This window comes from Sardina pilchardus, chromosome 6, assembly GCF_963854185.1.
Source record: "Sardina pilchardus chromosome 6, fSarPil1.1, whole genome shotgun sequence".
Lineage (NCBI taxonomy): Eukaryota > Metazoa > Chordata > Actinopteri > Clupeiformes > Clupeidae > Sardina > Sardina pilchardus.
In genome coordinates, this window is record NC_084999.1 from 23082561 (window position 1) to 23154649 (window position 72089).

At 41.1% G+C, this 72089-nt stretch overlaps 4 protein-coding genes across 8 annotated transcripts in view; 2 read left to right on the top strand and 2 right to left on the bottom strand.

Annotated features, from left to right (window-relative positions):
* The first annotated feature begins 2278 nt into the window (after positions 1-2278).
* Positions 2279-30695, top strand: LOC134083414 (NXPE family member 3-like). The gene is made up of 7 exons (XM_062539740.1): positions 2279-2302; positions 2748-3107; positions 11305-11723; positions 23622-23692; positions 23964-24170; positions 28753-29090; positions 30501-30695. The coding sequence occupies exons 1-7, from the start codon at positions 2279-2281 to the stop codon at positions 30693-30695; spliced, it is 1614 nt and encodes a 537-aa protein (XP_062395724.1).
* A 6825-nt stretch (positions 30696-37520) lies between these two features.
* On the top strand, positions 37521-48024 carry LOC134083415 (NXPE family member 3-like). Its single transcript, XM_062539741.1, has 7 exons — positions 37521-37536; positions 38122-38372; positions 39581-39999; positions 41426-41496; positions 41858-42064; positions 44757-45094; positions 45523-48024. The coding sequence occupies exons 1-7, from the start codon at positions 37521-37523 to the stop codon at positions 45715-45717; spliced, it is 1497 nt and encodes a 498-aa protein (XP_062395725.1). The 3' UTR covers positions 45718-48024.
* Positions 48025-49997: 1973 nt separating this feature from the next.
* LOC134082125 (toll-like receptor 13) lies at positions 49998-60501 on the bottom strand. The gene is made up of 5 exons (XM_062537770.1): positions 58194-60501; positions 57614-58045; positions 56581-56789; positions 56163-56271; positions 49998-51020 (listed from the first exon to the last, which is right to left on the bottom strand). Exons 1-5 carry the CDS (start codon positions 60330-60332, stop codon positions 50997-50999), a joined length of 2913 nt encoding a protein of 970 aa, XP_062393754.1. The 5' UTR covers positions 60333-60501; the 3' UTR covers positions 49998-50996.
* Positions 60502-62777: 2276 nt separating this feature from the next.
* Positions 62778-72089, bottom strand: part of pbxip1b (pre-B-cell leukemia homeobox interacting protein 1b) — a 12794-nt gene continuing 3482 nt past the window's right edge. For 2 of the 5 annotated variants that reach the window (XM_062539118.1, XM_062539119.1), the window contains exons 3-10: positions 71574-71810; positions 70671-70983; positions 68815-69075; positions 68239-68262; positions 67120-67163; positions 66873-66980; positions 66132-66381; positions 62778-65830 (exon numbers count right to left, since the gene is read on the bottom strand). In XM_062539118.1, the coding sequence (XP_062395102.1) occupies positions 64305-65830; positions 66132-66381; positions 66873-66980; positions 67120-67163; positions 68239-68262; positions 68815-69075; positions 70671-70983; positions 71574-71810 (2763 nt within the window). In that variant the 3' untranslated portion in view covers positions 62778-64304. The remainder of the gene's footprint in view (positions 65831-66131; positions 66382-66872; positions 66981-67119; positions 67164-68238; positions 68263-68814; positions 69076-70670; positions 70984-71573; positions 71811-72089) is intronic. The other 3 variants (XM_062539121.1, XM_062539123.1, XM_062539122.1) reach the window with 3 other exon arrangements.

The following is a 72089-nucleotide window of genomic DNA, read 5'->3' on the forward strand; positions in this document are numbered from 1 at the left end:
AGATCAATTACTGTAAGTCTGTCAATTACTGAGTCTTTAGTCCTTACGGCTCATATTGAGATTGGCCACTGAGTCTTTAGTCCTTAGACCTCAGGGCTCACTTTGGGATTTAGCCATAAACACACATACGCACATACACCCACACACACAAACAAACCTATAGTACATGCGCACACACACACACACACACACACAGAAGTACACATACACAAAAACAAACACACTCTCTGCACACACTCATTTACTACACAAAAGGGGATGGTAGCAATAGACAGAATCTAATTTGCTGCCGGGGTAGTCTAGTACCTCTCAGTTGACTTGGGAGCTGGAAAAAATAAACTTCTATCGGGCAATCACATCGTGTATAGAGCCAGTACGCAGGCTTAACATAATGACGACTGACCTGCGACCAGAAGTTGCGACTGTTAAGCATCCTGCTACTTGAAAACAAGAAGATGATTAGTCGTAGCGCAGTACATGGAGAGGGAATTTGAAAGACAACCGTCTATCCCACCCCTCCGATTGAGCCCTGCCTATGGTGCGTTCCCAGACCCTACATCTTGATGTGGGTCTGGCTCGTCAGGCTAAGGGGACGGAGTAGGAGATGGAGACAAATTGACGAGTGATTTATTTTTGTGGAGAGAATGTGCTAGACTGGGCGGCGGTCATATTTTGCACCACTCTGCTCTGCGGTAGGTAGGCTACATCTAGTTTTAAATGTATCAAAGCAAACTACAAAATACATTAGCCACACCATGTATCAAAATAAAATGCTTGCATGTTTGTAAAGTAGTCTACTAAAATTACTCTTTAAAAGGGAACATGATATCTCTGCAAACCTTCCATATCTGTCTATTTAATCTATTCCTTCGTCAGTACACTGACTCTGTTGATTGTTTAGGAGACAGAGCATGCATGCATGGTTTAGGCATAGTGCAGGCCCCAATCTCTGACTGAAAGTTCACCAGGAACTGAAGAGACAGTCTTTAGTCTCCTCAAGAAGAAACGCTGATGAGCCTTCTTGGTAGGGGCAGAGGTGTTAAGGGTCCAAAAGCGATCCTCAGAGATGTGGACACCTAGAAACTTGAAGCCTGTGACAGGCTTTCGATCTTTTTGATGTTGAGAGCCAGGTTGTTGTCGGTGCACCACAACGTTAGGTGCTGTACCTCCACCCTGTATGCCGTCTCATCGTTGTTGCTGATGAGACCAGGTGGGTCATGGGTGTGCAGTCGTAGGTGAAGAGGGAATAAAGGAGATGGCTCAGCACACCGCCCTGTGGCATGTTGTATGTGTTTAGGGTGAGGGTTGAGGAGGTAATATCATGTTTGATATTGTCGTAACGGCAAAACTAGAAAAAGACTGCCTCCGACGGACTTAAAACCGCTAAGATTGGCACCTTACACTAAACGATTTAGATGACAGGAGCGCGCTGCGATTTCAGTACAACTCCCAAGATTTCCGCCCGATTTTGGAAATTTAGTCGCCGACTGTTAAAACAGACCAAAATCGTGCAATGTAAGCCAGCCTTAAAGTGAAACAACCTCCAACTGCATGCCTTGTTGAATAATTATGTGCCACTGAACTGAAGGACAGATTTCTATAAATAATAAAAGGTGCTTTTTCTCTGGTGTTAGTCCTTCTCCGGAGGGCACCGGCCGTTTGTTATGCACCTCACTGTACATTTCGATGATACTTTGTGCTTGGAGCGCCGCGATGGCCAGTTACAGAAGGAGGTATTGATACCCAGTTCATTGAGTTTGGTGATCAGTTTGGAGGGGATGATGGGGTTGAAATACTGAACTGAACTCAGTGAACCACATTAATTGTGTGCTATTAAAGGGAATGGCAGATCAAGTTAGATCGAGAAATTATTATTGCAGTTACTTGGTTTTCTATGAAACAATAATACGCTTCCGTTGTGTTGCTCAGTAAGTGTAAACAGTTTGTGTAATACCGTAGGTAAGTCAAGGCACTTAGTTATTTTGGTCCTTTTTAGTAAGAGACCAGTTTAACTACTGACTGCTGAGCTGAAAATAGCAATTACAGGGTGTAACACATATTCAGTATGTAACATTACAAACCTTTATACAGGGTGTACAAATAATATCTAACATTACAAACCTTAACACAAGGTCTAAAAATGATATGATAATGATAACATCACAGATATTTTGCATATACAGGGTGTAAAAATTATATGTAACATCACAGACTTTTAGTATATAGCCTACAGGGTATTGTGAAACTGATATGTAACATCATATATCTTTATAACCACATGAAAGCCTATGTGGTGAATTTGGTGTGATACATAATTTCCCTTTATGGGTGCAGCCTCCTATGGGTTCTTAAGCCCAACGCTCTGTGCGGCTGCTGCGCGGCAGACGTTTCCAGTGGGCTTTGCTCCATTGAAAACAATGGAGTTCTAATTTTTTTCATGGCGCGGCGCGCCGCGTACGTCTCTGGTGGGCGTTGGGCTTTATGGGCACCGATACCCTTTTCATGTCAGCATACCCAGGGATAATATGGATTTCTAGACGCTCTCAATCCAACTTGACCTGGGGTCAATTGAACAGTGGTTGGCATGACCCGAGTTGCTAACAATATAATGTTACTTACAACATCACTTCTCTGAACCACTGGTCCAAATGTTGGTGACCATCTTACATAATGCTTTGTTACAGGATAACAGACATGGGTGGTATATGACCGGTTATGTTTTTGTTGGTTTGTTTATCTGTTCTCAGGTGCTGTCATACAATATTGGAGACACTAAAGGCCATGAGTCTGTTCTGCCAGAGCACAAGGACATACTTGGTAACAAAACACAAAAGCTCAAAATCCCAGAGGGCGTGGAGGACATAAGTATAGAGGAGTGGGACCGGATACAGAGAGCACTTCAATGGGGGGGACCGGACCAGCAGGTTACCACTGTAAACATGAGCACCAGTCCAGACCACACCACCTTCGTTATTAATAACTTTAAGGACAGTTACTCTGTGGGAGAGGAGCTGCATGTCACCATTGTTGCCAAGGACTTAACCGGAAGACCGAAAACCTATGGAGGAGATTTCTTCAAAGTAAAGGTTTTTTCACCCACATTACAGGTAATTTCATATTTTCCCCACCCATTCTGATTTAACATATATTTTTTTAAATATAATTTCCACTGTTAATGAGGTGATGACATAAGAATCTTGACTCATTTTGCCCTTACATATACCTCTAATAAATATGCCCTTCTATTGCGCCATATATCTTTTTCAAAATAGCAGAGCAATGTAATTGACAGGAAGAAAATAGAGATGTGGTGGCCAACAGTGATGCGCAGTCACCCCCAGTTATGGGTCAAGACATAATTTGCCGCATCCCCACTGAAACGCGATTTTATCCCCCCACATTTTGTCACGAACATGTAGAAATGCACGGAGTCAATGAGGTTGAAAGCAGGGTGCGCGCACAAAGCCACTTGTTGTTTCTGCGTAGACAGACCCTTGGCTACACTTGACATGCAGTTGTGTTCTGTTCTCAGAGCAAATGCTTACTCTGTCTATGAGCTGCAGTTTTTCTCGAACTGCTGGCCTCCTCGACAAGAAAATTAGGCTACTGAGCAGCGAAGTTGCCGATGCAATGTGTGCTTCTCAAGTCTGATAATTTGCAGCAAGATCGAATGGTATTATGGAACCATGGACTGAAAGAAAAATAAACTAAAAGTTTCCCCAATCAGGAAATACTTCTTCATTTAATGTCATGTAGACATACAGTGAGGAGCATATGTATTTGATACCATGCTAAAACAGGAATATAAAATCATCATATGACAATTGATCATAATGCCTTAATTCACAAAATGAGTAAAAATAAAACCGCCAAGGACACAAATTTTCTTTGTGATTGAAGAATGTATTGTAAATAAATAAATGTTTTCCTTAAATGCTAAGGGAAGGAAGTATTTGACCCCCTATGTAACCCTATGGAAATTTAACACATAGGGTTAACATAGGGGCAGGCAGATATTTAAGGCCAGCTATTTCATGGATCCAGGATATTATGTTCCCTTGGCCTTTGGAATTAAAATAGCCCCACATCATCGCATACGCTTAACCATAGCTAGAGATTGGCATAATGCTTTTTCCAGTTTGATTTGCATTCAGCTCAATGAGCATCAAACAGGCTAATAAGGTCTCATCTCGCTGCAATTTATAATCACGGAGCAATGTAACAGAGAAAAATGAGTGTGATTTTAACACACTCAATCGGTCACTATGGGTTTTGCTTTTGGTCGATTGGTAAAGACGTTAATAAAGACTTTCTTAACAATATTCTATGCCTGCATGCTTTGGAGAGCTTCAATGAAGCATTCATGTGAGGAACAGCTGAAACAGAATTTGTATAGGAAAATCTTAATTATTTTCCATGTTGAGTCAAAAAGCCTAATTTTTGGATGAATGCTGACACGGAACAAAAAAAGGTAGACTAAATGCATGTTTCCCAAATGCTGAGAAATCACTAGGCTATAGGCTATTAGGAATGAGCAGTCACGCGCCGATTTGGGAGGGGTCTGAGCCGGTCGGCCATGTTGGAAGGATGCATCTTTGATTGCCAGGGGCAACACCGAAGAGGCGCATCAAGAGGCGCACCAAGAGGCGCATCAAAGCATTCTTTGATTTTTGTGCATTCATCATTCATAATTAGGCTTATATTGTTTTAAATGCATATGACTCTAAGATACCAGTTTTGCATAGCTCAATAACGCTACGACTAAGTTGGACTACTTTTTACAATAAGAGGGTCGGGTACAGTATTTTAATAATTATTTCTGCGGTCTGAGTGAGTTGCGGTCGGGTTATTTGAAAACGGCGGGGCGGGCCGTTCACACATGTACCCTCGCAACACTGGGTGTTACATTGTGCATCCTTACTGCTTTGCATTGCATACAGTTAGGACATTCCAATTGAAAATTATTGTAATTAAACAGCGCATATCTAGGGCAGAGTGTACACTGTAGATACAGAAGAACGTAGAGCGCACGGCAACAGTCCTGCCTGTCCTCCAAGAGAGCTTAGATTCTGGAGGTAAGTTTCCCATTCATTTCTGTACGGTGGCCCTGAAGTGCAAAACACAACACAAATAAGACAACACAACACAAATAAGACAACACAACACAAAGAGAGAAATCACGGCCCCGAAGTGCACAACACAACACAAAAAGAGACAACACAACACAAAAAAGAGAAAATACGGCCTCGAAGTGCACAACACAACGGCAAATCACACAACACAACACAAAAAGAGACAACACAACACAAAAAGAAACAACACAACGCAAAAAAGAGAAAACACGGCCCCGAAGTGCACAACACAACGGCAAATCACACAACACAAGACAAAAAGAGACAACACAACACAAAAAGAGAAAACACAGCCCCGAAGTGCACAACACAACGGCAAATCACACAACACAACACAAAAAGAGACAACACAACACAATTAGAGAAACCTCGGCCCCGAAGTGCACAACACAACACAAAAAGAGACAACACAACACAAAAAGAGAAAACACAACACAAAAAGAGACAACACGGCCCCGAAGTGCACAACACAACGGCAAATCACACAACACAACACAAAAAGAGACAACACAACACAAAAAGAGAAAACACAGCCCCGAAGTGCACAACACAACGGCATTAACTTTTATAGTCTATATGCATGTACAATCACTTAGTCATGTCGTAGCTGGTTTTGAGTCTACCACCAATTTTATGGCTTATACACCAGTTGTCTTTGGAAAAAATGTATTGTATTCTTACTTCCGAAATCGGCTATGGGCGGGACATCCCCGCCCCTCCTCTGAGAGACCTTTGTTTCTGGAAGTAAGTTTTCCATTAATTTCTCCAATTGACAATCTGTACTTAGTTTTAGACCATGCCTTAGGCTGCGTTCAGAGTTCAGACTGCCAGCCAAAATCCGATTTTTAGCCCATTCAGATTTGAATCGGATGTCACTTTTGAAGTCTGAACAGTGACAGATCACATGAAATCCGATTTTTGCAAAACGGATCCAAACCACATCCAGGAGGTAGTTTCATATCGCATTCGTATCGGATATGGACGGATGTGTCTCAGTCTGAACAGCTCCCAACACTCAGATCGGTTTTGACTGTCCGTGACGTGACTTTACGTGAGTGACCGCCCACCTATTTTCGTTACAGCTATGTCTTTTGACCATGTTATATTAAAATTTTACTCAACAATACTCATTGCTAAATATACAGTCTCTGCTCTGTTTCTATGGAAGTTGCAAGAATCCACGTTGTTCTGTTAAATGCCGTTAAATAATGAAATAGCCTTCCAACAGTTTGAAGCGGAGCTTGCCACTGATCAGTTTCCGTTTCTGTTGCGGAAATGCGCACACGCATGCATGCATTCAATGAACACTCACCTAGTTGTATTGTTTATGTTTAATCACATCAAATTAGCAAGTATTTCCTCCTGATGGCAGAAACATTTGTTTTCGTTGCTACAGCAACCTGTCAGATCTGTTACTAATGTGACCCAGTCTGAACATATCCGATTTGGACACTTGCTAAAGGCAGTGTGAACAGTCAGCCCAAAAAATCGGATATGAGAAGGAATCAAATTTGAATCAGATTCGTCTGCAGTCTGAACGCAGCCTTAAGCTGGGCATACACTGTGCGATTTTTTCAATCGCGGTATTCAGCTGCTGCTCATACTGTAGGAGTGAATTCGCAGGGGCAGCTCACGATTCCTGTTCTCACACAACACGATCTGATGTTCGGATGCGATCTGACTGCTCACACTGTACGTCATATCCAACTCATCGGGAACTTTATCAGCTGTGCTGCCATGCGGCCCTGTGTTGTCTATTTGCTTTCAGTGTTGCCAGGTCACATGAGGAGAAATAAGCAGCAGGTCTCTGAAAATAAGCCATAATAAGCTACGTTTACATGCAACCATCGGAATGACCAATCGGATCAGTCAATCGGATCGGATCCAATCGCAAAGTTTACGTGGCGAGGAGTATTTTAGATGCGCGAGTTCACATGACAGTAGCTACACGCGCATAGGCCTAGCCTGCTTGCAGTTTTGCTCGCAGAGATGGACGTGAAAGCAGCCTGACATTTGAGGAGATATTCCCTACTTCCAAGTTTCCAACCCTCTGCCTCTGCTGTCTTCTGTTCAAAAGCAAAATCAGAATAGTTTTGTTTCTTTTCCTTATAATTAGAATGACTAAAACAACGAAAATATAAACTAAAATTGCGTCCTCCTAACACACTCACTGGCCGCTTTCACACTGCACAGCAAGTCGGCAACCAAGCGCTTACTTCATGCATGGTCATACAGAAGTAGCCTAGGCTAATTCCAAAGCCGAAAATATAGCTGATTATCCTGTAATCTGACGGGGTAGCAAACCACCAAAACGTCTGACTGTTGCAACTATCGCTAGTTGTTTTGCGCCTCAGATGTTGTTTAACAAGTCCCAGCAACACAAATTCAAACGTGTACGGAAATGCATTCAATCAATACACTGGTCCATACCAGCTCCACACGGCCCTTTCAGACATCGCAAAATATCTCTTGTCTCCACTGTAGTCGTAGCTTCAATAGCCGTTTAGCCTCCGAAACATACAGTAGCCTACCTGTTAACATTTGGCTTTCAGAAAACGAGACTTCATCACTGCATTTCAGTCATTGCTTTTACCTTAGGCTTACCTAAAGCTATACGCAGCTGCCAGTTAGCGTATCCAAGTGCTGCCTGCAGCCTAAACTTCAAAGATGCTGTCAGATTTTGTTGTTTTGAAAGTGTCACAAAACTAATATTCTTCCGATGCCATGTTATCCGTCACTGTTTAAACCATAGACCTAAAAGAAACATATGGTTCAACCTCACGCCCAGTGCTTATGTTTACACCTTCAACAAAGATCTTTCACTACTATCCGCTTTTAACCCTCTCTGCCTATGCCATGGTGGCTTATTGGATAGGAGAAATATTGCGCCTCCTTTTCTGAACATGCGCAGGAGGGAAGAGTAGCCGAGAATGATCCCATCCAGCGTATACATGACAACTATTTTACTACCTGACGGGTCCGTTCCACCTCTTTCAATCCGATCCAAATTTCAATCAGATCGGCGATTTTCCTTCCGATTGTCTTGTTTACATGAAGGAATTTAAACCTGATTGGGCCTGAATCGGATTAGAAAGGGTGCATGTAAACGTAGCTATTGAGACACAACCCCAAAAAGTTAGCAACCCCTCCCCGAACCCCTGTTACATTTCTGGAGTGATCATAGAGGAGCCTACAGTTACAGTGTAGATTCGACGCAGCTGCATAGGTTAATGCATGTGTAGTGTGACAGGTTGAGGTAAATCGGCTCGTATAACTGCTTCAACAGTGTGATAGACTCACAAGGGGCGACCAGGATTTCAAACAGGTTTGATATTCTCCCGATCGATCGGGAGGTGGTCGTGAGGTGGTAATCGCTTCTTGTTACCCCATGTATACTACACGATGCGAGACGCACGACTGAGCCAAAATTCGGTCCGATCCCCAAAATAGTCGCACGACTCAAAAAACGTGGCAAAATGGGCCAAAAATGACATAGTGTAGGCCCTATACCCAGCTTTAGGCTAACCAGCTACGACGTGACTCATACTTATACAACATATCATTTTGAGCAAAAAAAACTACCAGAGAAATGAAAAAAGGTAAAGTTACAAGACTGTGCACACATTTTAAATTCTGACTGGAAGAACTACTATCCCATGTGCCTTGTCAAATGTACACACATTTCGAACATTTACAGTGTAACATTTGCAGCCTGCAAAAATTATTCTAAAGAAAATTATTCCTACTATTTCCATTGAGTAAAGTCATGTCGTAGCTGGTTTTAAGTCTACGGCTACGATTTTATAGCTTATACTCAAGTTGTCAGTGGAGAAATTCTATTGGATTCTTACTTCTGGAATCGGCTGTGAGACTATTGAGCTCTACAGCGCCCCCTCAGCAAGCTGTCTCTGAAACCTCCTCCCAAACTAATGAGCAGTGTAATGGTGCATTCCAGACAGCATTTAAACTAGTGGGATGTGGGATTTATTCTACTTCCAACTACGAAAGATGCACTGGAACGCCTGTCGAAGTGGGAGTTCCTACTCGCGAACTCGTATGAGCTCAACCTGCCCCGACCTCAACAAAATGAAGTGGGAGGATTATGGCGGCGCCCATGGAGACATGCTCCGTGAGGGGTAACTTTAAGGAATACGCTATAAACTTTAGGGTAGGGTTGTTTTAGACACGGTAATTAACTTGTTCTTCATATTATGACTTAAAATTGTGTCAACAAAGAATACAATTTGTGAAAGTAACGTTATAACGTTATACAGTTAGCCTAGCCTAATATGCTAACGTTACGACGGTATGCTAACGTTACGGCGGTCACCCATGTTTTCTAAACCTCCCACTCCAAAATGCTTGGAACGCTTTGAAGTGGGAGGTAGAACCTTTCAGGTAGGGTAGGTCCCACCTCCCACTCGTTTGGATGAGGTCTGGAATGCAGCATTAGGGTACAGCCCCTTCACACCTGATGACAATCACAGTCTAACAAATTGGCCGCTCTTGCCCATGATGCCAATGGACTCTGACGAAGATATAGTAAACATCAAAATGTTAAGCCTACCTTACACTGACAAGATTTGGGAAAGATTCTTGAAAGATTGCAGTCTTTTAACTAGAAAATGTAATTCCATGGAAGGAATTACCATTGCATGTAAATGCAAAAAGGTTACTCACATCATTGTATTAGGCCTATAGTTAAAAAGACAACTTGGCTACATACTTGGAAAGTCACATTTAAAAAGTGATATGAAAATGCATCATAATTGTGGATATAGGCTATTTTGGAAAATAACTCTTCATTTATTAGAATTTAAAAGACTGAAACGAAGTTGACAACGTCAAACGACTTGCAAGAGCTGACACTTTAGTAGCCTACAGTGAAACGACTGGTAGGATAGCTTATAGCCTTCATATCTAGGCTACACTAATGAAGGTTAAAAGTAGGCATGGAATACGGAATACAATCTCATTCTCAAACAACGCCAATCAACGATGATGCAGCAACAGGTAGGATATCTAGCAAATGTAACGTTAGCTTACAGTAGGATATTTTATGTAGGCTCCACATTTTACAGGATGAGCTAGTATGTTCTTCGAAGTGTGATCAGGTGCGTGATGGTCCTAATAGAAATAAGCCTAGGTTTTTAATTTGTGAATGATACCGAAAGCTTTAAATGATTGCCTGGCTTAAGTCCCTATAGCTGAAACGACTGGTTTGCTAAACCCTGTTCGCCTTGCAGCCTACCCCGACGTTAAACGTTAGCCTGGAACAATTTTGGTTGTCGTTAGCTAAATACAGTGTTTACATTGACGTTAGGTTAGATTGTCTTTAGCTGTTGATAACGTGAGAGCAAACCGGTTAGGCTACTGTAACGATATAAACAAATCAAGTAAGGAATAGCCTAACAGGAGACAAGACGACAACGTCCTGGATTACAGTGGCATGGTAGAATGTTTTCACAGCTGTAGACGTAACGTAACATTCACGTTTAGCCTGGTTTAGCGCAGCGGTGATGGCATGGCTTTGGATCAGACTCGAGATCCTTGATTACTGACAGCTGAGCACTGACGTAACAATTAGTCTTTGCCGCCAAAGGGTCTCAATGTAAACTCTATGGGAATTTTAAACTCTTTTATCGTAAATATCTCAAAAAGTATAAAGTTCACAAATGTGAAAAAATAATAGAACAAATCTCAGTTTCAAGACCTTTGTATGAGTGCTTGAATGACGTCAAACGGTTCAGTGGTTTTAGAGCCTTTGATCGTTGATTTTGGTCGGAAGAATAATAATAAGAAGAACAGTGATAACAGTACATTGCATTTACATGCAATGTAATTAATGCCCCTCATTCAAGCTTTACTCTATTTTTGACTACAATCTTTCAAGAATCTTTACCAAATCTTGTCAGTGTATAAGGTAGGCTTTACTCATTTATTGCTGTGCACCTATGCATTAAAACCTGGATATAAGTGAATATCTGTGTTGCTCCGGCATTCCTCCTTTACTAGTACGACACCGTCCCTTCCCGTAGACGCACCAGGTGTCCACAGAAGCACAAAGGAATTACCCTTTCACAACATATTCAAATTTGGTTTGAAGTGACACAAGTTTTGGGGCTGTTCAATGAATATTTGCTAAATCTTTCCTCTTTTTCCTGCACGCTAGGCTAGTGTGTTTGGAGGGGTACTGGATCATCAGAATGGCACCTACTTGGCCCGGTTTACCCTACCATGGGCGGGTGAGGCACGGGTGGCGGTCCTCCTGGTTCACACCAGTGAGTCTGTAGAGATCCTCAAGCGACACCGGGAAACAGACCCCAACCGTGGCGCCTACTTTGGCTACTTTGTGGGCAAGAACTCTCAGGGTGCTCAAGTGGAGGAGAGGTCAGACTGCAACGTCAAATGGGAGGGGGTGGGCCTGCCTGGTAAGGGGGTCTGTTGCTGTGAATACCCAGATTTAAAAGCAAAGCTGACGTGGCACTGCCGTAAACCCCCAACTCTGCCATGCAATACTCTGGTGTACCATGGTATGGGTGACAATATCGTGCATGAGTGGACAGAATTGGAGAAGGCAATCATGGACAGGTGAGGAAAAGAAGTTTGATTTTATTTATTATTCATTACTTATGCACATTTATGTTTATGTTTATGGTGCTTAGTGACACTTCGGTCCAAATCAGGTTTTTCCAAAATCATTTCAGCGGTTCCTCAGCTCGTAACAGGGTGAACGGCACTTCTGCATTCACTTCGCGGCCCTCTAGTGGCTATAACCGCACTATATATACTTTCTTAAAATCATGCAACATGCTCTACCTTGTCTGTGGACATTGTTATTTGGTGGATAAACAAATAGTGTGCGTGCAACAGAGGAAAAGTGCTTTAGTGTTGCTTTAACAATTTATTCAGTTATCATCAATAAGTTTAAAGTGGTCGTATAGGCTACATAAAATATTTATAATAGTAATAAACTGAACTGAATATTAACAGAAAATAGCAAATCATCAACAATAACCATATACATATACGAAAGAGAATTTATTATATTTATTCTATTAATTTTATTCTATTTATTATTTATTCTTGCAGTCATATATTTTGTCCCAGAGTATGTTTCTCAAAAACATTGTTGTCTAACTATCGTCATAACATTGTGTCCATCATTGCAATTATGGTTTAACAATTGGGTATTTCTCAAAAGCATAGTTCTTCACACTTACAAACAGCTTATTCACAGCTTTTATTGACCACGGGTTGACAGTTACACCAAGCACCAGAAGGGGGACACACATAGAGAACAATACCCAACCAAGCCAGGCCTACTCCCAGTTGAACCTACCCCAATATAGATAGATATTAAATACTAGTGGTGGGGGAAAAAATCGATTCTGTTCAGTATCGCGATATTTTGTGCACACAATTAAATCGATACTTGTAGCTCAAAGTATCGCAATACTTAATTATATAATTTAATTATCCATTTTACTTTTATTTGAGTCGAGTTTACTCAGGGTTTACTCTGATCACATTATTACGCTTATAAGGGGGGCACGTGTTGTGGTGTTTCATTGTGCATTCAACAGCAATAATAAATGCTTCACAATCACAACCTGTTATACTGTACACGACACTCTACACTACTTTCACATCGAAAAAGGTGGGTGTATTTTGGTTTTCAACAAAAAGTGAATATAAGGACCTTGACATGCACCATGCCATTGCAAAGTGAGTTGAACAGTGTTATTTTCCTAATTTTTTGTAATGACTTAGAATAATATGAGAGACATGAATAGCAATATATCGCAAAATCGAATTGCAATACTTGGTGTATCGCAATATGTTAAGAATCGCAATATTATCGAATTGTGGCCCAAATATCGCAATAGTATCGAATCTTAATTTGGTACTTTGGGGTTAACTGTAACCATTTTCTGAGGCTGTTGAAAACACCAAATCACACAATGTGGTCGTTTTGGGTGTCGTGGGTTGTAATAAAGGTTGTCAACGATCAAACTGACTACTTTTTTCATTCGTTTTAAGAGTTTAAAAGAAGAATTTCTAGTTGTCTTGCCAATCGCGCTCATAGTAGCCTATCCGCTGACGTCGGGTCCCATAGCAACACAGTAGGCTACAGTTGTATGAGGCTGCTGAGCCTGTCTTGTTGGCGGTGGCCTGTTGGAGGGATTGTAAGAAAAGTTGTCATTGTCAAATCGACTCGTTCTTTTTTATTTCTTCATCTGAAGAGGAGGAGAAGAAGGATTGGCAGCGATTGCGGCCGGGGCAAAAGTATAGTGTGGAGAAACCAGGTCCGCAGAGGTACGGCTCGCCAGCACCTGGGCTACCTTGTTGAGTTTATTATGTGGTGTCAAAACCGCAAGGATGTTTTTCCCCCACAGTATTTTGGCTGCAGCTGCCGCCAAATTCGCCAAATTCTACCCTCCTGCTTGAATCAGACCGTCATCCGCACACAAGGATGTTTTTGACAGTAGGCTAGCCTATGTTGGCAGCAATTGCTAAATTCTATCCTCCTGCTTACCCAAGCTAGAAGAAAACCAAAAACTCTCCTCTTAAACTCTTCAAATTAATTTGAAAAGTAGTCAATTTGATTGTTGACGACCTTTATTACACGCTACGACACCCAAAACGACCAAATTGTGTGATTTGATGCACGTTTTAAACGGCCTTAAAAATGGTTACAGTTAACCCCAAAGTACCCTTAATTTTTTTGCCAATTCCCACCCCTATTAAATACCACCCATACACCCCAGTTTACAGACGAGCCCTAAGGGTGAGAGTATACAGAATAGCAGAGCAATCGCAATGACAATAATGCAGGTAGCAAAAAGAAAACACAGCAACACAAAAGAACCTTAAAGTCACTTCAGCACCCCATTAATGGCAAATTCAATACAAGTGAAGGAAGGCGCACAACACTCAATACATGCACATGAAAAATGAACACAGCCAGCTATCACTTCATTACACAGCCTAGAGGCCAGCTGGTTGACCCTATCCATTACACACTGTTGTACCGTACACATAATGCCACACGCATATTGTTGCTTACTCTCTCAGCTCTGACACACGTGAAACGTCATAAGAGGCCTTACCCAGTCTGTGTTTGCCTCGCTGTCGCCGATGCCCCGCCCTACCCGCGGTGCCAAGTCTCCTGTTGCTCGCTGCAGTTCTGTATAAAAAGGATGCCTCCCCCAATTATCCAATTCCCCAATTACCCGTGTGCCCAATGTCCCATCAGTCCTCATGATTAGCACAATGTTCCCTTCCCACAGTTCTCATCCCACCAGTCCATCATTGACAAACATGCTAATTACAGACGCTTCACCATATCACAATCAGTCTGATACATGACACAAAGAACGCTCTCTTAATATTATCATGCCTCCGCGTTCTGAGCAATCGATGTCACCTAATTCAGCACCTTCATGGTGGACAGTGCCTTGTACGTCGGACGTAAGGAGCTTTTCGTAAAAAGACTTCTAAGTGATAGTCCGGGAACCATGACCATAAAGGTAAACAACTTTGGTAAGTTATACCTTTGGAGTCTTCGTAGCTCGCTAAGAGTGAACGTTATCGGGAAACCAGCCCCAGATAGACACACAGACAGACAAACATACAAACTAGAAAAGCACTCAGAAAGCGCTCTGCCTGTATTGTTCTTCCGACTCAGTCTTGCTCCACTTACTTCTTCCTTGGTTGTCATACATTTGAACCTAAACTATTCAGATCGCCACCACGTGGCCAAAGCATGCCATCACACCGCTAAGAAAAAAACATAAATGCCTCCAGAATCCCGGCGGTTATAAGCACCACTCCCAAAATGTAATCGTTTCTTCCTTGGGTCATTTTTAACCTTCCTTGAAAATTTCATCCAGGTTTTCTGGGCTCAGATCCGGTTCCGGTGACATGGCGGCAGTTTGAATTGCTGGCCCTCTGAACCTCCTCTAAACTCAAATATTATCTAATGATTTAAAAAGTAATCCACGAAATATACATCATGATCTTCGAGTGCTAATGAACCTTCGTTCAGGTACGATTTTGGAATTAAAAATACGGGATAAGGAAGACAAGCGAATGAATGAAGACGCTGGCAGCATGGCAAAGATAGCTGAGATCAAACAAATGTTTGCGGAACTGAAAGACTCTTTGAGTAAAGAATTCCAAGAACTAAAAGATGATCTTAAACAATTTCGAAATGACACTGAGCGGGATATAAAAGCAATTATGGAACAAACAACTGATCTGCGCCAGAAGGTGGAAGAAACGACACTTCGCGTGGACCACCTGGAGTCTAGGGTGAGTGACAGACGACGCGGACATTTCCACGCATAGAACAACACAAGAGGTGAAGTCGCGAGTGGATGCACTTGTCGAGATGGTGGATTACTTGGAAAACAAATCCAGACAAAACAATCTGTGTATATACAATATTCCCGAAAAAACTGAAGGTGAAAACATGACTGCTTTCCTTGGACAGTGGATAGGAGATATTCTTGGAGTGTCGGGGGAGCTCGGCATTGTGCGAGCACACCGCATTTCTAAGGAGCGACAAGATTTTGAAAGACCAATAATTGTCTCCTTTTTCAACTCAGACACAAAAGCACGGGTGCACGCGGCGTGGAACAAGAAAGAAGTGGTTTATGAAGACAAGCGGATTTATTTCGACCATGATTTCTCATCTGCAGTGAGAAAACAGAGATCTTTATACAAACCCATAAGACAACAACTAAAAGAGCAAAATATCAAGACGCACATACTGGCCCCGGCAAAACTGAAAGTCTTCAAGGAAGATGGGACTACTATAACTTTTTCGAATCCAACAGTGGCTGCAAAAGAACTGGATCAGGAAGGCCTGTACAAAACGGAGAGCAGGAAAGCCACTAACCGATCCTGAAGTAGGCCTAGGCCTGCGAGCCAACAAGACTTCAAGTAGCCCTGCGAGCTAACGAGACTTTAAGGGAAGTAACTTATATTTTTCGGTTGACACGAGAACGCTCTTGGAACTCTTGTGGAGAAGACGTTTTGATGAGGGAAGGAATGGGACCGTGAAGGGGGAAAAGAAAAAGAAAAGAAAATCATGTACCCTAAAAAAAACAAAAAAAAAACGATGTCGAAATATGTTGAGTTGAACTGTAGTTCTCTCTTTCTCTCTCTTTCTCTTTCTATATCTATCTCTCTCTCTCTCTCTCTCTCTCTCCTTGTGTGTGTGTGTGTGTGTGTATATATTTGTGTTTGAGAGACTGAACTGTGATGTCTGTGTGAGAATGGAAGGTGACTGGGGTAGTGGGTAGAGTGTATGGAAGTATGAATGAAGTATGAATGGAGGAAAGGTAGGAATCGTGTGTGTGAGAATGGAAGGTGATTTGACTGAGTGTATGGAAGTATGAAGGTAGGAACAGGAGTGGATGGCTAGGTGAGTGAGGTGTGTGTGATTGTGTATGTGTGTCTGTCTGTTTTTATTTTATTTTATATTTATTTCTCTCCCCTTTTTTTTGTGTGAATGAGTGTATATGTGAGTTATGGGTAGGTGGTTCTGTGAATGTGTGCATAATTTGTGTGGGGTTTTGTCTGGTTTATGTATGACATGTATAGGTGGGAAGAGACTAGGGGGAGGGGGAGGGGAGATTAGGCGGGATGGAGTGGGAGTGAAGGGATGAGGATGGGGGTAATTGATTGGACTACATATATATATATATACATTTTTTTTTCTTCTCCCTGTGTCTGTAATGTTTAAAGTTTTACTTACACATGAAAAAAAAAATCTGATTTGAGATATACAAATTTCTAAGTTCAAGGGGGGATTTGGTTGAGAAATTAAAATTGAAATACTTTCGCCTGTCTCAGATGTATAGCCTTTTTTGTTTCCCTCTACCTCTAGTTAATCGAAAAATAAAAAATAAAGCTAAGAAATATAAAGCCGTTTTTGTTTGGAAGTTGGGTATGGAAATAGCATAAAGTAAGCGGGGAGGAGGGCACAGAACATAAGCTGCCACAAATAGGGGATGTATAGGCCATGCTCAAAAAAGTTGGCTGACTCCCTGATCACAAAGATGTGTCTAACAACAGTCACCATGAGATACCACTTTGGCCTGGGGTGGTACAGATGGAACCAAATTTATATGTGTGTGTATTGTCTTTTTTCCCTTTTCCTTTTTATTTTACCCTGTTTTTTTGTGTTTTGTTCAATGGTTTCACATACACTACATATTCATCTAGGCTCATACACATACACTCATGCACACATACATATACATATTCAAGTGAATGAACATGTAACTGCCCTAATCACGTGGCTTGAGTACATCAGCTGGATGCTATCAGATGAAATAGTAAGGATGCTCGAACCTGGGAATTGTCAGCAGCCTCATGGGTGAGTTAAAAGTAATATCTTTGAATGTCAACGGAATAAATAATGTTATAAAGAGAAAAAAGATTCTGTTAGAGATGGAGAAGGAAAAAGCAGACATAATCTATTTGCAGGAAACTCATTTGGATAAATTAGAGCATGAAAAATTAAAGAAAATAACAAAGAGACAGGTATACTATAGTACGCTAAATTCCAAACAAAGAGGAGTAGTTATACTTATTAAACCACATTTAAACTTTGAATTAGAAGTATGCCATACAGATAAAGAAGGAAGGTACGTATTAGCAGTTGGAAAAATAGAAGGAGCAGAATTTTCATTTCTGAATGTTTATAATCCACCTGATACAGACCTGGAATTCATGGTACACTTGATTGATTTATTAACTACAAAGACAAAGGGAGTGGTAATAATGGCGGGGGACTTGAGGAAAGCATGCTCTGAGTTGGGATTAGTAGATATATGGAGACAACTTAATCCAGATAAAAAGGAATATACATGCTTCTCTGGAAGACATTCTATTTACAACAGATTAGATTACTTTTTTATTTATAAACAAAATGTAACTTTAGTTAAATCATGCAATATTAGCTCAATAAACATCTCAGACCATGCAGCGATTTCCCTTACAATATTATTACAAACTAGCAAAGGAAGGAGTTTATGGAGATTAAATAACTCGCTTTTGCAGGAATCACATTTTATAGAAATGATTAAAAAAGTACTGGAAGATTATGTTGAATTAAATGATACTGAAGATATAGATTCAATTACATTATGGGAAGGCACAAAAGCGGTTTTGAGGGGCCACATTATTTCATACTCTGCAGCTAAGATGAAAGCAAGAAGAGTAGAACAGAAACAGTTAATTGAGGATATAAAAATAATGGAGAGTAGACATAGTAAAACAAATAGCAATGAAGACAAGGAGCAATTAAAAGAAAAAAGGATACAATTAGATAGAATACGTACGGTCATCATCAATTGTAACATTAATACATAAAGAAGGGAAAGATCCTACAAAATGTGAATCATACAGACCTACAGTGAGGAGAAAATGTATTTGATACCATGCTAAAGTTGCCTAAAAAGAGGAATATAAAATCGTCATTTGACAATTGATCTTAATGTCTTAATTCAAAAATTGAGTAAAAATAAAACCGCTAAGTACGCCAATTTTCTTTGTGATGGAAGAATGTTTCGTAAATAAATAAATGTTCTTCCTAAATGCTAGGGGGAAGTAAGTATTTGACCCCCAATGTAACCCTATGGGAATTCAACACATAGGGTTAACATAGGGGCGGGCAGATTTTTATTTTTTAAGGCCAGCTATTTTATGGATTCAGGATATTATGCATCCTGATAAAGTTCCCTTGGCCGTTGGAATTAAGATAGCCCCACATCATTACATACCCTTTACCATAGCTAGAGATTGGCATGGTGCTTTTTCCAGTAGGCCTATTAGCCTGTTTGATGCTCATTGAGCTCAATGCAAATCAAACAGGCTAATAGGCCTACTGGAAAAAGCACCATGCCAATCTCTAGCTATGGTGAAGGGTATGTGATGATGTGGGGCTATTTTAATTTCAAAGGCCAAGGGAAATTTATCGGGATGCATAATATCCTAGATCCATGAAATAGCTGGCCTTTAAAAATAAAAATCTGCCTGCCCCTATGTTAACCCTATGTGTTAAATTCCCATAGGGTTACATAGGGGGTCAAATACTTCCTTCCCCTAGCATTTAAGGAAAACATTTATCTATTTACGATACATTCTTCAATCACAAAGAAAATTGGTGTCCTTGGCGGTTTGATTTGTACTAATTTTTTGAGTTAAGGCATTAAGATCAATTGTCAAATGATGATTTTATATTCCTGTTTTAGCAGGGTATCAAATACATGTGCTCCTCACTGTATATCACTTCTCAACACAGATCACAAGATAATTTCATCAATCTTGGCAAATAGGCTAAAAGAAAATATTACAGAAATAATTACACCAGATCAGTGCGGCTTCATTCCAGGAAGGATCTTGGCGGATAATATTAGACGAACTCTGAATATGATTGACTATGCACAAAGAGAGAATAAACAGCTATTATTATTGACATTGGATGCTGAAAAAGCTTTTGATTTGGTCAGCTGGCCTTTTATGTTTGAAACAATTAAAAGGTTTGGTATAGATGATATATTTTGTAAATGGATTGAAACTCTTTATAGTAACCCGGTGTCTGTAGTAAAAACAAATGGCACCATATCAAGGAAATTTAAGATTCAAAAAGGCACTCGACAAGGAGACCCACTCTCCCCACTTCTATTTGCTGTGTATATTGAAGTGCTGGCAATAGCTATAAGAAAAAACATGAATATTAAAGGGATGAAGATGGGAAAGGAAATACACAAAATAGCTCTTTATGCAGATGACATAATTCTATACTTAACTTCGCCTGAAACCTCAATGCAACATCTATTAGAGGAGATTAAAAAATATAGCTCAATATCTGGTTATAAAATAAATGAAAATAAATGTGAAGCATTAAGTATTAGAACACAGATTAATTATCCTGTTAAACAACAGTACACTTTTAAATGGGATACAGAGAGTATTAGATACCTAGGTATCTCCATTAGTAAAGATCTAATTAACTTAGAGCAGAGTGGAAACAATTAAAATGAGGCTACTCCCTCAACTTCTTTTCTTATTCCAAGCGTTACCTCTCCAATTACCAGAGACATTCTTTAAATCGTGGAACAAAATCCTCGCTAATTTTATCTGGAACAATAGAAAACACAGAGTCAAATTTAAATTACTTACTCAACCTAAGAATGAAGGAGGCCTAGGCCTTCCCAACATTCAAAATTATTATTATGCAACACAAATTCAAATAATTATGAGGTGGATGAAAGGAGACATGGAGAAAAAGTGGATCAATATAGAAAATGATATAACAAGAGGATCAATAGGAACACTACCATTTTTAAAGAAAGAGAGACAAAAACAATATCTACACCCCTTTTGCATAGGTAATACAGTTATGAATTGGAGACAACTGTGCAAAAAACTTAAAATGCCAAGCGATAGTATACTTCTCAGAGAAATGATGCACGACCCAGACTTTATACCAGGAAGAAGTGACAAGATTCTACAATGCTGGGCTGGTAAGGGATTAGTTACTTTTTCACAATTTCTCGATACAAATACAATAAGAGTATTCAGTGATATGGCAGATATGTATAACTTGGAGCAAAAACACTTTTTCAAATATTTACAGATAAGAAGTTATATAAAGGAAAATCTAAAAGAAGAAAACACTAGAAATGAACTAGTACAATATTTGATAGAAAATCGAGATAAAGGTAAGATAAAACTTTCAAACATATACAAAATAGTGCAAAACCTAACAATGATAAAAAGCGATGCAAAAGAGAAATGGGAAAATGAGTTATCCATAAATATCACTGAGACAGCCTGGAGAGACTCTATGAAGGACAGCTTTAAAAGCACACATTCAAAACACTGGAGAGAATTCGCTTGGAAAATAAATCAGAGACTTTTCTTAACTCCAAACATAAGTGGGAAAATGTCCCCTACAACAGGCTCTGGTTGCTGGAGAGGATGTGGAGAGGTAAAGGCTAACCACGCACATATATTTTTAACCTGTCCAATAATAAAAATGTTCTGGCTAGAGGTAGAGAAAGCTACTAAACATATACTGGATATTAAAGAACATCTCACTTTGGAAAACTGGTTGGGTATTAATATTCAGGATAAGATAAAAGCAAAAGAGCAAAAGGTTTTTAATATATTGCGCCTAACTGCACTGAAGCAGATAACAAGGTTATGGAAGCAACCTAAAACACCTGAACTAATTTTGTGGTATAAAACGATAAAATAACTATTTGAAATGGAGAGGCTTATATCTGTTACAAATGGCAAAATGGAAAAGTGGAATACAGACTATCTGAGATATGTAGATAAGGTAACAAGGTGCTCTGACAGCATGGTATAGGGAATATAAATTACACCACATAACATTTCGCAGCACATACACAAACACTCATACATAAACACCCCCCCCCCCCCCCCCCCTGCCACCTTTCCCGTGTGTAATGTCCTTCAGTGTATGTGAGTGATGTCCTATGTTATGTTACTGTATGTCTACGTGTGTTATAGTTCGTATGATGTTTAACTCTTGGTTTTCAATGGTTCCTATACATGTGGCATGTTTCTGTATGTTTAGCCCCTGGGCAATGCATGTTTGAAAAAATTTAAATAAAAAAAAAAAAAAGAAAATTTCATCCATTACTTTATGAGTTATCTTGCTAACAAACAGACAGACAAACAAACAAACAAACCCCGATGAAAACATAACTTGGCGGAGGAAGTAATAATAACGATAAAAGCGTCCACACAAACAATGATAAACAAAGGCTCCCCTTGTGTTAATGAATGTGCTGGCTAAAATTTGATGGGTTCTGATGGGCTGTTAGCTTTTTGTCGTTCTCAAAATCGCTCTGAAAGTGATCCCCAACAATATTGTTCTTCATGTTGTCATCGTTTATGTGTGAATGTCGTCAATCATATAACGAGAGCGATATTCGTTTATAGGTATTGTTCTTAAGGCCTATTCGGACGGATTGGACATTTACATTAGAGGTCATGTGATAAACCTGCATTACTCTACATCCCCCTGTAAAATAAGTCCCGTCCGAATAGGGCTATAGGGAACCTAAGTCTCCGCCCCTTCCGGTCGGTCCACTGGACCTAAGATCGGGAAAAAAATGAATATGAGAGTCTATGGAGAAAGAAATTATTTTCTGGTCCCGATCGTGCCATGAATTACACATATGATGTTTGTCAATTTTAAAGACAAATTTTCATGTAAAGACATTTGCAGTTCATTTCGTAACTAGTGAATTACAACATTGTGAAATATCGTAATTCCATCGACTACAAACACATCAGTCGCGTTAGTGACGTTAGCTCACTTCACAGGCACAGCCACCGGCACCAGCAACAGCAGGTCTAATTTACACATTAACATTAAAGGTGACATAGAATGGAAATATTTTTTTTCTTGGTTTTCATGAATTATGAGAGGTTGTGCATAAACAAAGAGCTATCATGAACATGAGGCATGGTTGTGCCCTCCTTCATATGAAAATCCTGAACTTGGAAATAGACACTAAAAAATGGGCGATTCAGCAAAACTGCTGGCTTGTGATGTCAGACATCACGTTCAATTGGGGTTGCCAAAGAGGGCACCATTTAGTCAAACGGACCATTTCAATTCCCAGCCTAAATATATGGTTTTAATTAGTCTTGTAAAATATTTTTTTTAAACCAAAGTTGAATATATACTATTTTAACATCAGACAACACAGTGCAATACTCAATTCATCCATTCTATGTCCTCTTTAAACATTAGCATTAAACACTCCAAATAAGTTGTATTCGTCCATAGACTATACACAAACTACAGTAAAGTGGCATAGTTGGCAGCAGCGCTAACTAGCATAACAGCTAACTAACTAGCGAGCCGCTCGTTTAATGTTGGTGACGTGATCGTTTGAGACGAGAGATGTAGTCCACTTGGCGGATTCGCACAAAACTAACATAACTTTTAAAGTCTATTGAATAACAGTACTTCATTGACGTGAAAAATTATCTTTTAAATTCACACACATCATATGTGAAATGCACAGTACAATTCGAACGGGACCAAAAAATAATTATTATCTCTCCATTGACTCCCGTTCATAAATTTTCACGATTTAGGTCCAATGGACCGGAAGTAGATGCGCGTCACTTAGGTTCCCTATAGTGTGAACGGCTCTTCATATTCTGAAGTTTGTGAATTCGATCCGTGCTTGGGGCACTCTTAGCAGGTCCTATCGCTGGTAAAATAGCCATAGGGAGTTGTTGATTGCAAAGAACAAAATCCAGGTAAAAGTCATTAAAGAACACTTTGAGGGGTTGCTTTTCAGAATGGCTACAAATGTTCACTTGGACTCAAACTTGTAGCCCATCACATTGATTTTGTGTGATTTAAGCTACAGAAACAAAATGTGTGACATGTCATGCCACTTTATGTTTCCTCAGGCAATATGTGCAGCGTTGGATCAAGGGTGATTCACGTGAAATTAGAGTCCTTGCCTCTAATTCAACTATTGGTATGTTTTTCTTTGGGTCTGTGTCTCAATTTCAAGCTACGCACACACACACTACCGTACGAAAACCAACACAGTCACTGTCTATTTTTCTTTCACACCCTTAGATTAGTATTTTACTCAGTGTAATGTGGTGATTTGACAGACACTGAAGGTCATTTAACGGTATCTACAGTTATGAGGGCATTTAAGTGAGTGGCAGCATTATCTGCAGGAGGACCCAGATACATTCTACCTCCACTCATCATACTTCCTCATACTGTCTCCCCTTTAGGACAGAGAGTGAAATGTAAACCTGGAATGCCCACACCCATACCAGCAGGATTCTACATGAAAGACGTTTGGACGTCATTTGTGTGTGCCACCCGTCATTTTAACGCTGCCAGTGAAAAAACTCAGTGTTTGAGGGACAAACACATCTACATGATGGGAGACTCCACTCTCAAACAGTGGTACGACTTCATCGTCTACTCCATGCCAAGTGAGATGCATTGAAATTGCCCTCATGCACACACACACATACACTCACACTCACACACACACACACACACACACACACACACACACACACACACACACACACACACACACTCACACACACACCTGCACACACCTGCACACACACAAAATCTCAAAATCTTAAAGGAGCATTTCACCAATTTGTATTAAAGGTACACTTCACTTCAAAATAGTCCCAAGTCAAAATCTGCCTAGGAAATCTGCATTATCATTTATGCTGATTGTAAATACGCTGACCACAAGAAGTAAATACCCAGCTAGCACGCACACGTTGAATCAACGTCATAGCTGCCGTTGATGCAACGTTGTTTACTGACGTTGATTCAAGAACATTTTGGCCAGTGAAACCATGTTGTTTTGACGTTGACATTTTCCTTTTCATTTCTAATAAAAGCGAGTATCACACACACACAAAAAGAAAAGCGAGTGACACAGTATTCCACTAAGCCTAGCCTGCATTTGCCGGGAACCTATAGCACACATGTTCGTCATTAGGCTACTGTATATTATTTTCAAACACATGTAATCATATTTTCATACTTACGAGTCACGTAATTCACTGATGCATGGTCACACAGGTCAACTAACGGGAAACGTCAATATCCATTTGAACGGAGGGGTAGCCCACTTCACTTACCACCTTAACAATTCCACGAATAACTGCAATATATAGCCCTTTTTTCCGTGTACATATCGATCATGGGCTATATAAATAAAATGTATTATTATTACTATTATTAATAAACATTGCGTTAGTTTTTGTGACTTATGAAACATATCCGTGGTAAGTTGAGCAGACTGCTGTTTCATTGAAAGAGGGTAATAAACATTTATCTCCTTATCGATTGACCAACACTTTCATACATTGTACAGTGGCGAGTGGCGCAATGCTAGCTTTCTCACCTAGCACTCAGTAGACCCGGGTTCAATCCCTGCCTTGAACTAATTGTTGGACGGCTTATTTGTCTTTATTTTAAAACGTTTGGTTATTCATCTGTTTATTTCAGATAGTTTGTTATTAAAAACCATTAACGAAAAGAGCGAGAGAGCGCCACTCGCCGCTGTATGAATGTAGATACAATATCACAATAGTAAATAGTTTGTACAATAGTAAAATATTTACAGCAAATATGTAAGAAAATGCTTATAGCCTACATTAGTCTGAGCTTTAAAAGATGCAACTATAGAAGATATACAACTTAGAAGATATACAACTATGAATGTACGTAGGCATACTAAGTAAGCCCAAATAAATACAACAAATTTCAGCTGAAAATAATTTTTACACACGTAGGCCTATGCCTAATAGAACAACGTCGCAACATTTTCAAAACAAACTTGCATTTTACCACTGTAAATCGCCTCCATAGACTATGCCATGTAAATGAAAAATAGTTATTAAAATAAATCACATATATAATACATATTGCACATATATAAACTATATGTTTTATGGTAAAATATTATTCTCATGCCCGACTAACAGGAAACTAGGAGGGAGCCCTTGCGACATCTGCTGTGAGAAAAGAGAATAGCAGCCTGAAAAAAACATGGCCGAACATGAGACTGGCAGTGTCGTCACAGAAGTAAGAGCAAAATAGCTCTAAACTAGCTTGTACCGGTGTGCATTTGATCATATAAAACTACTGGGTGATAAAACACGCGTATTTAGGAGAAGTTGTGAACGTAGGGTCCTGGAATTTCATTGAGTGAAAAGATTTTTTTTTTTTTTTAATCACTGCGGTCAAAAGGCCGCAGCCCGGCAGTTCTAGGTATATCTAGGTCAAACCAACATGGTGCTTCAAGTAAAGGCTGGTCTGTTTTAACAGTCTGCGACTACATTTCCAAAATCGGGCGTACTATTCTAGTATTGTACTAGAATCTCGGCGCGCTCCCGTCATCTAAATCGTTTAGTGTAAGGTGCCAATCCTAGCGGTTTTAAGTCCGTCGGAGTCTGTCTTTTTCTAGTTTTGCCGTTACGACAATATCAAACATGTTTGATATTATCGGAAGTCTTTTCAGTCATGGCTCATGCAAATAGTGACGTGAACATTAAAAACCAATAGTGACCTCGGTCGAACACGAAACAGGAAGGGGCAAAATAGGCGACAGCTGTAGCCTATATGATTATTTGTTATTTCATTTCTTATAATTTATTAGTCGGCTATTCTACGTGACAGAACAACTCTATATCTGTTAGTGATGTCACACATCAAACAATGCTGCAGAAACGCGAAAAAAATTACTTTGATATGAGTAGGCTATCATGTGAGTTTCTGTTGATGATGACGTGTAGCCTAGTGCACGATGGAAATAATTTGAAGGAATCTAGCAGCAGTCTTGTAAATAGTGACCCACAGTCTTTGCAAAATCCTAATCTGAGACTGGCCTGTGACTAGACTGTGACTAAAAACTCGATGAATTGTCTTTAGATGTGAGAGAGTCTGAGACTGTAGTCTTTCAAAAATCTTTTCAAAATCTTTGCAAAGTCTGTCAATGTAAGGTAGGCTTAATATGTCCCAGCGGTCAAATGACCGGCGCTTGGCGCTTCTATGTTAAAAAAAAAAAAAAAAAAAGTTGCATCGAGATGCATCGATAATCGGTTTAGAATCGAATCGTTAGCCTCTGAATCGAATCGAATCGTGAGGTGCCAAGAGATTCCCACCTCTACCGTGTGTGTGTGTGTACGCGTCCCGTTAGGTAGCCAATTAATAAAACCCATATTGATGCATTTCGCTGCTGCAGTAGCAGTCGTGAACTGACTTTATTGTATTTAAATCCTCTTGTCATAGGCCGTGAGAGGAAACAAATGTGGTGTAACAGGCCTAACACTTAATGAAACCTGAATTCTTGCTTCTTAAAAATCGCTGCAGTTGCAAACAACTAGTCGTGGGCTAACATTGACGCAGCTTTTTCAACATTGAAATGTTTGTTTTCATGGGGGGGAATCCTTGTCTTACAAACAAATGCAGGTGTAAGGTAGGGCTACACTTAATTTAACCCCAATTGTAGCGTTATTGAAAAACGTTAGTTGCAAACAACCAGTCGTGGGTTAACATTGACGCAACAGCTTTTTCAACGTTGAAATGTTTCTTGTCATAGAACATATAAAAAATAAACTCAATTGCAATTTTACAAGCCTAATTAAAGGGATATTCCGCCATTTTTGGAAATAAGCCTCCCCTCGAGCAAAACCTTATATTTAGGCTGGGGATTGAAATGGTCCTGTTGACTAAATGGCGCCCTCTTTGGCAACCCCAATCAACCTTCAATGGCTTTGCGATATTTGACATCACAAGTAGCTTTTGTTCTAATAGGGTGTGTAAGTGAGTGTCACGTTGTCCCGGTAACACGATTTCCTGTTCTAAACAAACGACCTGCAAGTGGCATTTTCCATTGCCTCGCCGTGTTGTTTCTTTCAAAATGAAAATAAATTAATTTTAAGCCGTAAAAATCACTACGATGTCAAGGCGTTTATGTATGCATCTGGTGTACTAAAAGGAGACGTTCACGCTAGCATGACAAAACAAGTTTATAATGTCACGGCAAGCTGGGCTAATCTATGATTACATGAAGTTAGCTAATGTCAACCGATGTCAACTCGTAAATTAATTTGCGCAAAAACGTGGCTTTTTCTGTAAAACAATCATCTGGCATAGGATTTTACATTGTGAATTTGGTTTGTTTAGAACAGAAATTTCGGTTGCTAAGGAAAAGTGACATCACACTTACGCACTCTATTCATTTTTTAGTGGCTATTTCTAAGGTCAAGATTTTCAAATGAAGGAAGGCACAACCATGCCTCACTTTCATGATAGCTCTTTGGTTATGCACAACCTCTCCTAATGCATCAAAACCAAGACACAACCAAGCACAGGCGAAATACTGCTACTTGGTGCAAGTCAATACCTGGAAATCGCCTCATCTTAATCTGCTTCATGCCTTCATGATGTTATGTTTTTCTCATAAAACTCATCTACTACAACCTCGAGCCATCACTTACGCTGACTACCACCCAACAAAATCTGTCCCTAAACAAATACTGTCTATTCAGTTAAGAAAGACAGGGGCCCTACTCACCCGAATCTCCCTTTGCCCAAACAAGGGCACAACGCTTAAAAGGAAGAAACCAGTACTACTCGCCATGAGTGCAATTCTCTTGCATATTGAGCGATCACACACATCAGAATTCAGTGCAGTCGGCAGAAAGCATCTGAGAACAATGTGGTCTTACAGTAAGTCTAGCTTACTGCTTCACCATGTTTAGCTCTAACCACTATGTCATTTATGCTGCTAAATGCTGCTATGATTCTCTGAAATGATCTGAAAAATCAAATCTTCATTTCCACAAAATCACAAACACACAAACAACAAAAGAGCTGAAATCCACTTCATGTTTCAACATCCACCACCAAAAAGCTTTCTGAAGGTTTTTTGGGCTATTCTTGTTCCTTTTATTTAGTATCAGAGTACTCAACAATACATAAATAATCCATCGCACTAAAGAATTGTAACAATCTGTTCATCACACTGTCCCCTCACAGATCTCAGGCTCATGAACCTACATACCCACTCCCACAATGGTCCTTTTTTGGCTGTGGATGTGGAGAACAATATCGACGTGAACTTCCGCACGCATGGTGTCCCCCGACGCAACCCCAAGGCCACGTTCACAGATATGCACTACATTAGTAACGAGATCGATGGCATGGCTGGTGGCTCACAAACTGTTGTCATCTTTGACATTTGGGCGCACTTCAAACTATTCCCACACTCCTTCTTTGCCCACCGGGTGTCCCAGATTCGCCGTGCAGTCGTGGACCTCTTGAGACGTGCGCCAGCAACCAAGGTCATCATCAAGACGGCTAATACAGGATTGGCGGTGAATATTTCAAGTCCTCTTCTCAAACCACATACACTGGAATGCAGGGATCAGTTTAGACTGACGTGTGTGTGTGTGTGTGTGTGTGTGTGTGTGTGTGTGTGTGTATGAGTGTATGTGAGAGAGAGAGAGAGAGAGAGAGAGAGAGAGAGAGAGAGAGAGAGAGAGAGAGAGAGAGAGAGAGAGAGAGAGAGAGAGAGAGAGAGAGAGAGAGAGAGTGAGTGAGTTTTCGGATGAATAAACTACCAAACACTCTGGGCCAGATGTACTAAGACAGTGCAAATAGCGACTTTTTGTATGCGCAGAGTGCGAACGCTGTGCTTTGATATATTGCGTGGTATTTACTAAGCTGTCTCTACATTACGTTAATTGCGTTCAGTGCCGCCCGTTCCCGCCCCCTCTATCACGCCAATTGCGCATGCAGAGCTGAACAACGAGCGCAGTTGAATATTGCAGCAATAAAAAGAATCAAAGTTTAGCGGTCATACACGATTCAAAGAGATGTCAACGAGCAGCGACAGACAGAGTAGGCCTAGTAGTTCTTTAAATCCACTTAAAAATACTTGAACTATTTACTGCACGTAGACTTGGGATATGACTTAATGCCTAACAGATTGGGAAGTGTAGGCTATGTCGTGAAAGAGAAAATACGATTTTAGAGAGGCAAACAAAAGTTAAGGTTGCTTTTGACATAGTACAATGAAGAAAACGGATGCTCTGAATATTGATTCAGCTGTCTCTTAAAGTTTTTCGAATAGACGCATTTAACCGCAATCTGGATTACACCTGCTTTCAGAAGGCGGAAGTTTTTCAACGCAAAATAGACGTTCGCTGTTTTTATACATCTGGCGGAATACTTAATCAATCGCTATTAGCACCTCTCCTCCCCTGTACTTGCGCGTTACACCCATTTTCACCTGATCCGCCCAGGAATTAATATGCATGACACGGAAAAGTGCAAATAGCCATTTTCAGCTCCCACGGCAGGCAGTCTGCGCGTTTCCCTCATTGCGGCTTGTTTGTACATATCCTCCACATGTTTATACGCGCACGTTACGCCTGAAATGGGCGCAAAACGTTAGTACATCTGGCCCTCTATCTTCTTATGTCAGACCGACATTAAGAATTCTCTAGGCCCCAGATCACACAAGGTGGAAGGTGACATTTGACCTTAATCTGAATCTTTCTTCGCAAAGATGCAGTCTGCAATTATAATCTGACACACTGTCAAATTCACCGCTCTAGCTGTGTTTCTGTGTTCGCACACAGCTCTGGCTTTCTAGTGGTTTTGGCGACCACTCTCTGAGCCAATCAGCATATTGCTTTAGGGTCAGGTGCTCAGAGGGGCGTAATCTGGAAGGCTGTTGGCCTGAAATGTCCATCCAACATGTTTATGTGTGTATTTTACAGGATTTCCATAGCGTTGACTGGCTAGCCTCGCAGCTGGATCAAATCATGCGTGAAGTGTTCCGTGACGTGGGAGTTTACATCCTGGATGTGTGGCAGATGACCTCGTGTCACTATAACAGAGAGGACGTCCATCCTGGCGGAGTGATCATCAGAAACGAAGTGGACCTTCTTCTCTCTTTTATCTGCCCGGCGTAAGGAGCCTGATATCAGGGGGACCACATGGGGACCACATGATATAACCCATGCTATTTGACTGAGGACCCCATTCAAATATCAGGGTGGAGAGCATAGCAACGTCACTCAGAGCCTTTGGGCCCAGTAGACCCGTTCAGTAATCTATCCCTGATCACACACAGTTGGGCAATTTCTATTGTTGCTTTTAGCGATTTCTACAGATAAATTATTGTAAAAGAATGTCATTTGGTTTGTCTTGCATTTTGTTTCTAGTTTTGGTCCAGGCTAATCGTCTACATGCTGCAGTACAGAATCACGTGATTGAGCAATTCGTAAATTTGCTAAAAGCTTTGAAAGTTTTTGTTATGGTTGTTTTCTCTGTGGGTCTCCCGAGGTAAATTGCTTTCACTCTCTTCCCTATAGCAACATCTGTAAACCACAGAGAAAGGTAGGGTGCTTGATAATCTCTTGCCACAGTTGAGCTTTTGTGAAAATCTCTTATTAATATTATTTGCAGAGATTTGAGTGTGTGACTGCTTTTCATTGGGGGCCAAGCAGCGAAGCTGCGAAGGCACCCATTGTTTTTGTTAGTTTTCTTATTATTATGCTTCCGCCATGGGAGTCAATGGCAGCCCATAGAACCGACTGTTGAAAAGTTGTGAAATGTGGCACACTGATTGGGGACAGCACCTCATACGCTGTAGCGCCAACAACAGGTCAAAGTTGGACGTGCGTTCACGCACGTATTTTTTGACCCATTGATCCAATTTTCAAAAATCAGGTATCGTTGGAATCTTTGGACCATGATGGATTATCCGCCATTTTGGATTTCATCAAAAACACTTAAAGGGATATTCCGCCATTTTTGGAAATACGCTAATTTCCCACCTCCCCTCGAGCAAAACAATCGATATTTACCTTGTTCCCGTTCATCCAGCCATTCTGTGAGTCTGGCGATACATACATAGATCATTGAATCGGATTAGACCATTAGCTTCTCGCCTGCTAGCTTCATATTTAAAAGTGACTAAGATTTCTGGTAGTTTTCCCATTTAAAACGTGTCTCCTCTCAAGTTAGAAAGTGCAATAAGACCAACTGAAAATGAAACCTGGCGTTTTTCTAGGCTGATTTTACATGGAACTACACTCTCATCTGGCGTAATAATCAAGGCAACTTGCAAACTACTGGCACTACTACTGCTTGTTGTCTATGGGGACTATTTTCAGATGCTGCGCCTATGGTACGTTTGCAAATTGACTTGATTATTACGCCAGATGAGAGTGTAACTTTAAGCATGTGTTCCAATACTTTTGGAGGGCACTGTATATGATTGAGGGGCCCACATGATATAACCCATGTTATTTGACTGAGGACCCCCATTCAAATATCAGGGTGGAGAGCATAGCAACTCCACTCAGGCTTGGGTGTCGGGGAATAACATAATGTGTGATATATGATTGAAGGGCCCTATTCAGACATATCACGTAATATAACACATGATATTTCACTGATGGGCCCCATTCAAATACCAGGGTGAAGAGCACAGCAACTTCACACAGAGCCTTTGGGCCCAGTAATCCATCCCTGATCAGGTTCAGGCTAATCGTCTACATGCTGCAGTACAGAATCAGGTATTTGAGTAATTTGTAAATTTGCTAAAAGCTTTGAAAGTTTTTGTTATGGTTGTTTTCTCTATGGGTCTTCCGAGGTCAATTGCTTTCACTCTCTTCCCCAATAGCAACATCTGTAAACCACAGAGAAAGGTAGGGTGCTTGATCATCCCACTAAGATGCTCAAAGGCTCATTGATGGTATGTTTTGTCCACAAACAAAGGTTACTTTGGTGGTGATTTTGTTTTTGACGGTAAATATATTATGGATGTGTAATAAAAGGCTTGGTTGTTGATTGTGCTATAGATAGGGAATATCTCACAGCAGCCAAAGAATTGAACACCTCTCCCGTACGTATCTGAACTGTAATTGAAGGATTTGTGCGTTGCTGTGTCCACTCTAGGCCATTCCTCTCAACCCTTGCCACAGTTGAGCTTTTGTGAAAATATCTGACTGAAATCTCGCAAAATAAAGAGATTTGAGTGTGTGACTGCTTTTCATTGAGTTTGAGTTCATTAACCAAGAATATACAATTGGACTATAGTTGTACCAACTACAAAACAATGCTTTATGTAAAGTAAAACATACAGTGCCTATAGAAAGTCATCATACCCTTTTGAAATAGTTACTTTTTTTGTCTTACAGCCTGAAATCAAAATCCATTTTAAAAAAAATCTTTTCCAGTTTTATTTACAAATGTAGCTGTACAACATCAAAATAATGAAAAAAAAGTAAACAGTTCTGAAAATTAATAAAAAATGAAAAACTAGAATAACAGGGTTGGAAAAGTCATCATACCCCTGACTTAATACTTTGCAAAGCTTCCTTTTGCTTTCATTACAGCCATCAATCTGTTTGGATATGTCTCTATTATAGCTTTGCACACCTAGATAGGGGAATATTTGCCCAATTTTCCGTGCAGAAATGTTAAAATTTAGTCAAATTCTGTAGGGAATGGCGATGGACTGCTCTCTTCAAGTCAATCCACATTTTTTCTATAGGATTTAAGTCAGGGCTCTGACTTTGCCACTCAAGGATATTCACCATCCTATCCTTAAGCCACTGCTTTGTTCTTTTGGCAGTATGTTTAGGATTTTTGTCGTGTTGGAAGGCGAATGACCTCCCCATCCTCAGCTGTTTAGGAGAGGGACGCAGGTTTTCCTCAAGAATTTTGGTGTACTTGGCAGCATCCATTTTCCCTTCTATCCTGACCAATTGCCCAGTCCCCGCTGAAGAGAAACATCCCCAAAACATAATGTTGCCCCCCACCATGCTTCAAAGTAGGTATGGTGTGAAATAAATCAACGAGTGCGTTTTCTGGCCAGAATTTCCAAGTATTTAAATAAGAAGGCTATGCTGACCTTAGCAGGCGCTATAATTCAGCCCTACTATGATTATGCCTGTTGCTCCTGGTATAATGGCCTCACTAAGTATCTCAAGAATAAACTCCAGACCTCACAAAATAAATTAGTCAGGACCATTCTAGATCTGCCCCCAAGAACTCACCTTGATCGTCATCATTTTGAGAGGCTGGGATGGCTGAGGGTGGAGGATAGAGTCTCTCAAATTGAGTTGAGCATGGTATACAAGATTGTACATGGAGATGTCCCTAAATATTTAAATAATTTCTTCAGTAGAGTGAGGGACGTTCATAACTACTCCACTAGGGGGAGTTCCACAGATTTTGTTCCTCCAAGAGTGAAATCAAAAGTAGGGAAGAACTCCTTTTTATATGTTGCGACTAGTCTGTGGAATAAGTTACCAGGTAACATTAAGGTAAGCAGTAGCTTGGATGGATTTAAACGTTCTACGAAAACATGGCTTAGAGATCAGGTAGTGTAGGGCTTGCACTTAGAATATGTATAGATGAAGACTACTGTTAATGTAAGTGTTGTTTGTTTTTTTACAGTTTTAGTAATGCCACAGTGCCATTCTTGTCATTTTTACATCTGCTGCCATACAACATCAAAGGACCACAATGGAAATAAGCTTTTAAGCTTTATTGTGTTATCCTGACTCTTTTAGATTAAGTATGTGGTATGGTATACTAAATAACTGAATCATGTATTTATTTTATATGTAGGAACTGAGAATGTCAAATAAAATCATTCATTCATTCATTCATTCAAATAGTGTAATAATCAACAATACTATTTACACCCGATGTCTAACATCCATGTTCTCTGTCCATAGGCCTGTGTATTTACCAGCTCTACAGTAGGCTAGGCCTAATTTAGTTTTGAACAGTTTTTAGCTGTTTTGCCATGTCTGGGTTACTTGGAAGTGATTATACAAATATTAGGCTAATGAGTGGTCATGTGGTAGCTTCATCAAAGACAAGCTACTTTAAAGAGTTGTTTTCTGAGTTGTCTTCCAGGCAGCGCTGCCACTGTTGACTTAAAAGCACTTAATCCTACTCCTTCTTCGCTACTGCGTGGTGTTTGATTTTTTAGAGTCACTTGTTGGCTTTAAAACGTCTTTTAAAATGTAAATGACGTCATACACTCAAGCTTCATTAGCAGAATGCTAGTGTGGTATGGGCAACAACAACTCAACCTGTAAGAAATCGGAAGGACATAAGTACTCGTTCATTCAACTTTTGACCTATAACCGCTATGTTGAACTTGCAAAAACTACAATCAAATCTGAGATCTCTCAACGACAATTGGGTGAAAGAGCCAACTTTAGCCGTCTAGCTCCATAGGCTCCCATTCATTCTGCACTCAGGCGACCGCCCCCAGTGGAATTTTGGTGGAACTGCAACCAAAAGTCGTTACAATGGGACTTAATAGCGAGTGGCAAGGCTCTCCGTAGACGGGCTCTGGGGAAACTATTACTAAAGAACTGATAAATCGACTCAGATTCAGTGGATGGGCGGGGGGCGGGGGACATAGCATGATTGACAGGTGACAGTACAACCTTGAAGTACCAAAGTCAAGTCTGAAGTAAAGGCGTTCGAAGTAAAGGCGTTCGAATTAAATGGTGGCGCACGGAATTGCATGAGGCTGACATTTTAAGTCTTATTCAAAATGAGAACAACAGGCAAATGTAAATGTGATGTAGGCTATGACTTCAAATTAATTCAACTTCTTATTCAATTGATTTAAAGTTTAATGTAGCCTAATTCAAAATTCAAATGACATTGATTTAAACTTTAAATTAGATTACATTTAATAATCGTTGATATATTTAAATTTGATACTTGGTGATATGACTTACATGACATTTTACTTTGTAATTTACTTTATATTTAATTATTGTTACTTTGACCCTTCATACAAAGTCAAAACACAACCTTTTTACTAACAACTACTGAAGCCTCTACTTAACTGTACTCATAACTGAAATAAAACCAGTCAATCTTTGACAGGTTCAAAAAGCACAAACTCTTATTTGCCGCGAGGTAACGTCATCTAAGAAAAAAGAAGTCATCGTGCGTACTTTGGCAGGCAAAGAAAAATCATGTCATTTGCTTTCCGAGCCCAACACCTCGAGAATGGAAACCCGGTCACTTATCCACTGTACTATGCCCCGTTGAAAAGAGCGGGAGAATACTAATTATTGAATCACTTGTTGGGGTTGCTAGGTAACGGTAAACAAAACTAAAAGAACGTATTTGATTTTGCTTGCAAACGGACGGCTTCACCCGTTCACTGAATAAAGTTTGTGGAAATTTAGCACCACTTTCCCATCTCAAATATAGTTGTAATAATCCTAACTTGTTAGATTTAGGTAGGCCATCTCCTGCCAAGATGGTCCCGCTATGTTGGATAGCACGCATTTCAGGTTTGGGTGCAAATAAGAAATTGCCTCCATTCCACTATTTACACCCGGGTGCAAATAATCACTCCGTAAATGGATAAAGAAAGGAAATAAATAAATATAGAAGACAGAATTTGTATGAATATTGTTGTAGAATTCTGACTGTATTCTGATGTGTTCCTATTACTCCTGTGTGGGGAGAAATCAATACCATGCAACAAGGTCATGCTGCTTGGGGATATCTCTCGGTGTTAGCCATAATAATTATGAGTCGAATGAGATAAAGCATGTTATTTTGGGCCAGGGTCAGTGATTTTCCCTTCTGGTCATGCCCGGTTTTGTGCAATGGTTGGTACCTACAGGTTGACATGATTTATGTTTGTAAGGTTAAAAACAGCCTTTGTCTCAGGATTTGATTTGAACTTGAAATTAATCCGAGAAGCGACTCAGGGAGCATCTTTTGTCCGGACGTTCAGTAGCCAACTTCTAACTACGACTGTTACGCCACTAATGTCAGTTTTATGCGACGTCGTCGCTGCTTCCTCACTCAATCACACTCACTCACTCACTCACTCACTCGCACACACGGATATCTTAACCACGTGTTCAATATGTTTTTAAAATGTGTTTATAGTGCGGACATGTGACCTCGCCGCCACTGTATCCAGAGCGGGAATGTAGCGGAACATTTTAATGTACTGTCAAGGCCAACAAGGGGACAACGGGTAACATGTCAAAAACTTAACCTTTGGAGAAATACTACAAGCCACGTCAAGTGTCCTGTTCGCGCTCTCAAGTGCCAGTGTGAATTTAAACAATTGTGAATAGTGTTAAACAATGGGAAGCAATAATTTGGACCTAAATATTCACAGTTCACTTATGCGCAAACTTTTGAGGGGTGAGTAACCTATCACATTTAACGTTAGTTATTTATGTATTGTCATATTAGGCTATAAACTATTTGAAATTCATTTTAATAAAGAAAATGTTTATTTCCTTGTTATGCTAGTCGATTTGGACAGACACGTCTGCTGAGAACCAGAAGGCTGTTGGCCTATGATAAAAAAAAAAAAAAAAAGTTGTTCTGCATTTAAATATGTAGACAGTGAAGTGATATAATGGCCAGGTGCAGATTAAACAAATTGTCAGGTTTAATCAGCCTCAGATCTTTTTCTTCTGAATTCCATGTTTTATAAACAGAAACATTAACTGCCAAATACTTTTGTTGTTTTAGTTGGCAAGTACCGCCAGATATGGGTTGTGTCACTTGGACTTGGACTGTTGGTTGGGGTAAGTTGACAGACTTGTTTGTTTTAACAGTGTTCTTCTTGAAATAGCCTAGCCTACTTATTTTCCACATAAGGAGTCTCTCTGTTGTAATCCTGAGAAAAGCAAAGGGTTAGATTACATGTTAGAATAGGCCTGAAAGTCATGTAGCATGAAATGCTAAATCAAATAGGCCTACATTAGCCCATGTTACTATCTGCAGGTACAGTTTCATGACCTAGTAGTCTATCAGAAAATAAATCTAAGGTTGTTTAATATTTACCCCAAGATATGGAATACTGTCCATCATTGGTTGTAGCCATAGGTTGTAGCCCTGCGTGTGAGAGATAGTGGAAATTCGAGGGTTCAGCTTCCTCTCCACTATCAGCACAACAGACCGGTGAAGGTTGGAAGTGTGGTAATTCGGGGCTGGAGGCAGGAATAAATGTTGTGGTTTGCGCACCCTTCATAAATTAATTGTAATATAAGTGACTTAAGTAGATGTAGAATATGTGACACTCAACCTATTTTAAAATGAAATGTTGAAAAGTCTGTTGAGTGTGGTACCACTGGCCCAAATTATGGCGATCATCCTACATAATGCTATATTACACAATAGCAGACATGGTGTGTTTATGGTAATGTTTTTGTTTGTTTATTTTTTCGCAGTTGTTATGGTGGTCATTCATTTTTGGAGACACTAAAGTCCATAAGTCTCTCTTGCCACCACACAAGGACAGAGCCGACAGACTCGTTAACAAAGCACAAGCACAAGCACAAGCACAAGCACAAGCGTTCAAAATCACAGAGGACTTGGGTGCAGAGGAGTGGGACCGGATACAGAGAGCCGTTCAGTGGGGTGGACCGGACCAGCAGAATACCACTGTAAACATGAGCACCAGTCCGAACCACACCACCTTTGTTATCAATAACTTTAAGGACAGTTACTCTGTGGGAGAGGAGCTCCATGTCACCATTGTTGCCAAGGACTTCACTGGAAGGCCCAAAACCTATGGAGGAGATTTCTTCAAAGTAAAGGTTTATTCAGACAAATTAAAGGTAATATCATATTTTTCCACCCATACAGTTCTGTGTATTTAATAATTTTGTTTTGTATAATTTCAAAGTGGCCGTGGAGGTGTCCCATATGGAATTAATGGACCAGGCAGATCGAGGCAAAGAACTTGGTGGGGTTTGTTCCGCCTAGACCATTAATTTTGTGTAACGGGACACCTCGAACGCCGCTATGCCACTTATCATCCGGTTGCCACCATAGGCGATAATAATGCCTTCATTGCATGCAAAAGAAACTAGAGGCTCTGTTTACAAATAAAGCAGACTTGTTCAGGTTGTTGTACAACTTTCTTTGGCCCTGACAGTTATAGTTACCAGATCTACTTCATGGGTGTCCCAGAATTAATAGCCACTCCATCAGCCAATCAGAAAAGAGTATTTCTTCCCTCCAGATGATGATGAATGATTTTGACCTTACATTATATAGCATCACATATCTTGTTCAAAATATCAGAGCAATGTGATTGACAGGAAGAAAATAGAGATGAAGTGTCCAAAAAAGTGCATTGCTGCTCAAAATGTTGCATTGCATCACACTGCATAGCACTGCTTTGGGTTGCATATTGTAGCTACAGTTTTGAAAGCAATAATTACATCACTAATGCTCGCTTGCTAATATAGTGTGTAGTAGGATATGATTTCATCTTCATTCCCTCCCAGAAACCTCCAGAATCCCATCAGACATCTGTAGTGGAAAAGTTGTTTTATTTTCATGATCTTCACGCCGCAAACTGTAGTTTCAAGTTTTTTTAGTTTGAGTTGCCATGTGTGCTATTGGTGCCTTGAATGCAAATAGGCATTTCATTTCCCAAATGTTTTATTTGACCCCGATGGGCAGTTGAAGGAACCTAATGTCCTACATCATCACACCATTATCACTTACACCTAAAGCTGACCTAGGATCATTTAGATTCAGTTTTAAACATCATTGTTGTGCAAGGGAGGTGCTGGGTTCACCCCACTAGGTCCAAATCTGGGAGGAATGTGTTCTGGCACAAATGAATCCCTTTAATTCAACAGGTAGAGCAAGTTGCTAACAACCTTGTGTGATCATGTGTGTATTTATACCCAGGGAAAACACACCCTTGTTGAACAAAATGTATATCTATACTGAACTATAGGTGACTCCGTCTGAAATATTTTCCGTTTAATGAATGTTTGTTAAATGTTTCCCTTTTTCCCCTGCATGGTAGGCTAGTGTGTTTGGAGAGGTGCTGGATCATCAGAATGGCACCTACTTGGCCCGGTTTACCCTACCATGGGCGGGTGAGGCATCGGTGGCGGTCCTCCTGGTTCACACCAGTGAGGCTGTAGAGATCCTCAAGCGACACCGGGAAACAGACCCCGACCGTGGCTTCTACTATGGCTACTTTGTGGGCAAGAACTCTCAGGGTGCTCGAGTGGAGGAGAAGGCGGCCTGCAACGTGAAATGGGAGGGGGTGGGCCTACCTGGTAAGGGGGCCTGTTGCTGTGAATACCCCGATTTAAAGGCAAGGCTGACGTGGCACTGCCGTAAACCCCCAACTCTCCCATGCCACACCCTGATGCACCATGGTATGGGTCCCTATTACGTGAATCACTGGACAGATCTTGAAGAGGCCATCATGGACAGGTGAGGAAAATAAGTTTGATTTTTATTGAAATAGGATTCATTATTAACGGTAATTTTTAAACCACACATGAATGAAGACCTAGTCAGGCCAATGGTAGGAAAAAATCAGGAACGGAGTGTTATTCACAATGATGCGCATCAAAGGCATGACTTCATCTAAAGATCCACCAGTTGCTCTAACTAGACAAGGAAATAGTAATAGTTTAAGGATCCTTCCACGATGATGGAAGATTTGGCATTGGTCATCACATCTTACATGGACCACAAGTGGTATAAACTAACTGAATGTTGACAGAAAATTACAAACCATCATAATAACAACAACCATACATTTAAGTACAAACTGTGACTGTAAGGAGAATTAATTGTTGTCTAACTATCGTCTAACATTGTGTCCATCATTGCAATTATGGTTTAGCATTTGGGTATTTCTCAAAAGCATAGTGGTTCACGCTCACAAAACAGTTTATCTGTTAGAAAGAACACAATGGAGTAGTAGTTGTTTTGAGGCTCTGTTTCATGTTGTGTAGAGGCAGAGATTTCCATGCCTCCATGCTATAACTGTTCAACACTATGGGCCCTGATTTGAATGATGGGCAAACTGTTACATGTAAGTCTAACTGAAGCTAATATAAATAATGCAAGATCAATAAAGCAAATAAAGCAAAATCAATTTGCCAATGTAGCATCATTGGCAGGACTTTTAAGCCCCCCCCCCCCCTAAGAGTTTTACCTTAAAATAATGTTACCAAAATCTTTTTGACGGCAGATAAACTCTCAATGGGGCAAATGGCACTTCTGCTGCACTCTGATCAGGTCTTATTGCTGGTAAAATAGCCACAGGAAGTTGCTGATTGCAAAGAACATTAGTCTCTCTAAAAAAGCTCTCTTTTTACAGACTAGTGAATGTACATTTGTCATTACGGTGCAATATTCCAATATGTGGTTAAATGTTCTACATTTCATGATATTAGTAGGTCACTCTGACACTTAAAGTATGCTCCTCCTTCATGACCCTGTATGATATCTGTACCGTTTCCCCAAACATGGATAATGTAAGACGCCTGGGTTTGCGTCCGTGATTAGAGTAATCTGAATGCCTCCTGACTCTTTCACAGTCACTGTAAGATTATCTATGCCTGTTTGTCTGGATAATTCTCTGGATAGTTCAGAGAGGCATGTTCTGAAGTGGGTTGTTCTTTGTGTGTGTGTCTCCTCTGTATACCTCCAAATTAAATCCTGATGTAGGTGAATGTGAAATTCAGTTAAAAGCAGTATCTGAAGAACACTTTGAGGGGTTGCTTTTAGAATGGGTACAAATGTTCACTTGATCTCAAACTTGTAACCCATGCCATGACTGGTGCTGTGTGATATAAACTACAGAAATAGAATGTGTGAGATGCCATGCCACACTTTGTGTCCTCAGACAATATGTGCAGCGTTGGATCAAGGGTGATTCACGAGTAGTTCGAGTCCTTGCTTCTAATTCAACTATTGGTATGTTTTTCTTTGGGTCTGTGTCTATCAATTTCATGACACACACACTCACACTCCCTCACTGTGCATATGAAGACCAACACAGTCACTGTCTATTTTTCTTTCACATCCTTAGAAGTATTTGACTCAGTGTAATGTGGTGATTTGATCGATGCTGGAGGTCATTTAAGAACTACTGTATCCAGTTATGACCATTACATTACATTACATTACATTTGGCTGACGCTTTTTAACCAAAGCGCCTATGACAAAGAGCATTGTGAGGACAATTAAATGAGTGGCAGCAGTCTCTGCTATCTGCAGCAGGACCCAGATAAATACCTTCTCCACTCGCTATACTTCCTCACTGCCTCACCTTTAGGACAAAGAGAGCGATGTAAACCTGGAATGCCCACACCGATCCCAGCAGGATTCTTCATGGATGACGTTTGGACGTCATTTGTGTGTGCCACCCGTGATTTTAAGGCTTCCGATGACAAAGCTCAGTGTTTGAGGAACAAACACATCTACATGATGGGAGACTCCACTCTCTTACAGTGGTACGACTTCATCATCAGTTCCATACCAAGTAAGATGACATTGACATTGTGTACACACACACACACGTACACATGCGGCAGTAGAGCAAACAAGTACACACTGCATGCACACACACATATGTGACCCTGCAAAGCAAAACCAGGCGCTTTGCGCTCTCTATATTGAGAAAATCCACGATAAACAAGCGTTCGGGCAAAAATATTGCTGAAAGGAACACTTCAATGTTTTTTCATATTGAATTACGTTATTCCCTTAACTAAGACGAATTGATACATACCTCAATTTCAATGCGTGCACTTACTGGCACTGGCGCGCGGCGCTACTTTGATAGCACATAACTAGCACAGTTCATTCATTAGGATCCAAACAGAGATGAAGTTAGAAGCGACCAAACACCTCCATGTTTACCCTATTAAAATACAGTTACATGGGGGGCGCTGTGTCGCAACAGGCTACAGTGCTTGTGCCATGTACGGGTCCGAGTGCCCATGGGGACCCAGGTTCGAGTCCGACCTGCAGCCATTTCCCAATCCCATCCCATCTCTTTCTCCCACCTGCTTCCTGTCTCTCCCCACTGTCCTATACAAATAAAGGCAAAAAGCCCCCAAAAATTTGTATGACTACTTGTGTTACTGTATTTTAATAGGGTAAAATATGGAGATGTTTGGTCCTTTCTAAATTCATCTCCGTTTGGATCCTAATGAATGAACTGGGCTAGCTACAGTAAGTAGCGCCGCGTGCCAGAGCCAGTGAGTGCACGCATTGAAACGTGAGAGGTATGTATCAACTCGTCTTAGTTAAGGATGACGTAGTTTGATATAAAAAAAAATGGTGAAATGTTCCTTTAATTCATCAGTATACAGTCTATACTTTCATATTGTGAATAAATTTTACGGAAAATACGTTTTGACTCTTAAACCCAGTGAAGATTCAACACATTAGCAGTCATTCCTGTTGTCCACGCCACTTAAAAAGGAGAATTTCTTCTTTTCTCGCATGTCGTGACGGGAGAACCATGTCGACTTTGAATGCGGTTATCTTAGCGATAGTTTTTCAAATACCCTTGATATACATAACTTTGGAAAGCATAGTTTATGGCCGTTCAGGTGAGTGCAATAACTTAATTTTGTACATTTTACCAAAGCAACTGGTTTCGCTTTGCAGGGTCACATATACAGTATGTTTGTAATGTTTGCAGCTGCACTATGTTGATATTCACTGTATTTGATAATGCACCTCTTGATGTACAGTAGAAGACAGTAGGCCTATTACAGGGCAGTTTGATCTGAGGTTAGCTGTTACTAGCATGACAACTTCAGTTGGTATCTCACTGATCTCAACTGTATCTTGACAGTTTTTTGAATGTCAAATACTTTCTGTGGTTATTTCTAGGACCTTTTTTTAAAACCATCTTCTATACCCTCCAAAAAAACCCTACATTTTAAAGCATGAAGGCATGATCATAATGTATTTCATGTAAATACTAAATGTATCATTGCTTTTGAACACAAGGTGACACATTCTGTTTGTTTTATTGAATAGAACTTATTGATATATTGAATACCATGTTAAAGGGCAAATCTTTTATGATTACAGTGGTGGGTCTATTTTATCTGTCATGTAGCATAACCACACAGTAAGCCTTTTTGTGCCACAAGGGCATCGAGTATGAAACAAATGTTCCATGCAGGCTGCAAATTTAAGGGACTGCTGTTACCATTTGTCCATAAACCTGGCACTACCGTATTTTCCGGAGTATAAGTCGCACCGGAGTATAAGTCGCACCAGTCAAAAAATGCCTCATGAAGAGGAAAATGCCATATATAAGTCGCACCTGACTATAAGTCGCATTTATTCAGAAATGTATTCACAAAATCCAAGACCAAGAACAGACAGAGGCTGTAACTAGACACAGAGGCCAACATTTTAATATTAATGATGAGAAGGTGTGAATGGCCACCCATCTGTAGCTGTAGACAGCTGTAGACAGCAATGTTTACTCCTCTTTCATTTTGGAATTATTCAAAAACATGTTACATTTCATATATAAGTCGCACCTGACTATAAGTCGCAGGGCCAACCAAACTATGAAAAAAAGTGTGACTTATAGTCCGGAAAATACGGGTAGTGTTTTATTCAAGACCACCTGAACTGAGACCAATTCATGACCAAGACCAGAGTGTATGAGACAGAGACAAGACCAACACTTTGAGAGGCTGAGACCAAGTCCAGACCAAGGCAGGACAGAACTGAGTCAAGACCAGTAGGAGCCTGACACTGCATGACATATACAGTAGGATGAAACCACAACAAGCTACATAGGCTCCATAGGTGTGGGCCATAGATACAGACGGTTAGAAGGTTGCCGCCCCCTCTGTGGGGGAAAACAAGCTAACATCACACATGAAAGTCAATGGGCTAACTCGCTAGGAGAACACAAATGTTTTCCCCCACGGGGGGTGTCTCAGCCATGGTAACCACGGTAACTGGGGGCGGTAACCACAATTATGAGGAGATGCCGTCTGTATGTATAGGCATTTCTACGATTCTCTGAAATTATCTGAAAAATCTACATTCCCATATAAACACCCACATACAAACTCCAAAATTCACTTTCAGTACTATGCCACACAAATCCAATGCAAAGAGGTTTTCTGGGTGAGTCTTGCTCTTTTTCTTAAGTCATTCTAAAGCATGGCTATCACACTGTCTCCTCACAGGTCTCAGGGGCATGACATCACCTGGCTACCGCCAATATGGGCTCTATTTGGCTGTGGATGTGCGGAACAGCATCGAACTACACTACTGCACACATGGTAATCCCCAACGCAGACCCAAGTCCAAGTTTGCAGATATGCACTACATTAGTGACCAGATCGATGGCTTGGGTGGTGGGCCACAAACTGTTGTCATCTTCAACATTTGGGCGCACTTCAAACTATTCCCACACTCCTACTTTGCCCACCGGGTGTCCCAGATTCGCCGTGCAGTCGTGGACCTCTTGAGACGTGCGCCAGCAACCAAGGTCATCATCAAGACGGCTAATACAGGACTCCCGGTGAATAATTCAAGTCTTCTTTTTTAACCACATATGCTGGAATGCAGGGAAGAGTTTATAATCGTGTGTGTGTGTGTGTGTGTGTGTGTGTGTGTGTGTGTGTGTGTGTGTGTGAGCGAGAGATTTCAGATGAATAAGCTAAGCGCTTTCGGTCGGACTAAGACATGTAGATAATGTGAAAATTGCTTTGTTTTGATTGATTTGATGTTTATGAACATGTAGGGGAATATCTAGATGACCTACGCCAGCGTAGTGAAGTAAACGTGTGTGTTCGTACACATTTCTGGCTCTTTAGTGGCTACCAGACACTGAGCCAGTCAACATATTGCTTAGGGCCAGGTGTTCGGAACAGAGGGGCGCGGAACAGATCTGGTTGGCAGTTGGTCTGAAATGTGTCCATCCAATACATTTATGTGTGTATTTTACAGGATTTCCATGGCGTTGACTGGCTATCCCTGCAGCTGGATCAAATCCTGCGTGAAGTGTTCCGTGACGTGGGAGTTTACATCCTGGATGTGTGGCAGATGACCTCGTGTCACTATAACAGAGAGGACGTCCATCCTGGCCCAGTGATCATCAAAAACGAAGTGGACCTTCTTCTCTCTTTTATCTGCCCCGCATAAGGAGCCCAATATCAGGGATGAAATAACATAACCCATGATAGTCTTATTATTGAGGGACCCTATAAGGCATCGCATATAACTAGGGCTGCCAATCCATTCAAAAAATGAATCTAATTACATACTCTGTGATTAATTAATCTAAATGAATCGCCTATATCATTCTTTCTGTGAAAGTATTTTAAATATTTAAATTCAAATGAATCAATTCAATAATCAACATTAGTGGCATTACATTTTAAAAACTTTTGTTATTTTCACTGTTCAAATAATGGCCATAACAATCTACAATATGACCTAATATGCTGAGGAAAAGGTTTAAAAAAATACAAGGCATTTCAGGATGCGGTTATAACCTAGGGGATCACAATGAAAATAGATTAACACTCCCCTTGATGTCAACGCTATTTCTTTGCATTGATGTGGTACTTTCGAGTTGATAAAAGTAAATGATCCAATCAATGATCCAGGCAGGGTATTTCCATCTCCCTCCTTCATTTTACAGTCTAATGGTTACTGATCAGAACGGCTCCGGGTCAAAGGTCATACAGAATCAGTCAATCATTGTTTATTTTAATCATTTATTTTTTTCTCAAAGTAATGAATTGAAATCAATGTAATATTTGGACAGCCCTAAATATAACCCATGTTATATGACTGAGGGGCCTCATTCAGATGTCATGGGTGGAGAACATAGCACCTTCACACAGAGGCTTTGGCTTCAGGGCCCCTTAGGCCCAGACACAGATTTACATTTAGCAGACACTGTTGTCCGAAATTACTTACATACTAGTGCAATGCCCGTACAAACAATGTTCTCCAAGAAAGTTGTTGCCAAATGACGTTGATGCAGGTAGATCATGTTAGATTGTGATGATGTAGAATCAAGCCCGTGCAATTAGTAGAGCTTTTTACTGTCTTTGCAAAGGAAAAAAAGTGAAGGGGAAAGGCGTTTGAGTTGCAGCTAATGGCAATATTAGACATATTACATACCTGTGCGTTTTTGCTGTTGTTGGAAAATGATAGCCTAAAGCTAATCGTGGCCTAAAAGCTGACCATGGCAATGCCAGTGCTATGAACTCGGAAGTGATGTTTGAATGAATGTTATGCCCATAGCCCAAAGCCATCGATGGCTTTGCCATAGCCGATGTCCAGATAGAATCAAGAATGGCTGTTTTAAATGCAAATTTTAACAGAATGCTACCGACGTGTGTATCGGCATTGCAAGATCAGCAACCTGATCAGGCAACAGAACCGCTAGGCAACCGCGGTTGTTGATGAGTAGGCTAGCTATGCAAAGTTGACTTTAACAGCCTGCTTACCAACATGGGTGCAAGTGTGTCGGACTCAGCATGTTTATCCAACATTAACAGTCTTGAAACGGTCCTTTGTTTATGTGAGACATCGTCATTTCCATGAATGGCAAGTGGCAACACGTGAGTTTGTCAGCGAAATGTGCTTTTTTGTTTCTATGCTGGAGTGAGTGAGAAGGGGCGTGGCTAAAGTGCGGAGAGCGGTAGAATTGTGGGATTGCGGTATGAGTTGTATTTTGCTTAATTTAACAATATCTTTGTAATTTTTTGTTCAAAAATGACCAAACTTTGCACTGCACTCACGCATGTCATTAGCAAGACATGTGTGGAATTGTAGGTCAGTCGGATGAGTGGTTTGAGAGTTATGCGTGGCACAGACAGACAGAGTGACACACAGAGTGACACACAGACAGACGTTCCTTGCATTAATAGATAGATAGATAGATAGGCAGATAGATGTCAACTGTATTACAAGGGATTACATTGTCCCCAGAGCAACTTGGGGTGAAGTGCTTTGCTCAAGAGCACAATGGTGGAAGCCAGAAACTGAACCCACAGCTTTCAGGCTACTATACACTAGCCCAGCTCCTTAACCACTACACTACCACCACCCAGTAGGCCCATTCAGTATTCAATTTAATTTCTACAGAGAAATATTATTGATAGTGTATAACTTTGTTTTACTTGTATTTTTGTTCTAACTTTGGTCCAGGATAATCGTCTACATGCTGCCGTACAGAATTTTCTTTATCACTGAAGTATTTGGAGAATTTGTAGATTTGCTAGAATTTTTTTTTTTTTTTTAAATGTTGAAGGTGATGTTGAACCTATGAAGGTGATGTTGATTTTGTTTTGACGGTATAGTCTTGGTTGTAAATTGCCTGCTGGGAAATTCCCTTTTTGTGGCTCAAGGAATACCTCTCCTGTTACTGAAGGATTATTTTGTTGGTGTGTCCATGAATCCGACATGCCACTCAAGGCCATTCCTCTCAACCCTTGCCAGAGTTGAGTTTAAAGGTTGGGTACGGAATTAGCAAAACGGACGACAGAGTTTGAACATATACAACCTCAAGTCCCGCCCTCCATGCACGAGCGACTATTCAAATGCGCAGCGCGAGAGCGAGCCAGGCTAAATGAAATGCCAGCCTGGCGTCTACAGCACTATGAGCTCTAGTCTCCATACAATCACTCACATCAACTTCCCCAATTACATTCTTTATTCACCTCCAAAGGATTGTAGTACATATGGTTCAGTAGCCATAGGTGTGTATATTTGAACAGAATCTGGTTTGTTCTTACCAGGGCGATTATCTCCTGAAATATCCAAGTTTAGTGCTGGCCCATTGGTTCGCCTATTCCACCGTAGCTCCAAGCTGTTAAGTTTCGATTTCATGTTTACAGCACTCTTCGTGTCACGGTAAAATGTAATTTTTGCTACATAGCTTATTTATTGCGTGGGTGATTGAGTTTCCGTAGATATCCGCTGCCTTAGTTAGTTTGTATAGAAATGAAGTGACACATACAACAAGAGGGGAACATGGACGTGCAGCAGCAGGCAGTTGGTTTCGTTTCAGCACTGACTCGCGGTCACCAGCTTTCGAAAGGGTCGCGCGCGGTGGGGAGGAGGAAGAGGAGTAAGACGTTAGATTGACGAACGAGCTGTGAAATGATGGTATGGGGTGAGGAATTCTATTGGCTGGAGTTTTTCGAGCCCTGCCCGTTCCGCAGATGATTGACGTGTTTAATTTACATTTCAGTGCTTCCAACTTAGTGGCTATAAGTGGGTTAGGAATAGGATTTCAAGTGATTTTGCAAAAATGGCCAACAAAGCTCATTCCATACCCTACCTTTAAGTGAAAATCAATCATGCAATAAAAGATTACTTGCAGAAATTTGAGTGTGTGTGTGTCTGCTTTTCATTCCATTTGATTTCATCAACAAAGCATATAGACAACTGGACAAGTTGCGTCAACTACATAACAATGCTTTATGTAAAATAAAACAGACATGTCCTACTTTCTGGCCAATTGGATTATTAGCATTATTTGCTTACTTCGTAATTTTTTGACTCATGAGCTTGTGCTGAAATATAAAACATTAACCTATGTGTGTTCACAAATATCTTTAGATTAACATATTATCACTCCATTTGAAGAATGGTCGTTGTACAATATTTTTTGATGCCATTAAACAATGCAGTCCCAGCCACAGACTCAACAGCTTTTGCGTCAAACTTCTCATTGTGCCATTCTCCACAGGGAATTCATTTGTAATTGACTGGGCCGTGCCAGTGGTAATATTAATGTAGAGATATAAAAAGATAAACAAAGGAAATAAATAGAAGATAAGTGTTACTTTAGGATAAATAAGTAGGCTATATGCATGAATAACAAACAAAGCTGTGTTTTTCAAGTATCTCTTGATGCATAAAAGTAAGTAAAAAGTATTTCATTGCACTTTTTATCATCCAAAAAGCAAGCTACATAGTACTTGTTTTTAGACTGACTAGACTTAGTATAGTGGATTTTCTCTGCAAACTGGCAGAGTTTCTCATACAGCAATGGGAAAACAAGTAAAAAGTGAAACAATCTGTCTGTGCACAGAGAAAACATACTATATTCAAGGCTGGTCAGTCTAAAACCAAGTCCTTTATAACTCTGTTATTGGATTATATTTTTGAGTTGAATAGAGACAAAAATACTTGGTAAGATTAGATTTTTTTGCACTGTACTCCCAGCGGTGTTTCCCAAACAATATATCAAACCGGCTATTGTTGGGATGACTGGGGTCTCTGATAATTTTCTGGGCTCTAGAGACTGACGTAAATGTCAAAGTTTGGGTAGTGTACTCTTAGTGGTATGTTCTACTGACTTGCACCACTCTGTTTAATAAACAGCCAACTCTCACGTATCTGGCTTTCAATCAATCAACGGCATGCTCTCAAGCACACACAAGAAATATCAGGCCAAATCCATTCTTGTTTTATTTCAATCAATTTCTGTAAATGATTATACTGCAGCATATTGTTTCTATGACAAGAGAGGAGTTCAGGCACATGACATAGCCTAAGGCAACTCAATGAAGCGGTCACATTACACACAGCTATTTAGTATCGGTCAAACATGGCCAGTTTACAGATTTAAGAAATACAAAGTAAGTAGTGACACAGGAAAATGGAAATATTATTAAATTAACTTTAAAAATAATGGGTACACAATATGGCATAGTTTTAGCATAGTTGTACTTTAAGTCTGACAATGTGAAAATTAAAATGCAAAAAAGTAATACAACAACAATAAGCCATCAGCAACAGAATTTCATGAGATCCAGACTAATGCCCAGTGGCATTATTTCTTTGCTGCCATGCCATTCATGGCAGCAGTTTTCAGCTGTGCTAGCATACTGTAACTGTAAAAGGGTTTTCTAAAATTATAAACTCGAATTAGCAAACAGACACTACCATTGTAACGTACTGTATGTTTGCTGATTATGTTGCCTTGATAAAATCTTCTTTTGAGTCATTTACAAGTCAAGTCAAGTTATTTATAGCGCATTTCACACACAGAGGTCATTCAATGTGCTTTACATAAACAAAAACCAAACAGTAATAGCAGATAAAAGCATAGATGGCCAAAGAGTAATAATAATACTAATAATAATAACAAAAATATCATAATAAAAATATATATAAGAAAGCATAAATCAAGGTAAAATCAACAAAGAATAATTAACAAGAAAACATAAGAGACTTTAAGGTGGAATAATTAAAAGACAGGTCTGTTCTTAACACACACACACACACACACACACACACACACTCGCACACAGTTAAATCCCAGATTATCATTACCATTGTCATTGTAGATTCAAATGGGTGGAAATTCTGTGCATTCCAGTATTTTCCCGTGTCTTCGTTGTGTTTCCAGTATTGAGCTTTGCTTGAAGCCAGCATTGGAAATAGACCTTCCTCTATTGGTTACCACCTGGAGCTTCCTACCAAAAGCAAAATGAGCAACAGTTTATTATCTGTGTAAATTGCACCAAGAATTTTGTTAAAAAAGGACAAAGAATATAAGATTTTTGCAGTGTGATTTTATTGCTCACAGGAGAAAGGAGAATTCCAGGTATTTTCAGATCTCCGGTTTTCAAGGTCACCGATTACTGTCGGTACAAACACCCCCCTGCATAACGTGGTTATTTCTGCAGATATCATGATATTCTGATACGTTGTCAACCCGGAGTTGTGCATACATCATGGTTGAAAACGTGTCAGAATCTCAGAAATAATCACGTTATGCAGTCATCTTAAGATGGCTGAAGTGGGCTACATCAAGTCAAATCCCACTATTGTTCCCTGCCTAGGCCTACAAGGGAACAACGGGTATCAAAATTACAATAAAATCAGGGCCTGGATTGGCAGCCAGTGTCCACCTTTCTCCTAAAAAGACCTCTGAAGTTTGCCTACAAAAAAGCTACCATCTTTTCCCAAATAAGGAGATCAGGTATCTTGAGATTGTTTTCTATGGGAAAATATTTTGAATTATCGCACCTGCTAAACTCTCGTGGGGACGAAGAAATTGGAAATGCAGACGTTTTGCACTACACAGTTTTGTCCTCTGCCTTCGAGTGAATACTGTGATCTTCTGTAGGTGAAGACGGCACACTTTGATCTTTGCTACCCCAGAGCTAATTTACAAAGTAACTTGCCATAGGTAATTAGCTTCAATTAACACCAGGATCTCCTTATATGGACAAAGATGGCAGCTTTGGTTCCTTTTTGTAGGTGAAATTCAGGGGTTTATGGCCTCTGTCTTTAAATTGGGCATGAAGGTGAAGGTTTTTCCAACATCCCAGTGTGCATATATTTCCCCTCCTGCTAACATAATAACTCCAAATCTCTTTCAATCAATCACACTTCTTTCATTCTTGGCTTTACCTCTACTCCTCCGCCCCACTAGACAGGGCAAAACCCAGAACTGATTAAGGTCACAACCAAAATTGTCTCAATTGAGTCTATAGTACTTTTTTGCGTAGAATCCATTTTTGCTTGGGACATTTTTATATCATGCATAGTTAATGAGATAATTTGCATATTTGAATACATTAGCGAATATAAATGCATAATAAACTAGAAAAGCGCTCAGAGAGCGCAGACCTCCGCCTGTATTGTTCTTCCTAGGTTGTCATACATGTACATTTGAACCTAAACTATTCCGATCCCGACGGTGTTACGGATCACTCCCAAATTGTAATAGTTTCTTCCTTGTGTCATGTCTGACCTTCCCTGAAAATTTCAGCTAAATCCATCCAATGCTTTTTGAGTTATCTGGTAACACTTTACAATAAGGGTACATGAATTCTCATGAACTAATGCATGAATTAATGCATGAATTACGCATTAGTTAATCCATTAATATATCATGAATCATTATGACTTAACATGAATTCACTGATTGTCATTAATGAATTAATACATAAATAACTCATCATCTTAAGCATTAAGTATGGTTGGCACATAATCATGAATCATGATTAATTAAGCATGATCATGATGACTTTTTGTCAGACAAAATTTTGGACATCACTGTCGTGGAGAAAAAAGAAAAGTAATTACACATGAATTCATGTTAACTAAATGTCATGAATTATCATGAGTTAATTCATTAACTCATGCATTAATTATACATGAAAATCTCATTAATAAACATGAATTAATAGTATATCATTAATGACATCAGGTATTCATCTTGAGCATTAGGGACAGTGGGTAAATCATTATGAATAATTTTGTTACCAGTTATCTTGCTAACAGACAGACAGACAAACAAACGCTGGTCCCCGATGAAAACATAACCTCCTTGGCGGAGGTAATAAATGTATTGATAATATGGCTGTAGGCTAAGTAGATAACTTAATGGCTTTAAGTGCAGATAATATTCAAATTGTATGAAATATAACAAACTAGAAAAGCACTCGGAGAGCGCAGACCTCCGCCTGTATTGTTCTTCCTAGGTTGTCATACATTTGAACCTAAACTATTCCGATCGCCACCACATGGCCATACCATGCTATTACACCACTAAGCGAAACACATAAACGGCTCCAGAATCCCGACGGTGTTACGGATCACTCCCAAAATGTAATCGTTTCTTCCTCGTCTTAATTAAGCGAATAACGTAGTTTGATATGAAAAAACGGTGAAGTGTTCCTTTAAATATACGTGATATGAAAATGTCCCAAGCAGAAATGGATTCTACACACTGTTAAAAAAATTCCTGTAAAATTACAGTACAGTACAGGCAGCACGGTTGCCAGAACTTTACTGTATATTAAATGAGCAATACAGTACTGTAATGTAGTTTACAGTAGTGTACAGTAATTATAAGACAATACAGTACTTTACTGTTATTATTTTATTTTCAAATTTGACCTATTCCTCAGTTGCATTTAATATTTATTTCATTAATTAATTTATTATATTATTTTTTTTTTTATTTAGACTTAAGCATGTAAGTGATTACAACATGCATGAATCAAGAAACACATCACAATCTTACATAAAATATATTTATTAATTCTTCAGCAACTCATATTATTGCAACTCATATTATTGCATTTAACATGTAATTAAAAAAAACATCACTGCTGTCACAAGAGGTAGAGAACACCATCCCTCTATGGCTCTGGCTGCCACACACACACACACACAAACACACACACACACACTTCTCACAAAGTTGGGATCTTGGAATTGTCCAAAATCTCTTGGTTAATGCTAAAGCATTCAAAGTTCCTTTCACTGAAACTAAGGGACCAAGCCCAGCTCGGGGATGGCCCCTTCCTGTTCCAACATGACAGTGCACCAGTGCACAAAGCAAGGTCCATAAAGGCATGGATAACAGAGTTAAGTCTGGATGAACTTGACTGGCCTGCACAGGGTCCTGACCTCAACTCAATAGAACACCTTTGGGATGAATTAGAGTGGATCCTGAGAGCCAGTCGCCTCGTCCAACATCAGTGTGTGACCTCAAAAATGCGCTTCTGAAAGAATGGTCAAAAAATCCCATGAACATACTTAAATCTTGTGATAAGTCTTCCCAAAACAGTTGAAGCTGTTATTGCTGCAAAGAGTGAACCAATGTCATCATAAACCCTATGGATTAAGGATGGGATGTGACTGAAGTTCATATGTGAGTCAAGACAGGTGTATTTCAAAGGAATTAAATGGATTTAACTGTACATACAAATCAAGAAGAAAAATATACATACCAAGCATAATGATTCTGGGTGTGTCTGGAAGACTCTCTTCCCCCTCGATGTCTGCCAGTGACCTATGTAAAACAAACAAACAAACAAAAAACACTTTCAGTGGTGTACATTACACAATATTTTTCAGTGAAAACTTTGGTAACACTCCATTTGAAAGTGTCAACATAAGTGTGATATGAGCCTGTCATCAGGACATAACAAGTATCATGAACATTTATGGCTACTGTCATTAAGTGCCATTCAATTTTTGTAATGTATGCACCTCAAACAGTGTCAACTTTACATTACAAAAAAAAACACCCATTGACAACAGTCATTCATTTTGATGATAAATATCATGTCATGTCTATTACGGGCTCATGTCAATCTTATGTAGACACCTTCAAATAAAACATTACCAAGCATGTTACTCAGCAGAGCAGTACAATTCATCAGTAATATGAGTTTGTAATGAAATACTATTACTTAACCAAAATGAATAGATGTGTGATAAGCAGAATGCTTGATAAGATGATAGATGTGTTTGTAACAATACTTACATCAGCCAGAATGAACAGAGAATCCGTCGAAGGATGTTAACAGTAGTTTAGGATGGACATACAGTAGGCCTACTTGTATGCCTGTGCTCCTCGGATCAGTTGTCCGCTCCGCTCACTGTAAAAAAAAAAAAAAAGACAAAAACATACTATTAGCAACTCTTGAAGACTTTCCTTAATTATTTCCAGCTAGCAAATAAATGTTGGGCTACTTCAAACAAAATCACATGTATCGCTATGATATAAAAACGGCGAATTATGCCTGACAACTAAGCTACAGGGTCAAACATGAACAGATTTGACGTGCTAAAATAATGTTAGCCTGAATCGTCATTCCCTATGGGGGACGAGAGTATCGTCGTTTTCAATCGTTATTCTAGACCACGTAATTACTGTATTCTAAGTGTAAATAACACCAGATACCGATATTTTTATAGCCTACCTCTAAAATTTAATTCATACACACACACACACACACACACACACACACTGGTAATCTGTCTAGCCAAGCAGACTTTTGGGGAGGCTAGCTAGCTGCTAGTCTAACCGAGTAGATGAATCGTCGTTCCCTATGACGAGCGTATCGTTCATTCACACAGATGTCGACATTTTCTATTTCCAAATGAATACACGTTAAAATGAATGCTTAAAGAATACAAGATACGTTCAAGTTAAACGAACACCCTGTAGTTATTTAATATGTAGTAAGCTCCCGCCTATATAGCTGTGGTTACATGCTAGCACTAGCTATCTAGAACACATAAGCACCCATTAAACTTATCTTCTACTTAAGAAAAGATTTGCATGAACTAGAACGTAAACTTGCACAATACGTGGTAAAGCTTGATGTATGTGAAAACCAAACTCACCAAACTGCAATAACTCGGAGTAAATTCATAACTTCGCCAGTCCAGTCTTCAACACAACAGAGACGTAACGTCGGGACTCGGTTGGCAAAACTTTAGCGAGCGAGGTGGCAGTAGTGGCTGTTAAATAGGCTACAGCAAGGTGGCAACAAAGTTACAATAAAGTTACAGCAAAGAAATGTTGATCAGGCTCGGTTACAGTAAGCACAAATATTACCCAAAATGCAATATTAACTTCAGCACTGTACTGTAATGATATGAAGTGGTATCATGTTGAATTTTATTGTACTGTACTGTAAAACCTACAGCCATTTTTAACAGTGCACGAAAAAGTACTATATCCTCATCTGAGAAAAGTTTAGTGACCTTAATCAGATCGTTCTGGGTTTTGCCCTGTCTACACCTCCCACTCCGCCCCTCCCCACCACACACACACACACACACACACACACTCACAAACTCACCCTGTCTTTCACAGCGATGTTTCTACGCAGTCGTTCCCAGAAATTCACCCTCTCAGCCTCGTCCTCTGGCCAGTCCAGGTACGTCCGTGATTTCACCAGCTTCGCTAGTCTATGTAACGCCATGTAACACAGCACGGATTAGCACAGAGTTATGACTTGCGGCAGTGGTTGCAAGTCAACCATGGCGACTTTGCCTTGCAATCTGAACAGCATTATAGTATAGGGTGACCAGACGTCCCTGAGTTTCAGGGGACAGTCCCCGGGAAAATACAGAAAAACTACCTATGTCCCCGTTTTTTGAAGATAAAACGTGTATATTTCAATCAGATTGATAGTCAAACTGAAAATGTCCCATTTTTGGGATTATGTCCCTGGTTTTGGTCTCGGACATCTGGTCACCTTACATTATTGGCTTTACCGGTGAAATGCGGAGAGCTCAAAGGGAGATATGTGCTCGAGGAAGATGATGATGAGCCTGTGCTTCTGCTCGGCCAGCAGGCGGTGAGTGGCCACGCGCAGCTCCAGAGCACACCAGTCGCTGTGCAGGTAACGGCGACTGAGCACGCAGACTGTCCGACGGCTGCTGTAGATGCTCTCAGCAATGTTGTCCACGATCCCTTTACCCACCTTTTGCGCAAATGCATTAGGAACAAGATATGTTGAAATTGTTTTAAGAAGACACCTACACAATCATTTTTTTTTATGAATATGTAGAAAATTCCCTTTTGTGTTAGCCTAGAAATCTAGACGCCGGAGTAGACCCCGTTTGACTTGGGAGCTGGGCTCAGGCAGAAACCACCGAACCAATCACATCGTGTAGGCCTATAGTCGGTTGGCGGGCTTAACATAATGATGAATGACATGCGACCAGAAGTTGCGACCGTTAAGCATCCTGCTACTTGAAAACAAGAATATGATTTGTTTAGTGCTATCCTATTGCGTGGAGCATGGAGATAAGAACTGGAGAAAGTGAACAAGTCCCGCAATGGAATAAAATTCAATGGAAATGCTAGGCTAGTGAAAATTGCCAAAATTTAACGATTTTTTCAGGCTTCAACATGGCGTTTCAAGGGGCTTGTTTTCGGTGCCGTTTTACTCGTGCATGAGCAGAGAGTGGAACAGCCACCAATCAGCATGAGGAAAACGGCACCGGACATGATGTATTTCTGGAAATATTCTGGAAAATGGCGACGAGGAAGTGCCTTGCTAATCGGCAAAGCTAATCAGTCAAATCCTGACCCCCTGGCGTGGAGAGGGAATTTGAAAGACAACTATTTATCCCACCCTTCCGATAGAGCCCTGCCTACGGTGAGTTTCCAGACCCTACATCTTGATGTGGATCTGGCTGGTCAGGCTACTTTTGTGTCCTACTTTCTTGTCCTATTGTGTCCTAAATTATGCACTGCCTGGCGATTAGTTTGGGTTACATGTCATTGGTGTGATCGTCTCACCTCAAAGTCCCTGTTATGCAGGCAGAGCTTGAGCCTGGGCTCACCCTGCTCCTCCAAGCGGGGTGCCAATTCCCCCAGCACCCATGCTTCATCCCGGCTACTGAAGGACACAAACGCATCAAACTGCACCTCTTCCTCTTCCTCTTCCTCCTCCTCCTCCTCCTCCCCAGCACGTTCAGCCATTCGTCGTCCTCTCCTTCTCCTTTGCCCGATTCTTCTCTCCAGCCACCCGCGTGCTCGGAAGAAGAGTACCAGGAAAGGCCAACGGCCAAAGTTGTAGCCCAGTGCCGTGGCCACGAAGAAAGAGATGGTGAGAGCCGTGGCCAGGTAACACTGGTACTCCACATCTGTTTGGCATAAACGCTCCATAGTGGACAGGAAGTTGAGCTTCTTATAGTGCCACATGCACTGCTGCAACTCGAGGCTGATAACCTGAGAGGAGATGAGTTCACGTACCAGAGAGTATTTACTTTTCCTGTTACTCAGTAAATTAAAAAAAAAGTTCACTCTCAATGTGAGACTAATAAGGGTAAATTATGATGAAATTATGAGACAAAACAAATGGAACAGAAAACAGTACCTGAGTTTGTCTGGATCTCCATGCCCATTTCAGTAGCCAACTGTTTTCGCAGTCACAGCGGAAATCTACTTTGTCAAACACAAGAGTGGTCAGTGAGTTGAGTGCGTCGAACACCCCATCCAGCAGAAGAAGAGGGGAGGGACTGTAGAGACGCAGCACACGCAGAGCGGTAAGGTTCTGGAACATGCCCTTGGTGAGGAAAGTGAATCGGCAGTTGCTCAAGACCAGGATCTGAAGTTTAGTGAGGTTGTGGAAGATTGTTGCAGGGTCTGTCTGTTTGGCAAAGTTGAGGTTGGTCAGTTTCAGACGTTTCAGGTGCCTGAGAGTGTTGATCCCAGAGTAGAGGATTGTGACTTTGTCAATACGGGTGAGGAACTCAAATGACTCCAGATTGGGGAAGTAGCGGGCCATGAATGTAGATTTGCAGGCGAAATGAGAGCTGTTCACTTTTAACTCTCTGACTGCATTAAAAAATGCATTATCGCACAGGTTGCAGTCAAAAAAGTCTCCTTTCAGATGGAGAACAAGTGTACCGTTTGGAGCAATCGTTTTTGGACTTATTTCAAAATTTGTTCCATAGCTTGCATCTATGTTGAGATAACGCAGTTTAGGTGGGATCTCATGGGCATAAAATATCATGTTGATTTTTAGAATATATATAATGTCCAGCTTACCAAGCCTCAGCTCTTGCAGCTCTCTCTGTTTCCTGAAGACTCCCTCCTCTACGCTAGCAATTGTATTTTGATCTAGATCTAGGACCTCCAGTGCTGGAAGCCACTTGAAGTCATCGGTATTAAGTTTGCTTATTTTGTTGTGTGTGAGCCTTAAAATCCGGAGACGAGTTAATCCACAGAATGCCAACTTTTGGAGTGTTGTGATCAAATTGAAACTCAAATCAAGTATCTCCAATTTAGGCATACAAGAAAACTGATTGGCTGTGATTGTTGTAAGTTGATTTCCTTCCAGGTTGAGAGAAATAAGTCTAGACTTTGACGGATGTTGAGCTGAGCAGAAGCTTGATTCATTCAGCCTCGAATGAGCCAAATCTAATGCCACCAGATTTGTCAAATTTGACCAGAATCTTAAATCAAGATCATGTATTTTGGAGTTCCAGATGTTGAGGTTTTCTAATTCTTTTTCACATTTTGTAAGATCACCTGCAGATAATGTCTTAGCCTGGATGTAGTTTAGTGTAACTGACTTCACCCTTAGATTATTTACCAGATGGCAGAGGTCTGTAAAGTCAACATGTACGTTTCTAAGAAATTCTCCATTCAGCTGAAGTTCTCTCACCTGCCCAATTCCAGATTCCAAAATGGAACTCACAGTCTCTCCTTGAAAATCCAAAGAGAAACTTGAGAGATTCTGAAAAACCTTCAGGGAGTCTGTATTAATGGTGACAACAGGTGTCCCTAGAAGGCTGAGTACTCTTACTCCAGACAGAACATCAGTAGGCCATGCTCTAGTGCCTTGGTGTCTGATGACCGATATGCCGCTGTTTTCTAGCGTCAGATTGTGCAGTCTTGACATGTTAGTTGGCAGCAGGCAGAACACATCTCCAAGGTTGTCTGAACAGATGTAATTCAGGTGCAAGTTCACCAGCCCTAGCAGAGGCTGCAAAGTTCCATTTGAGATACCAAGCAACTTTAAACCTCTTACGTCCAACTCCTCCAAATGCTCCAATCCCTGAAATGCCCCAGTGTCCAAGGAGACCTCCCTGCAAGTGGTGTCGTCGAACAGAAGAAATAAACTCACAAGGTTCGGCAGGTCAGTAAAGGCTCTGGGCTGGACCCTGTTGATGTTAAGTCCCCAGATGTGGAGATGTTTAAGTGAGTGGAAACGAGAGAAAGCTCCAGTGTGAATGACCGAGTCGTGCTGATAGATGCAGAGCGTCCTCACGTCTGGCTTCGCCTCCATGAGGTCTTTTTTCAGATTGGTCACATTGCATTCGGCATACGGCCCCAGGCCAGACTCAAGACGGCACGGGATCGTATGGCCCATGTCAGTGAGCTGGAACTCATCAAAGTTCTCACAGTGTTGGGCGATGAGAGCGGACAGTTTTCCCCAAAGACTGAGATTCACGAGCAGCAAAATGGTGGGGACCCTACCCACAGACAAGCCACACACATACTGCATCATGAGGAATTTAGTTTTACGATGTACCAACCAAAGTACCTGCGAAAATGCCCTCCACTCACTCTACTGTTTGTTTGTTATTGCGACACAAATCCGAACACTGAACTTATCATTTACACTGGATATGAAAAAGATCATTTACACCCTTGGCCTCTGTCATATTTCACAGATAAAATGGATAACTCACGACGGTGGCGCATTGGCAGGAGGGTTCCACTGATGATGATACTAAGAGCTGTATGAGAAAAGCACCCAGCTGAAGTAAAGTCAAATTTGGCATCCAGTGTCAGTCAACAGTATCCAAAATGCGGTGGGCTTCAGTTGTTAAGTTCCATGAGCAGTAGTGACATCTGTCCCTCTGCAAATGTTAACATTAAGTATGTATAGGCAAACAGTGTGGTGCAGAAGGGGAACTGAAAAAAGTTGTTTATCAGCAAGAAGATATATAAAACCCTGTGATAACGCTTTTTATATACTCTCTGAAAGGTGTAAGTGTGAAAGAGTCTGCAGTACTACTAAAATACTCACTAAAAGTGCTCTTGTAATTTAGTAGTAATAAATAGTATTTTGTGTTTGTGTTTGTGTTGTTGTATCCAACCAATTTAACTATCAGTATTTCACAACATCATGATCAGAATTTACATAGCTGAGTGTGGAAGTTTAGGCTGATCAAAAGATTTAACAGGGCAAAGTCCAATTAAAGTGCAGAGCAGAATGTGGAGTGAGTGTGAGCTGTTTCATATAAACTTGCTGGTTATGATGGACAGGAAGATATTGTTTGTGACTGGGATTATTTTACATTTTAAACTGTGTGACATCCATTGCATGTGTTGTTTTATATCCTCTCACTGAGATTACAGATGAGTGTCTGTGTTTGTCCAATTAACATAGATCACAGGACAAGGACTATAACCCTCTATTGAAACATACAATAGCCACTGAATCATGATTTGTGCCCATGATGTTTCACACAACACATAGCTATGCTACTTTTAACCTCTGCAGAACTGGTTGTGCATGAACAGTCAAGCATATTTTCTTAAGCTGAAATGTGCCAATTAATGTACCCTGGTAAAAGCAGAACTGTTTTATTAGAGGAAACAGAGAAGAGGAACTGAAAGGCCAAGAGCTTAGAAGGGAGATACAGTATGAGGATGGTTGCCGAATCTCAATTTCGGTGTAACTCTACTGGGACGATTATTGGGTTGTTGGCTGTGTTCCAGTAATTTGTTGTTCTGCATTTTGTCTTAAACAATCTTGTTTTTATGTCTTAATTATATTATTATTATATAACTTTTTAAATATTTGTTAAGCTATTGGCCTTTTATGCTTTCATGTAGCCTACTATTACTCTTTGCTTTTGTAGGGCACATTAAACTAGAAAATTTAATTTCAAGGACATTACCAGTGCATGAAAATGCTATACATACATTAACATAACATGTGAAACAATTTTTACCACAACTTTTATGTAGATACAGTTGTGGACAGAGGAAGTTGAGCAGGATCTGTAGTCTAAAGAGAGTCAGATTGCTTAAAACCTGAGACAGAGATAGTTTAAAAGTTTAATGTAGATAGCGTAATTAATGTCGATAGACCGAAAGTTTAATGGATGTTGATTGGCAGATTGTTTAATGGATGTTGATAGATACATGTAGTTTAATGGGTGGATGTGTGAATGGTTTAAAGAAGATGAATGGATAGAAAGTTGGAAGGAATATGCCTTATCCTTGTAGAATGGAGAGACAGAAAGAGCTGGCATAGTTGAGCAGAGAGCAGTTGATGCAGGTGCAATCGATTTAACTGGCTGTCAATTAAACTTGATGGGGCCTAGTTGAGCAGCTGACATCTATTAGTCTATTGTGATGACATAGTGCCAATGCAGAGTCTATGGAGAAAGATAAGCTTGATTTTTGTTAACGTCTCAAAAGTATAAAGTTTACAGAACTGAAATATACATCCCCACGTGTCCTTTTCAAGACCTGAGTAACAAAGTTTGAACGAAGCTTCTATGTTAAACTATTAAAGCTGAACTAGACGCAGAAATTTTGGTTAGGAGAATGATAATAAGAAGAAGACTTCGGATAACAGAACAGTGCATTTTCATGCATTGTAATGACTGTATGAAATGTGCTATAAACAAACTGGCCTTGCCGAGGTGTAAAATAGATGGTTGCAGAGGATTAGAATAAATTTCTCTCTTGTGAGTGTGAACTCTAGTCTAGCATTGGTGTGAATACACGAAGGAAGCCATTAGTTTCTTAATTTCTGATCTTTAAGTGGTTGCCAGTGTTTCACTCATTCTTTATGTTCATATTTTCTGAATTAGCTGTATTTCAGGTTTCTTACAGTTTCTCCTTCAGAAAACTAAAGTGTGGTCCCATGGACTGAACCTTCAAAAGCCCATTCCTGAGTATAAAAGGTAAGAGTAAAAGAATGAGAGGAACATTTCACAAAGTTTTTTTATTCATCAATAATTTCATAGAAGATATACATTCAACAGTTTTCATCACATATAAAACATCACAATGCTCTGCAAGTGTTCCATCAAATTTGTGTTATTTTGGAAACAGACACCTAAACTCATATTCAAGCAATTACAAGTAATTACTGGATGTGTTAATTGTGTTTTAATGTATTAACTAATAATTTCTCTACCACACAAATTAAATCTCTGACCAGAGAGACACAAAGCCAATACAATCATGAATGTTCTGTTTTTCAGTTTCTTAAAGGATTTTTCTCACTTCTGTGTTTGTTAAGACATGTTTAAGATTATGACATTAGGGGGCAAAGTTCCATGAGAGCTTAACCAAGCAACGACACATTTTAAAAGTATTGTAATAATAATAACAAAAAAGTGCAGGCCGTACCAGAGTATAAACAAGACCACAGTCCTAGAAAGACAAAATGTTTTTTTTTTCTTCTAGTAAATGCCGATTCTAATGGTGCTTACATAGGTGAGCTATCTTTTTATTCTAAATAATTCAAAGGCGTTCTATAGGAAGAGTCTACACAGTTGTGTGTAAGTACTCTGTAAGAATTCAGGTTAAATCACATTGTGTGAGTGCCATGCACTCCATGAATGCTCCAGTAACAGCCTTTGATATCAGGATGTTTAACCTCATAACTCATACCAATAGCAAACAAAGCGTTCAAACATTTATTATTTTTAAAACTCAGTAGTGAAACAAACCCCACAGCCACCCTTGGTGCGTGAATGATAAGGCAATTACTGATGTGAAGTTGGATCTTTTATTGCTTGTTGTGTCTCCCCCCCCCCTTCTCTGACTATTACCATGTGTGGTCTGAGAGGACAGTCTTCTTCTTAACGGTCACGCTGGGCAGAAAAAATAATCTGCATTTTTGTAGATCCTTGAAACAATATTAACACTGCCATGCAGCATTGTTTTCTTCGTACTTATATAATAAAATAACTGGCATCAGTACCTCATGAAATGGTCAATTACAATGAGTGCAGCTGTGCTTGCCTTGTGAAAAGACTAGAGACCGATCCCGCCACAGGCAATAAGTTACACAAGGAAAGCCATTCTAGCATATTTACATACTCAGTTATAGTTTCAGTGATCGTGAGTTCAATTACAGTAAGTGCAATAACAGTCCACCCCATGTGATATTCTTTACTTCAGAAAGTCTTTGTACTAAACACAATACAGCAGTGAGAGAGAGCGATTTTCTGGAGAACTGTACAATGGCTGAGATACCTGCAGAATCTACTCCAGAGGTGCAAATGGTTTTTGCTATGGACAAGCTGTGGAGATTTTTCTTTTTTTTTAATCTTTCGAACCAGGGGAGCTCTGAGACTCAAATCAGAAGACCCAACCCAATCCTACCTAACCTTATCGCTCGCTTAACATGACACTACATGACATGACATCTTTCCCTCTCGTCTTTCTAGCACGTTCCTCTCCTGAATTCTTAAATCTCTATCAATGTAGGCGGTGAATATCTCCATCAGCCTTTTACTCTGCCACTCGTTCTCTTGGACTTGTCTTCCGTGCCGTCCTTCCCTCCCTCCTCCTCCTCCTCCTCCTCCTCCGGCATGGCGAACCTCTCCAGCGCGTCCTTCTGGAAGCCCTCCATCTCCTCCTCCATCTCTCGGTTCTCCTCCTCCTCCTCCGCCATGTCCTCCAGGATGTCCGACACGTCTCCCACGAACTCGCCGAAGGGCGTCCGGTCGTGGGCGAAGAGGCCGTCGGCCGCGAAGAACTCCCTCACCAGCGCGCTGAGCTTCTGTCTCCGGGAGGCCTGGTCCTCGGCGGAGGAGGCGGCGGCGTCCAGGCGGTCCAGGTAGGCCAGCAGCAGGGCCTCGAAGTCGCCCAGGGAGACGGGGACGAGGCCCTGGGCGCGGGCGCAGGCCGCCGCGTCCGAGCACTCGGCCGGAGGCTCGCGGGAGTGATGCAGCTTCTGGCGCTGCTGGCTCCAGTAGTCGCCGCGGAAACGACCGCCGTCAGTGTGGTCATCGTTGTCGTCATCATCGTCGTTGTCGTCGTCGTGAAGATGGGAAGAGGTCTTGTCGTCCGCGCTCTGGCCGCGATGGTCTTTGTTGTCGTGTCTGTGGTGTTTCCCGGCTCTGCCCTGGCCTTTGTGGTGGTCATCTCTGGGCTTTCTCCACTTGTGATCTCTCCTGTGCTCCCCATGTTCTTCCTCTTCATCTTCCTCGTCCTCTTTAGACCGCTCCTTCGCTTTGCCGCCCGAGTGTTTCCTCTCCTCCTTCCTCTCTCTCCATTCTTTCCTTTCGGAGTTGTGGTCCTTCTCCTCCTTCCACTTTTTCTGGCCAGCCTCTTTCCCTTCTGCGCTCTTTTTCTTGCCGTCGTCTTTTCTTTTTCTCCAGTCCGACTCTTCACTCCGTTCCTCTGTGTCTTTCCAGTCTTTCTTCTTTTTCCACACTTTTCCGTCGCTCATGTCATCACCTTTCCTTTTCTTATCTTCCTTCCGTGCTCTATCTTCGTCTCTGTGCTTGTTCTCTCCATCTTTTCCTCCCCTTTTCCCTCTTTTCTCCTCCCATTCTCTCCATTCCTTCCTCTCTCCTTCTCTGTGTCCATCCATGCTTTTGTCCTTCTTCCACTTCTTGTCCTCTTTCCTCTCACCCTTGTCTTTCCCCTCCTTCTTTTCAGCCTTGCCCTCCTTTGCCCAAAGCTTCTTCTCTTTCTTCTTCCAATCTTTCTCCTCTTTCAACTCCTTCTCTCCTCGGTCCTTCCATTCTTTGCCTTCTACCGCACCTCTTTTCTCCTTCGCTTCATGTTTCTTCTCCTTCCCCTCTTTCCTCTCTCCAACATCTTTCTTGGTACCTTTGTCTTTCTTCGCCTCTTTCTCCTCTTTCTTCTGCTTCTTCCATTCTTTCTTGTGCTCTTTTTCAACTTTCTCTTTCTCTAACTTTAGATGTTTTTTCTTGTCCTTTGCGTCTTTCCTCTCCCCCTTTTGCTGTGGATCTTGGCCGCTCTGCTGTTCTGTGGATTGACCAGCAGAGGGCACTGCTCCTGTGAAAATAATGAGGATGGGGAGTAAAAATGAAACTTTAAAGGACAAAAAGGGAAGTAAATGAATTGACGTGTGTCTGTATAGTTTGTGGTCCTTACAGTTAAAACTAAAATGGCTCACATAAGATTATGAGAAAAGCGAAAACTAACTGATAACATCTTTATAACATCTATGGATATTACCAAGAATAATGATCAGATAGAGAGAGAGAGAGAGAGACAGACAGACAGACGGACAGTAAATAATAACCTTAATTATTTCATAATTAACTCATTGAGCCACTGGAAAGCCGTCTCTTACCCATCTTGGCCTTGAGAGCGCCCAGCTCCCTCTGAATGGCCGACATGCCGTCCAGCTCCCTCCTGGACTTCTCCTGCTCCTTTCTCATCCTCTCGTTCTCCTGCTCCAGCTCCTTCTGCCGGACGGGCCGCGACTCCAGCTCCCCCTTCATCTTCAGGTTCTCCTTCTCCAGGCGCTCCCGCCGCTCCCGCTCCTTGGCCCCCTCCTGCAACAGCTGCTGGGCAGACGTGAGCTGCTCCTTCTGGGCCTGCTGGAGCACCCAAGGAAAGAGAGGGATTAGATGAAGAGGAACGGCAGTCGGGGAGCCATTCAGACTCGAGGAGACCCAGTTAAAAAGATCCCGGTGGGGTAGAGAGAGAGAGAGAGGTAGAGAGAGACACAGAGAGAGAGAGAGAGAGAAGTGCTGAAAACTGCTCTGTGGGGGATTAGACTTATTCTAAAATGTACTTGTTAAAACAGGTCTGAATCTTAAGTGAGCCAGGATATAGGATGCGACTGCTTGTGGGAATAAAAAATGACGATATCCTTTGCAGTGCAAATTTGGATCAGGCTGCCTGTGGTAGGATATCGAAGTGACAGATTATCCAGTGACAGCACTGGTCACTGAAATTAGTCATGGCACACACACACACTCACACACACACACACACATACGCACATGCACAAATACACACACATACACACATATGCACACACTCACAGGGATTACTTAGGTCAAGACACACACACAGACACACACACCTGTAACTGGGCCTGTAGTACTGCGATCTGTTCATTTTCTTTGTCCACCAGTCCGGGGTGTTTCCCTCCAGCATAAGCGTCTGGACGTCCTTCGCTCTTCAACCATTCCTGCAACAACACAAACTCTTTGCATTCTGTATACATAACCGTGCTGCATAAATAATGCAACAAACAAACAACATGGGGAGACTGTGTGGAAAGATGATGGAAGAAAACCGATGATAACAGAGAGAGGCCGCAATCTAACCTGTGCGAGATCTCGATCTTTCAACTCCTTCACATCATCTGCTTCTGGCAAGACAAAGCAAAAACAAACAAACAAATAAAAAAAACAGAAGGACAAAAGAAAAAATAAACACACTGAAGGGGTTTGTAAAGCCTTTGGATAACAACAAAAAAAAGAGTATCATCTCTCTACAACACACACGGACATAAAACTGAGTAACAAGAATATATGCGTTGCGTATTTCTCTTGCACACAGACATGAATGTGTGATGATGTTATATACTGTAAGCGTATCATGCTTTGTGTTACTGTTCCTTTGCAGTACCAGTGTTCCACACTTTACTGTGTTTAGTATTTGTGCACGCGGGCATGAGGAGACAAACACACCCAAGGTGCAGCGTTTATAGGTCTTCCCTCGCTCCTCGGGCCTCGATCCTCACTGATCTACATAAAGAATGATGGGGCGGCAACAAGGGATAGTCTATCCCTTCGTCTATCTTTCTTTATGTAGATCAGTGAGGATCGAGGCCCGAGGAGCGAGGGAGGACGTATAAACGCTGCATGAGAGGCACCTGTGTTTCCTCAACGGCCCACACAAGCACGGCACAACAACATCCGAGGAATTCTCTAAAAACTCATCCACGTTGGTTGGCTGAGACTGTCCGGAGTTTAGATTATAGTTTGGATTACGAACAAACAACACCTCCACCAGACTTTAGAGAGTGATTCAGCATAAGAACAGGACATGGCAACATTATGTTTGTCTGTTTTGAGGACAAACACATGACGTGCATATCATGCATATCATGTTAAGAGGTGCACAGACATGTTGGTAGTAAAGGACTGCGTGGGACAGATGGGATGCCTTCAGTGAGGGACACAGGAGCGGGAAGGTGGCGGTAGGTAAGAGTGTGCATGTGCAAGGGATTCTGGGAGAGGAAGAGCGAGAACTCCTGACTAAGCAAGTGACAATTACCCTAGCAAAGCCACATACACCCTTATACTCCTTCACAAACGCACACAGACACAGACACACACAGAGACACACACACACACACACACACACACACACACACACACGTTTCTCTTTCAAGTAGGTGTGCTCGTTCTTCCATTCATTCTCCCTCCATCTTTACCTACCCTCATCCAGGTCGATGAACACACCTGTAGAGTAATACACCTCAGTCACAGCGCTCAATATACTTATCCAACATCACAGCAAGTCAGAACCACTGTTTTTTAAAGTGCTATTTTTGGGGCTTTTGTGAAACATAATTGTTTAAACTGGCACTTTCAGAAGGCTCTTAAAATCACTAGCCAAGTCAACAGTTTCAGATACAAATGAAGAAAACAGTGAGGTATGTGTAAAATATACTTGCGAAATATTTCATGAAATTGAATTATGAGAATGAACTTAACTGGCAACATCTTTTCTTTTGCATATTACTTAGCATATACGTGTCATAACACCTAAATTACATAATGATCATTCTTATGATTCTACCAGTAATAATAATCCACTTCCAATGACTTTTTTTATGCCTTATCACTTGACTGATTTAAGAGCAGCATATTTTACACATGACAGAACATGGATGTTCTCCACACACAACAGCTCATGGGTGGATGGACTGGACGGTGCTTTGAGGGAATGCTGTGATAACACCATGGAGAACAGTTAGACCGTTAGAACACGGTTCTCCTCGCAGAACTCACCAGAGAAGAAGATGGTCCCCAGGCCCAGCAGCAGCAGAGCTCCCAGGATGCACTTGTTCAGAGACAGGCCCGTCTCCTCCTCCCTTGCTGGGGGCGGCCGGTACTCCTCCCCATCCTCCTCCTCCTCTTCCTCCTCTTCCTCCCGCTCTCCGTCTTTGCCGCGGCGGTCCAGGGAGCCCAGCAGGGACACGTTCCTCCTCTTCCTCAGGCCGTCTCCCTCGCTCTCTCCCTCCGTCGCCGACACCGACTCCTGCGGGCTGTCTGATCGGCAAAAAAAAGAGAGAGAGAACCCAGACGAGAGAGTGACGTTTCGACTTCTTTGAACTCCCCCATTCAGTTTCCTCTGCACTCGTTCGCCGCAAACTTCCCTGAAAAAGTTCAGGCTCTGCAAGATTCTGCAAAACTTTATCACACCGCAGCCAATTAGCTGGCAAAAAGTACCGGCGTCTTCAAACACACGCGTAGGAGAATAACTGCTGAGGAGTCTGTCTATGTGCATATGCATGCTGTTCAGATACTAAGGGAGATCAAACACGGTATATTCTGAGCTTCTTGATCAAAGTTGTTCACCAATTACGTTTTGCACCTCTGTGCAGTGACCCTTTACTCTGAAACGTCACAGCTAACACAGCTCCAACTTGGAGTGTGTCTGTATATGTATGTATGGATGTATGGATGGATGTGTGTGTTTGGGTCAAGATCACCACTTATGAGATTAATGTGGCACTTCTTGCAATGCAGCCAGTTCAACACACACACACACACACACACACACACACACACACACACACACACACAGAAATGCAGCTGTCAAAATAGCTCAAGTGCTCAGCCCGATATGCTTCATTATGGATGAGACGCCTGCTCTGATGACGCTGCCCGTAAGCAGCGGTCCCCTTTCATATCCACTCAGCCAGGGGCTCCAGCTCTCCTTCACTAACCCCCACCTAAGCTCTCCCCAAATCCCTCCTCCTCCTCCTCCTCCTCCTCCTCCCAGCCTCCATCTAAAATCCTCACACTCCTCAGAAGTGCACACTTCCCATCATTTCATCCCGCAACATTGTTGTTTTTCCCCCATGTAGCGTTTCATGTAGCTATTGTTTTCGGGTTTGTTTCCGATGAATAATTAAAGATTTTGGAGAGGACTTCAGGGTAAAACTTCTCTGTCTTTTAAAATAAAGAGATTTGTAAATAATGAGCCTCTATTACGAGGCTTGCTGCCAAGCATCCCAGATGGCTCTATTTCCGTTCAGAGCTGCCAAACCAAGCGGCTTCGAACCAAAGTGTTTAAAATCTGTCAGCTAACGAAAAGGTGTCCGGAAGCAAAATGAGTCTGTTTCAAATGAGCAGCAGAGAGGCAGGTCTGATGATACAGGACGTCACACATTTCCTCTCCATTCTCCCAGCAGACACACCTACTGTACTGAGTCTCACTAGGGCCCCACAGTCACCACATGGACCACTAATCAATTCAAATACATCAAGGGGGGAGGACATTATTACCTCCGCCAAGGAGGTTATGTTTTCATCGGGGTTTGTCTGTCTGTCTGTCTGTCTGTCTGTTTGCAAGATAACTCAAAAAGGTATGGATGGATTCCGACAAAATTTTCAGGAAAGGTCTGAAATGACCCAAGGACGAAACAATTACATTTTTGAGTGATCCGTATCACCATCTGGATCCAGGAGGCGTTTATGTTTTCTCTCTGAGTGCTTTTCTAGTTATTTATGGAATTATGAAAGGCAATAGACTGTTGTCAAATGAATTTGATAAATAACAGAAACTGCACAATAGGCTAAATCAAGAGATAGGGAAATAGAAGTTGAGAAGATGGAGAGTCAATCAATGCATAGCATACCTGACAGTTTTACTTCCTCGGTGCCTTTTCTTCTCTGATCAAGCCCCTCCTCTTCCTCTTGAAGCTCCTCCTCCTCCTCGACAGTGTGTATGGCATCGGGGGTGGAGCTTATGTGCGTGTACGAATCGGAGAAGAGATCCGTGTCGGCGCTGGGGTGGGCGTGGCTCTCCGCGTAGCCGTGGTACACACTGTGCTCATCGAGGGCCGTGGACTCATCGCCCTCGGCGACGGAGCTCAGAGGGACCACACTGGGGGTGGAGTCGTCATTCTGAGTGTGGTCATCAAGGCCATCCAGGGACAGTCCTTCACTTAACTGACAATGACCACACACAGTACTTTAGGGGAGCAACGATACAGGCGTGTTCTGTACGCAGACATACTGTGTACAATGACATAATGAGATCAAAGCAGTTGGTGGGGCTACAGAGAAATGTCTCCTTAAACAAAGAACGAGCTCAGCTATTTATGGAGAGCTCTGAGGATAAATGCGAAAATTTAAAAAAAAAAAAAATAATAATAATATATATATTTTTAAAAAATCACACATAATGGCACTGACCAAAACTCATAAAACTACTTCTGAAACAAACATCGGTCTGGTAGTCATGACAGTCGGATATTTAGAATGGCATAAACTCCTCAGGGTTAAACTTGAGCTCCGGTCTGCTGGACCAGGGCAAGTTAAAGAGCATGTCTGGCAAGTTGGTAGACTAGTCACGGTCCTGAAATGTATGTTTTCTGAATTTCTGACCTGACAAACCCTCAAGACAGGTAGCTTATGCACACTGCTGTGTGGATACGTGGGCACAAGTGTAAAACAAACAGATATCAAATACACCAGTTCACGTGTAAAACAAACAGATATCAAATCTACCGGTTCACGTGTAAAACAAACAGATCTACCGGTTCTTGCTCGACAGACTGGTCGGTTCCACTCTGCCCGTGTGACGCGTCCGCTCTTGCCGAGAGCAGTGGCTGTGTCTGGACCTCTGACGAGAGCTCTGGTTCTGTCTGCTGCAAGGGGGAGAGGGCCGACTCCAGCTGCAGCTCTGGGGGAGGATCAGGGTCCACTGAGCTGCTCAGCTCTCCATGGCCGCGGGAGTCCTCCAGCACGGGACCCACATTCTCAGCAACAGGTGCCTACGAAACCCGTCATCGTCAAGTCACAACCATTTGGCCACAAACACAAACAATGCTCAGACGGACACATGGAAAGACACATGGGGTGCCTCTCATGTAAAGTTTATACGTCCTCCCTCGCTCCTCGGGCCTCGATCCTCACTGATCTACATAAAGAAAGATAGACGAAGGGATAGACTATCGTTGTTGCCGCCCCATCATTCTTTATGTAGATCAGTGAGGATCGAGGCCCGAGGAGCGAGGGAGGACGTATAAACTTTACATGAGAGGCACCTATGG

Coding starts and splice junctions, on each gene's coding strand:
- LOC134083414 (XM_062539740.1), top strand. CDS start 2,279: ATGAAAGCCTATGTGGTGAATTTG. Junction 3,108..11,304: donor TTTTTTCACCCACATTACAG/GTAATTTCATAT, acceptor CCTGCACGCTAG/GCTAGTGTGTTTGGAGGGGT. Junction 29,091..30,500: donor CGGCTAATACAGGATTGGCG/GTGAATATTTCA, acceptor TGTATTTTACAG/GATTTCCATAGCGTTGACTG.
- LOC134083415 (XM_062539741.1), top strand. Junction 41,497..41,857: donor TGCTTCTAATTCAACTATTG/GTATGTTTTTCT, acceptor CCTCACCTTTAG/GACAAAGAGAGCGATGTAAA. Junction 42,065..44,756: donor CATCATCAGTTCCATACCAA/GTAAGATGACAT, acceptor GTCTCCTCACAG/GTCTCAGGGGCATGACATCA.
- LOC134082125 (XM_062537770.1), bottom strand. CDS start 60,332: ATGATGCAGTATGTGTGTGGCTTGTCTGTGGGTAGGGTCCCCACCATT. Junction 56,790..57,613: donor TGCATAACAGGGACTTTGAG/GTGAGACGATCA, acceptor TTTGCGCAAAAG/GTGGGTAAAGGGATCGTGGA. Junction 51,021..56,162: donor ACATCGCTGTGAAAGACAGG/GTGAGTTTGTGA, acceptor TGCTTTTGGTAG/GAAGCTCCAGGTGGTAACCA.